Source organism: Arachis stenosperma, chromosome 3, assembly GCF_014773155.1.
Source record: "Arachis stenosperma cultivar V10309 chromosome 3, arast.V10309.gnm1.PFL2, whole genome shotgun sequence".
In the NCBI taxonomy this organism is placed as follows: domain Eukaryota; kingdom Viridiplantae; phylum Streptophyta; class Magnoliopsida; order Fabales; family Fabaceae; genus Arachis; species Arachis stenosperma.
In genome coordinates, this window is record NC_080379.1 from 35,395,760 (window position 1) to 35,467,848 (window position 72,089).

Here is a 72,089-nt window from a genome sequence, read left to right on the forward strand (position 1 = left end):
ATAGTCTTCAAAGCTCATGAATAGCAGAAGGAGGTTTAATGAGATCTCTATGGTCTCTATATGAGCCTCAGATTCCCTTGGGTCTTCAATAGGAAACTCCTTCTTGCTTGAGAGATGTCCCATGAGGTATTCGTCATTGGGATTCACGTCCTCTCCTTCCTCTCTAGGTTCGGCCATATTGATTATATCAATTGCCTTGCACTCTCTTTTTGGATTCTCTTCAGTATTGCTTGGGAGAGTACTAGGAGGAGTTTCAGTGATTTTCTTACTCAGCTGGCCCACTTGTGCCTCCAGATTTCTAATGGAGGACCTTGTTTCACTCATGAAACTTAAAGTGGCCTTAGACAGATCAGAGACTAAGTTTGCTAAGTTAGAGGTGCTCTGTTCAGAATTCTCTGTCTGTTGCTGAGAAGATGATGGATAAGGCTTGATATTGCTGAGCCTATTTCTTCCACCATTATTAAAGCCTTATTGAGGCTTTTGTTGATCATTCCATGAGAAATTTGGATGATTTCTCCATGATGAATTATAGGTGTTTCCATAAGGTTCACCCATATAATTTACCTCTGCTATTGCAGGGTTCTCAGGATCATAAGCTTCTTCTTCAGAAGATGCATCTTTAGTACTGTTGGATGCATTTTGCCATCCATTCAGACTTTGAGAAATTATGTTGACTTGTGAGTCAACATTTTTTTCTGATCCAATATGGCATTCAGAGTATCAATTTCAAGAACTCCCTTCCTTTGAGGCGTCCCATTATTCACTAAATTTCTCTCAGAAGTGTACATGAACTGGTTATTTGCAACCATGTCAATAAGTTCTTGAGCCTCTTTAGGCATTTTCTTTAGGTGAATGGATCCACATGCAGAATGGTCCAGTGACATCTTAGAGAACTCAGATAGACCATAATAGAATATATCTATCATGGTCCATTCTGAAAACATGTCAGAAGGACATCTTTTGGTCATCTGCTTGTATCTTTTCCAAGCTTCATAGAGGGATTCACCATCTTTTTGTTTGAAGGTCTGAACATCCACTTTAAGCTTGCTCAGCTTTTGAGGAGGAAAGAACTTAGCCAAGAAGGCCATGACCAGCTTATCCCAAGAGTCCAGGCTATCTTTAGGTTGAGAGTCCAACCATGCTCTAGCTCTGTCTCTTACAGCAAAAAGGAAAAACATGAGCCTGTAGACTTTAGGATCTACTCCATTAGTCTTAACAGTCTCACAGATCTATAAGAACTCAGTTAAGAACTGGTAGGGATCTTCTGATGGAAGTCCATGAAACTTGCAGTTATGTTGCATTAGAGCAACTAATTGAGGTTTCAGCTCAAAATTGTTTGCTCCAATGGCAGGAATTAAGATGCTTCTTCCATCAAACTTGGATGTAGGTGTAGTATAATCACCAAGCATCCTCCTTGCATTATTATTGTTGGGTTCGGCTGCCATCTCCTTTTCTTGTTCGAAAATTTCAGCAAGGTTGTCTCTGGATTGTTGTAATTTAGCTTCTCTTAGTCTCCTCTTCAGAGTCCTTTCAAGTTCTGGATCAGCTTCAACAAGAATGCCTTTTTCCTTGTTCCTGCTCATATGAAGGAGAAGAGAACAGAAAAAGAAGAGGAATCTTCTATGTCACAGTGAAGAGGTTCCTTATTGTTAGTAGAAGAAGAAAGGGAATAAAGAAAGGAGAATCCAAACACAAGGGTGAGAATAGGGGCAGTGATTTGAGATGAAAAGAAGTGTTAGTAAATGAATGAATAAATAGAGTAAGATGAGAGAGAAGTTTTCGAAAATAATTTTGAAAAGGAGTTAATTATTTTCGAAAATTAAGATAAAAAATTAAAATTAAAATTTAAAATAATTAATTAATTAAAAAGAATTTTTTGAAAAACAAGGAGGTATTTTCAAAGATTAGAGAAAGAAAAGTTGTTAGGTGGTTTTGAAAAAGATAAGAAACAAACAAAAAGTCAAATAGTTAGTTGAAAAAGATTTAAAAATTAATTTTGAAAAGATAAGAAGATAAGAAGTTAGAAAAGATATTTTAAAATCAAATTTTTAAAAAAGATAAAATTTTGAAAAAGATATGATATAAAAGATATGATTAAAATTAAAATTGATTACTTTACTAACAAGAAACTAAAAGATAAGATTCTAGAATTTAAAGATTGAACCTTTCTTAACAAGAAAGTAACAAACTTCAAATTTTTGAATCAATCATATTAATTGTTAGCATAATTTTCGAAAATTTGAAATAAAATTAAGAAAAAGATTTTGAAAAATAGTTTTAAATTTTCAAAATTCATAAAATAGAAGTAAAAGATTTGATTTTTGAAAAAGCTTTGAAAAAAAAGATAAGATTTTTAAAATTTGAAACTTTGACTTAACTTACAAGAAACAACTAATTTTAAAATTTTTTTTGACTAAGTCAACCCAAATTTTCGAAATTTTGAGAGAAAAAAGAAAAATATATTTTTTTATTTTTGAATTTTTAATTATGAGAGAGAAAAACATAAAAAAATGACTCACAACATGAAAATTATGAATCAAAACACATGATGCATGCAAGAACACTATGAATGTCAAGATGAACACCAAGAACACTTTGAAGATCATGATGAACATCAAGAACATATTTTTGAAAATTTTTTATGCAAAGAAAACATGCAGGACACCAAACTTAGAAATCTTTAATGCTTAGACAATATGAATGCAAAGATGCACATGAAAAACAATAAAAGACACAAAGCAAGAAAACATCAAGATCAAACAAGAAGACTTACCAAGAACAACTTGAAGATCATGAAGAACACTATGAATGCATGAATTTTCGAAAATTGCAAGAACAATATGAATATCCAATTGACACCAAACTTAAAACATGACACAAGACTCAAACAAGAAACACAAAAATATTTTTGATTTTTATAATTTTATTATTTTTTTGGATTTTATTTTATATTTTTCGAAAAACATATAGGAAAAAGGAAGTAATGAATTCAAAGTCCTCAATCAAAATCCCAGGAATCATACCAGGTTAGTCTAAAGCTTGATGGCCAGCCAAGCTTCAGCATACCATTTTGAAACTCTAGAATTCATTCTTAAAAACTCTGAAGGATTTTTCGAAAATAGAGGGAGAAAATCTTTGAAAAATATTTTTGAAAAGAAAATAAAAAAAGAAAATTACCTAATCTGAGCAACAAGATGAACCGTCAGTTGTCCATACTCGAACAATCCCCGGCAACGGCGCCAAAAAACTTGGTGGACGAAATTGTGATTCATACTTAAATTGTTGTTCGAAATTGATTGTCCCAGGTAATGGCCCCAAAAACTTTGTGCTCAATACCATGGTCTAAACATAATTTCATAACTTCGCTCAACTAACCAGCAAGTGTACTGGGTCGTCCAAGTAATAAACCTTACGTGAGTAAGGGTCGATCCTACATAGATTGTTGGTATGAAGCAAGCTATGGTTATCTTGTAAATCTCAGTCAAGCGGATAATAAATGGTTATGGAGTTTTCGAATAATAATAATAAATAAACTGAAAATAAAGATAGAAATACTTATGTAAATCATTGGCAGGAATTTCAGATAGGCGTGCGAAGATGCTTTGCTCCTTCTGAATCTCTGCTTTCCTACTGTCTTCATCCAATCCTTCTTACTCCTTTCCATGGCGAGCTGTATGTAGGGCATCACCGTTGTCAATGGCTACATCCCATCCTCTCAGTGAAAAAGGTCCAAATGCTCTGTCACGGCACGGCTAATCATCTGTCGGTTCTCGATCATGTCGGAATAGAATCCCTTGATTCTTTTGCGTTTGTCATCACGCCCAACAATCACGAGTTTGAAGCTCGTCACAGTCATTCAATCTCGGAATCCTACTCGGAATACCACAGACAAGGTTTAGACTTTCCGGATTCTCCTGAATGCTGCCATCAATTCTAGCTTATACCACAAAGACTCTGATCTCACGGAATGGAAGGCTCGGTTGTCAGGCAAGGGTAACCATGCATCGTGCATCAGGAATCCAAGAGATACACACTCTAGCTTTCACTTGTAGAACAGAAGTGGTTGTCAGGCACGCGTTCATAGGGACGGATGATGATGAGTGTCACGGATCATCACATCCATCAGGTTGAAGTACGAATGGTATCTTAGAACAAGAATAAATCGAATTGAATAGAAAATAGTAGTAATTGCATTAAAACTTGAGGTACAGCAGAACTCCACACCCTTAATCTATGGTGTGTAGAGACTCCACCGTGAAAATACATAAATGAAGGTCCAGGCATGGCCGAATGGCCAGCCCCCAAAATATGATATGAATTCAAAAATAGGGAGAAGGACCTATGGTCAAAAGACCGAATGGTCAAAGACACTGAATACAATAGTAAAAAGTCCTATTTATACTAGACTAGCTACTAGGGTTTATAGAAGTAAGTAATTGATGCAGAAATCCACTTCCGGGACCCACTTGGTGTGTGCTTGGGCTGAGCTTGAACTTTACACGAGCTGAGACTTCTTTTCGAGTTGAACGCCAAGTTGTAACGTGTTTTTGGCGTTCAACTCTGGTTCGTGACGTGTTTTTGGCGTTTGACTCCAGAATGCAGCATGGAACTGGTGTTGAGCGCCAGTTTACGTCATCTAATCACGAATAAAGTATAGACTATTATATATTTCTGGAAAGCTCTGGATGTCTACTTTCCAACGCCGTTGAGATCGCACCATTTGGAATTCTGTAGCTCCAGAAAATCCATTTCGAGTACAGGGAGGTCAGAATCCAACAGCATCAGCAGTCCTTTGTCAGTCCTTTATCAGAGTTTTGCTCAGGTCCCTTAATTTCAGCCAGAAATTACCTGAAATCACAGAAAAATACACAAACTCATAGTAAAGTCCAGAAATGTGAATTTAGCATAAAAACTAATGAAAAAATCCCTAAAAATAGCTAGATTATACTAAAAACTATCTAAAAACAATGCCAAAAAGCGTATAAATTATCCGCTCATCAACCACCATGGCCAAACAACTATCTTTGGATGCGACTTGCTTTCAGATGAAAGGGTCGAAACTTTTAAGTGGGCATTGAAGGAATTTTCGGAAATCATGTCAAGCAAACTACCCGGAGGCATTATGATAGACGAGGACCACACCATGAGAGAGGATATCTTAGAAGTATTTCCTGGTATACCACACCGTCTTTGTGCATGGCATCTCCATCTTAATACGGTACAAAATATAAAAAACAAGAATTTTTGGGATGACTTTAATGTATTATTGTATGCACAATTTACTACAGAAGTATTTGAAGAGAGATGGAGTGAAGTCATATTGAAATATGGACTTGCTGACAAAACGAAGTGGGCTACTACATATTTGAGGGAGCACTTCTTTGACGAGAACTACATTACAATATGAAGGAATTCATTTATTATTGAAGAACTATGTTGACAGTGAAACCATCCTCCTTGAATTCATGCATAAATTCAGTGAAGTACTAAGGCATTACCAAAACAACGATCTTAATGCTCACTTTTGTACCTTTTATAAGTTTCATATTTTGACTACGTGTTTGAAAAGTTTTGAGAAACAAGTTGCTGAAATTTATACTAGAAATATTTTTAAATTTGTTAGAAATGAGATAGAAGTAGCAGGTGCCTTAAATGTCACTGAATGCCTAAATAATGGAGATTTTGTTGAGTACAACACGAGTGACTATGTTAATCAATAATGGCTATTTAAAGTATCCTACGATAAAGATAAGGACCTATTTGCGTGAGAGTGTAGACTATTTGAGACTCGTGGATTATCGTGCTCTCACATCTTTAGAGTCTTGAAACATCGCAATGCAAAATGCATCCTTGGATCCTTATCCAAAAAAGGTGGACAAGGGAAGCAAAGAGTGATTTAATATGCTCAATTGGAGAGCAAGAATCCATTGATGATATAGTGTACACACTTAGATGCGGTACAATAGCATCAATTTGTTTAATGCTTTGTGATATTTTTTCAAAAAATTCAGCCAACTATAGAAAAATCTCAAGTGAGTTATTGAAGCTAATTTCAAAGATATAAAAAAGAAAAAAGAAGTGATGCACAAGTGATACTTTCTCCCACGTCAATGCTAATAGGTGATCTTGTTGTTGTGAAGTCAAAATGTGCTTCAAGAAAAGTTTCAAAAAGCCAAAAGAAGCAAAGATGTGCACATTGTAAGTCAAAAAGACATTTCATTAGAAGATGTTCGTTACTTTTCAACGAGGACTTACATGCTGAATACTCAAATATAGAAGAAGATGAATTAACGATATTACTATAATGTTTTTTCTATCGGTTATTTTATGCTTATCATTATTTTAGTGTCTTCTATAGAACTATCAAATAATGCTATATTTTGAGCATTATTTTTCTTTTTTATAGTAAGTTGAAGAATGTAAAACCAGTAAACAGACTCACTCTCAAGACACTAAATCAGTAGAAAATTCACTCATGCATAATAACATCAATTTTAAATAATGTACTTGCCTATCTTATACCATGTATCAAATTTATTATGATTTCAATTCAAATTTGATGTATATTTATCCTCATAATTATAATATTATTCTTTTTCTATAACAAAAAAATTCAAGCGAAGTGAAAACAAGAAATTTGTATCTAAATTAAAAGCTACAGTGAAGATTTGAGGAAATAAAAAAAAAGGTCTAAGACAGAAGGTAACATATCTCCTATCCAATCATTATCATGGAGAGAGTGATCATGAAAAAATAACAATAGTAAATTAAAGTCTTGATCGGTGTATTATATTAGGATGTTCAAGAAAGAAAATTAAAGTCTTATTTTGACTTTAACTTATTTTAATTTAATAGCATAAGTGAAACCGAGGAATTAAAAGAGAGTAAGATCAAGACTTTGAGAAAGTATTTAAGATAAAGACTTGTCTTAATCCGTATCTATGCGTGTACGAATGTATGCATGTATGACCTAGAACTTGCTGAGGTTGTGTTTGCATTGAAGGTATGGAGACACTTATATGAAGAGAAGTTCTGAGTCTTCTCTGATCATAAGAACTTGAAATACTGACAATGCCCAAAAGCATATGTTCGGATTTCCAAACTAAAATTAGAGATTGTTCGTTGCAAGTATAGTCCAAACCCAACAATTGAACATCAATCAAATATTAAATCTAATACAAAATAACCGAGAGTAATTAAACATCGGGTCGTCTTTCCTAGGAGTTGCAATTAAGTGTACACTTATTGGCTATGAGAGAGCATGGGAGATTGGGAATGCAAGATAGGCAAGTAATGTAAATAGCAAGAAAGTAAATGATCATGCAAGAAAGTAAAAAGAATTAAAAGAGAATTTAAATACTAAAAAGAGCCCTTGGTGAGAATTGGGGAATTTGGGATTCCTATCCTAGTTATGGACCACAAACATGACAATTGTATGGGATCAATCCAAATTAGTCAATCCTCCTTGAGAATTAGTCAAAAGGGCATAATTGATCTCAATCCATAAGTCCTAATCAACTCACTAATTACTTAGCGAAAGACTAGCGTCAATGGAAACCAAACCAATTAGCCATTCTCACACAATGCGGAATGGACATCCACAACTCAATTCCATCCAAACACCAAATTTCTCAACCAAGAGTGTGAAAACTAAACATGCAAGGAATTAAAAGTCAAAGCGATAAAAGTCAAAGCAAGGAAAATTAAAGTGCAAGAAACCTCTTGACAAGTAATTGAGAGCTAAGGCTACCTATCCTAGACATTGACCACAAACATATGATGATTATGAAGAGTTAATCCTACTTAGTCAACCCTAACATCGAGGATAAGTCAAATAGGCATAGTTGATTTCAATCCATAAGTCCTCTGTCAACACTAAGGGTCACATAGAGTCAATGAAAACCAAATCAACTAACTACTCTAATGTATCAAACAAGAATGGATATCAATGACTCAAGGATCACCAAAGTCATCAATTTCAAGCCAAGAGTGGAGAAAAACTAAGTAGAAACTAAGCCAAGCATTTTATCAAATACTTGGTGTGCATGAAAATAAAATAATATTAAATTATATTAAAAATAAATTCAAAAATACCAAAAGCAAGAAAATGACAATGACAACTAAAGAAAGCAATAAATGACATGAAAACATAAATTGCAGTAATTAAAATTAAAGTTAACAAGAGTATCCATGAACATAAAAATAGCAAAATAAAGGAAATGACAAGAGGAATGAAGAAGAACAAAGATGTAATAACAATAAATGAGAAGAAAAAGTAAACAAAAACAAGAATTAAAAGTAGAAATTACAAGAAATTAAACTAAAGAACCCTAATTCTACAGGTGTGTGCGTACGCACACATGCTGATTTTCTTCTTGTGCGTACGTGATGACTTACATCATCTACCCTTTTTTTGCATAAAAAGGACCATAAAAGAGGCATAATCTCATTTGATCATTGCAATTCATGCCTTAATTGATGAATATCATAGTACATTGCTTTGAAATGAGTTCGTGCTAGATTTCAGGTGGAGAAGACATCAAAAATGGGAAAGAAAACAACAAACAAGAGGGGCGTGTGAAGCAGGCGTGCCACTTGGAACAAACACCACAAAAATGTATTGGCGTGGCACGCTAGAAGTTGGGCATGGCATGCTAGTACAACTTTCCAGTGAGCAAAATTGAAGACCGTCAAAGGGGCGTGGCACGCCAGGAGCGGGGCGTGGCACGCGAACTCGTTACTAGAAGAGCCATCACTATGGCATGCCACTTTATGTCAAAGGCGTGGCACGCCAGCCCCAGAGTTCACTTGGTCGTGCCACTTGAGGACCAAGGCGTGGCACGCCAAGCTTATAAGACCCACAATTGAATGGGCGTGCAACTTGAACAACAAGGCATGGCACGCCAGTGAACAAGGAGACAATGCAAAAGCTGGGCGTGTCACTTGGTATCGAAGGCATGACATGCCAGCTCAAGAACTCCCACTAAGGCGTGCCACTTGAGTAATGAGGCATGGCACGCCAGCACCTAAGGAGGCCAAATAAAGTTGGGCGTGCCACTTGGAATCGAAGGCGTGGCTCGCTAGCTTAATTATCTCACTTTGGCGTGCCACTTGAACATCTAGGCGTGGCACGCCAACATCTGGGACCATGGCAAATGAAGGGCGTGACACGCCAGTCTCATGGTGTGGCACGCTGGTAGTATTTTCCAGAGAGGAAGAAGAGGAGCCAATGAACTCAGGCGTGCCACTTGGATGACGAGGCGTGGCACACCGGCAAGGGGGTGAAGCTTTAAGAAGGGCGTGGCACGCCAGACCCTGGGCGTGCCACGCTGGTACAAATCTCCAGAAGCATAGAGATAAGGGAAGTGACCTTGGGCGTGCCACTTTGGTTCGAAGGCGTGGCACGCCAGGCTACTTTGCCCTTTTAAATATCCTGGGCGTGCCACTTAGGCTCGAAGGCGTGGCACGCCAGGGGTGAAACAGAGGACGGCGTGCCACTTGAATGAAGAGGCGTGGCACGCCAAATCAAAAACAGAAGGAGCGTGACACGCCAGAGACATGCCAGCTGGAAGATCACGTTTGTTGAGTTTCTTTTCCCTCCAAAATGTAATTTTCTTTTCGCTTTTGTAATTTTCTTTTATTTTCTAGATCTAGGAGTAGTATAAATACCCTTGGAAGTATTGGAAAAAGGGGTTAGCAAGTCATAAAGTTTAGTTTTGGGGGGGATTTCACTTTTAGTTTTCACACTTCATCTATTCCATCTTTTGTAGTTTTCTCTATAAGTTATGAGTAGCTAAATTCACTCTCATTGAGAGAGGGAGCTCTATTGTACTTGAATGCAAAATGGGTTTCATGGGAACATTATAAAAGAAAACATGAAACCATGCTAGAAATCCCTTCTCACACTTGAGTAGAATCTGGGTTTTGGTGTTCGGATACGGTGACATACAATCCTCTCTCTACCCGTACCTATGATGATGTGTGGTATAATCAGGGACCAAGCATATCTCTCTTCATGAGCAATTAGACCAAGGAATTGGCTATTGATCAAGATCTGAGAGATTGAGTCACCAAGGGATTGGGGCCCAATCAATCATGATTGCCAAGAGGTCAATGAGTTGCATGATTGAAGAGGATATGAGCTGGAATTAATCCAAAGAGACAATATCTCCTGATCTCAATGAATTTCCCCATTCTTATCTCTCCCATTCTTTTATAGCTTTACTTATATTCTGCAAAATCCCATTCCCCTTTACATGAGTTAATACTCAAATTGGCCCCTGAAAATTGACCCCTGACTCAATTTAGCCCTCAAGGTTTCAATTGGATTTAATTGTACCCTAAAATTTTGCCAGCCTCAATTTGGCCCTTCCGTCATTTTTCGTCACTGGAAAGTTGACCTGGCAATTTTGGTAGACACCTGCCACCCTAGCAGTTAGATGACGTGGCAAAATATTTGAAGGCATCAATTTAACCCCTAAAAATTTCAAATAAAACCTAGAAGTCCCAATTTTTCCAAATCGAAGAGTGTCTCCAAGAGGTGAGAAGAATGTTGGGAAGCAGCAGTCAAAGCTCAGGTAACTCTATTCAAATTAGAACATTAAAAAGGAAAGTTAAAAATACAGTATAATCCCCATTTACTCAAACTTCTTCAAATATTTTTACTAAAAGAGCACATTCTTCCATTTTACAAATTGATATGCAAATAGTTGAAGTCAACTAATGTTAATGAAGCACATACTAGGATAAACACAAGAAAATTTAAGGGAAAGATTCTTGAGAAATAAAATAGACTCCACTTTAATCATCAAGTCAATCCTTCCCTCGCAGATTCTAACTAGTAATCACACCCTTAAAGTTCATGTATAAAAGTAGGATTCTTTTATCAAAATTATATTCTTCTTATGATCATTACATAATGCAGTACTCCCTTTCTACTATATCAGCACTCTTGTAAACAATATTACAAGAAGGAACAAAGAAACACATGAAAGCAAAATTGTCATGTGTGTTCATTGATGTAGACAATGTTCAGCACATAAAATACTTTATTTTTACAAGAAATTACCCAATCAACAATTAAATTAAAATGGGATATGAAGGAATAAAATTGTTATTTTAAAATAGAATATGAAGAATCAAAGACTGCTCAAACGGACAAAGAATTGAACGATTCAGTTGATCACAACCACACACATGCAAAAAAATTAAACCCTAACATACAAAAACTCTATCATCATCAACAACCATAATCAACCACATTCTCCCAAAGTTTTACTGATGAAGTAGAGTGAAAAAAAAAAAACAACGCACAACCAACATTTTGAGAAAAACAGAGCATGATAGTTGAGAGCATCGATTTTGTTACTAACCTATTTTTTAAAAGATGACTCCCAAGTAATTAATCTTCACAATGGGAGTAGAAACAAGTAAGAAAAGCTTTAAAGCTCCATTACTGCGACATCCATGGTGCTTCTCTGACGGGAAAGAAAACGAGGGAAAGAGGAAGAAGAGAAAGGGTCAACTGGGTTTCATCTTTGAAGTGGTTAATGTTTGGATTTTCATTTAATCCCTTTCTAAGGTGAACGATATCATTTCTAAAGATTTCGATGCCAACAGTAAAACGGCGTCGTTTTGAGACTGCCAGGTGTCATTTAAAATTGTCAGATCAGCTCTCCGGTGACAAAAAATGACGGAAGGGCCAAATCGAGGCACGTGACAAAATTTCAGGGTATAATTAGAGTCAATTGAAACCTTGAGGACTAAATTGAGTCGGGGTCAAATTTCAGGAGCCAATTTGAGTATTAGCTCCCTTTACATTCTTGTTATTTCCATTTCTGCACTTTATTGCTTTCTTTTATTTCTTTTGCCATTTATGTTTCTGCCATTTATAATTCTGCACACACAACTTATTCTGTTGAGCTTGACTAATTCACCAATTGATTAAAATTGTTCAAATCTACCAATCTCTGTGGATACGATCCCACTCCATTGTGGGTTAATACTTGACGATAATTTTGGTGCGCTTGCCAAGAGCATATTCATCAATATTATTGGGGAAGGGTAGTGAATTCAGCCTATCAGTACACACAAGGAGTTGTGCATACGCACACATGGCTTTGCGGTTCTTGTGCGTACGCATAGTAGGTTGTGTGTATGCACACGCCAAAGTGCTCTTCTCCTTTGATTTCTTCATGTTTTCTCCCTTTTCCATGCTTTCCTTCCACTCTTATCAAGCCATTCTAACCTATTACACCTGAAATCACTCATCAAAACTATCAAGACATCGAATGGGATGAAAGAGGGATAAATTAGATTAAATTAAGCACAAAATAGCATATTTTCACAATTAAGCTCAATTTAGGGAGAAAATACAAAAAGTATGCCATTTGAATGAATAAATGTGGATTTATATGATGAAACCCACTCAAATCAAACCAAAATATATCATCAAATATGGATTCATCAAATACCTCTTTGATCAGAAGGAGCTTAATATGCATCAGAGGATATGGATGGAATTGCTAAGGATTATGATTTTGAGCTGAGTCATCATTTGGAAAAAGCTAATATGGTGGCGGATACACTGAGCCAGAAGTCTTTAAACATTGCTTAGATGATGATCAAAGAGGAGAAGTTGTTGAGAGAGTTTGAGAACCTTAACTTGAGCGTTAGAAAGATAGCCGGGAATATGTGCCTGAACCAGTTGCATATCTCCAGTAATTTCAAGCCTGAGATTCAGAAGGCTCAGCAAAATGATCAAAAGCTACAGAAAATGTTGCAAGGAATAGAACAAAGGAAACAAAGAGAGGTTACTCGAGACAGAAAAGGAGTTTGGGGGTACAAAGGAAGAATTTGTGTACCGAATATGGGAGACTTGAGACGATGTGTTAACAGAGGCTCACAAGAGTGGATTCTCAATTCATCTTGGGACTACTAAGATGTATCATGACCTGAAGGCGATATTTTGGTGGCCAGGAATGAAAAAGATATAGCGGTCCATGTATCTAAATGTTTGACTTGTCAGAAGGTGAAGATTGAACATCAGAAGCCGTTCGGAATACTACAACCTTTAGAGATTCTACAGTGGAAATGGAAAGGTATCACCATGGGTTTCGTGCCTGGTTTGCCGAGAACTAGAGAAGGATTTGATGCGATATGGGTAATTGTTGATTGTTTGACTAACTTTGCTCATTTATTGCCTGTTTGTATGAGCTATATCTTGGAAGAGTTGGCGCATTTATACATTAAAAAGATTATAAGACTGCATGGTGTGCCTACAGCTATAGTATCTGATAGAGATCCTCGCTTTACTTCAAGGTTTTGGGAAGCATTCCAGAAAGCGTTCAGGACTTGATTATGCCTAAGTATTGCATTCTATCCTTAAATCAATGGTCAATCAGATACGAACTCTGGAAGATATGCTAAGAGCTTGTGTGTTGGACCAACTGACAAGTTGGGACCGATACATGCCACTAGTAGAGTTTACATACAATAACAGTTACCATGCGAGTATCGGTATGGCTCCATATGAGGATTTGTATGGGAGAAAGTGCCAATCTCTACTATGTTGGTATGAGGCCGAAAAATCGAGTTTGTCGGGGCCTGAGTTGGTGACAGAGACGACGGAACAAATTAAGAAGATTCGATCTAGAATCCTTACCGCTCAGAGTCATAAAAAAGCTATGCTGATCAAAGACGGAAACTCGTGAATGAAATTGCAATCACACTTTTGCAATCCCGCACAACTAACCAGCAAGTGCACTGGGTCATCCAAGTAATACCTTACGTGAGTAAGGGTCGATCCCACGGAGATTGTCAGCTTGAAGCAAGCTATGGTTATCTTGTAACTCTTAGTCAGGATATCAATAATTATCAGGTTTAATTGTGAAAAGTAAAAGAACATGAAATAAGTACTTGTTTTGCAGTAATGGAGAACAGGTTGAGGTTTTGGAGATGCTCTATCTTCTGAATCTCTGCTTTTCTACTGTCTTCTTCTTCATGCACGCAAGGCTCCTTCCATGGCAAGCTGTATGTAGGGTTTCATCGTTGTCAATGGCTACCTCCCATCCTCTCAGTGAAAATGTTCAACGCGCTCTATCACAGCACGGCTATTCATCTGTTGGTTCTCGATCATGTCGGAATAGAATCCAGTGATTCTTTTGCGTCTGTCACTAACGCCCCACAATCGCGAGTTTGAAGCTCGTCACAGTCATTCAATTCCTGAATCCTACTCAGAATACCACAGACAAGGTTTAGACCTTCCGGATTCTCTTGAATGGCCGCCAATATATTCTAGCTTTTTACCACGAAGATTCTGATTAAAGAATCCAAGAGATATCCACTCAATCTAAGGTAAAACGGAGGTGGTTGTCAGGCACACGTTCATAGGTGAGAATGATGATGAGTGTCACGGATCATCACATTCATCAAGTTGAGGAACAAGTGATATCTTAAAATGGAAGCAAGTGTGATTGAATGAAAAACAGTAGTAATTGCATTAATCCATCAAGACACAGCAGAGCTCTTCACCCCCAACCATGGGGTTTAGAGACTCATGCCGTAGAAGGTACAATATGAAACGTGTAAAGTGTCATGAGGTAAAGATACAATGGCAAAAAGGTTCTATTTATAGTGAGCTAGTAACCTAGGATAAACAGAAATGAGTAAATGACATAAAAATCCACTTCCGGGGTTCACTTGGTGTGTTCTTGGGCTGAGCATTGAAGCTTTCATGTGTAGAGACTTTTCTTGGAGTTAAACGCCAGCTTTTGTGCCAGTTTGGGCGTTTAACTCCAACTTTTGTGCCAGTCCCGGCATTAAACGCCGGGAATTCTGAAGCTGATTTGAAACGCCGGTTTGGGCCATCAATTCTTGGACAAAGTATGGACTATTATATATTGCTGGAAAGCCCAGGATGTCTACTTTGCAAAGCAATTAAGAGCGCGCCAATTGGGCTTCTATAGCTCCAGAAAATCCACTTCGAGTTCAGGGAGGTCAGAATCCAACAGCATCTGCAGTCCTTTTTCAGCCTCTGAATCAGATTTTTGCTCAGGTCCCTCAATTTCAGCCAGAAAATACCTGAAATCACAGAAAAACACACAAACTCATAGTAAAGCCCAGAAAAGTAAATTTGAAATAAAAACTACTAAAAACATACTAAAAAATAACTAAAATGTACTAAAAACATACTAAAAACAATGCCAAAAAGCGTATAAATTATCCGCTCATCACAACACCAAACTTAAATTGTTGCTTGTCCCCAAGCAACTGAAAATCAAATAAGATAAAAAGAAGAGAATATGCAATGAATTCCAAAAACATCTATGAAGATCAGTATTAATTAGATGAGCGGGGCTTTTAGCTTTTTGCCTCTGAACAGTTTTGGCATCTCACTCTATCCTTTGAAATTCATAATGATTGGCATCTATAGGAACTCAGAATCCAGATAGTGTTATTGATTCTCCTAGTTAAGTATGATGATTCTTGAACACAGCTACTTTATGAGTCTTGGCCATGGCCCAAAGCACTCTGTCTTCCAGTATTACCACCGGATACATACATGCCACAGACATATAACTGGGTGAACCTTTTCAGATTGTGACTCAGCTTTGCTAGAGTCCCCAATTAGAGGTGTCCAGGGTTCTTAAGCACACTCTTTTTGCCTTGGATCACGACTTTATTATTATTATTATTATTTTCGCACATAATCTCTCTTTTTTTATTGTATTCACTGCTTTTTCTTTTTTCAAGAATCATTTTTATGATTTTTCAGATCCTCAGTAACATGTCTCCTTTTTTCATCATTCTTTCAAGAGCCAATATTCATGAACAACAAATTCAAAAGACATATGCACTGTTCAAGCATACATTCAGAAATCAAAAGTATTGCCACCACATCAAAATAATTAATCTGTTATAAAATTCAAAATTCATGCAATTCTTCTTTTTTTTTCAATTAAGAACATTTTTCATTTAAGAAAGATGATGGATTCATAGGACATTCATAACTTTAAGGCATAGACACTAAGATACTAATGATCATAAGACACAAACTTAGATAAACATAAGCATGAAAATTCGAAAAATAGAAAAATTAAAGAACAAGGAAATTAAAGAACGGGTCCACCTTAGTGATGGCGGCTTGTTCTTCCTCTTGAAGATCTTATGGAGTGCTTGAGCTCCTCAATGTCTCTTCCTTGCCTTTGTTGCTCCTCTCTCATGATTCTTTAATCTTCTCTAATTTCATGGAGGAGGATAGAATGTTCTTGGTGCTCCACCCTTAGTTGTCCCATGTTGGAACTCAATTCTCCTAGGGAGGTGTTGATTTGATCCCAATAGTTTTGTGGAGGAAAGTGCATCCCTTGAGGCATCTCAGGGATTTCATGATGAGTGAGATCTCTTGTTTGCTCCATCCTTTTCTTAGTGATGGGCTTGTCCTCATCAATGAGGATGTCTCCCTTTATGTTAACTCCAACTGAATTACAGAGGTGACAAATGAGATGAGAGAAGGCTAACCTTGCCAAGGTAGAGGACTTGTCTGCCACCTTATAAAGATCTTGGGATATAACCTCATGAACTTCTACTTCCTCTCCAATCATGATGCTATGAATCAAGATAGCCCGGTCTATAGTAACTTCGGACCGGTTGCTAGTGGAAATGATTGAGCGTTGGATAAACTCCAACCATCCCCTAGCCACGGGCTTGAGGTCATGCCTTCTCAGTTGAACCGGCTTCCCTCTTGAATCTCTCTTCCATTGAGCGCCCTCTTCACAAATGTCTATGAGGACTTGGTCCAACCTTTGATCAAAGTTGACCCTTCTAGTGTAAGGGTGTTCATCTCCTTGCATCATGGGCAAGTTGAATGAACCTTACATTTTCCGGACTAAAATCTAAGCATTTCCCCCGAACCATTGTAAGCCAATTCTTTGGGTCCGGGTTCACACTTTGATCATGGTTCTTGGTGATCCATGCATTGGCATAGAACTCTTGAACCATTAAGATTCCGACTTGTTGAATGGGGTTGGTAAGAACTTCCCAACCTCTTCTTCGGATCTCATGTCGGATCTCCGGATATTCACTCTTTTTGAGTTTGAAAGGGACCTCGGGGATCACCTTCTTCATGGCCACAACTTCATCGAAGTGGTCTTGATGCACCCTTGAGATGAATCTCTCCATCTCCCATGACTCGGAGGTGGAAGCTTTTGCCTTCCCTTTCCTCTTTCTAGAGGTTTCTCCAGCCTTAGATGCCATAAATGGTTATGAAAAAACAAAAAGCAATGCTTTTACTACACCAAACTTAGAAGGTTTGCTCGTCCTCGAGCAACAGAAGAAAGAAGAGAGTAGAAGAAGAAGAAATAGAGGAGATTTTTCGGCCAAGAAAAGTAGTGTAGGTTGTGAAAATGAAGAAGTGAATATGGGTTTATATAGGAGTGGAGAGGGGGTAGCGTTCGGCCATTATGGTGGGTTTGGGAGGGAAAGTGGTTTAAATTTGAATGGTAGGTCTGGGGTTTTATGAAGGATGGATGTGAGTGGTGAAGAGAATGGTAGGATTTGATAGGTGAGGGGTTTTTTGGGGAAGAGGTTTGAGGTGATTGGTGAATGGGTGAAGAAGAGAGAGAGTGGTGGGGTAGGTGGGGATCTTGTGGGGTCCACAGATCCTGAGGTGTCAAGGATAAATTATCCCTGCACCAAGTGGCGAGCAAAAATGCTCTTTTTGCCAATCCTGGCGTTAAACGCCGGGCTGGTGCCCATTTCTAGCGTTTAACGCCAGCTTCTTGCCCATTCCTAGCGTTAAACGCCAGTCTGGTGCCCCTTTCTGGCGTTAAACGCCCAGAATGGTGCCGGACTGGGCGTTAAACGCCCATTTGCTGTCTTCACTGGCGTTTAAATGCCAGGAAGTTTTTCTCCAAGGTGTGCTATTTTTCTTTCTGTTTTTCATTCTGTTTTTGCTTTTTCAATTGATTTTTGTGACTTCCCATGATCATCAACCTATAAAAAACACAAAATAACAAAGGAAAATAGATAAATATAACATTGGGTTGCTTCCCAACAAGCACTTCTTTAATGTCAATAGCTTGACAGTGAGCTCTCAATGAGCCTCACAGATAATCAGAGAAGTGTTGGGGCCTCTCAACCCAAACTTAGAGTTTGGTTGTGCCCCCCCAACACCAAACTTAGAGTTTGACTGTGAGGATTTTGTTTGACTCTGTATTGAGAGAAGCTTTTCATGCTTCCTCTCCATGATTACAGAAGGAGAACCTTGAGTCTTATAGTTTGCACTGTCTGCAAGCCACGGAGCTTCCTAAATAACAAACAATTGCTCATCTGAAAAGGTTTCAGAGATCTCAGTAGGGGGAGGGATGCTCCTACTACTGGTTCTATCTGGGACAGGTGATCAGCTACTTGATTCTCTGTCCCTTTTCTGTCTCTTATTTCTATATCAAACTCTTGCAGAAGCAACACCCATCTTATGAGCCTGGGTTTTGAATCCTGCTTTGTGAGTAGATATTTAAGAGCAGCATGGTCAGTGTACACAATCACTTTTGATCCTACTAAATAAGATCTAAACTTGTCAATAGCATAAACCACTGCAAGTAACTCCTTTTCTGTGGTTGTGTAGTTCTTCTGTGCATCATTTAGAATACGGCTGCCATAATAAATAACATGTAGTTGCTTGTTGTGCCTCTGTCCCAATACTGCATCAATGGCATGGTCACTGGCATCACACATTAGTTTGAATGGCAGTGTCCAGTCTGGTGCAGAGATAACTGGTGCTGTGACCAGCTTAGCTTTCAGAAAGTCAAACGCCTGCAGACACTCCTTATCAAAGATAAATGGCGTGTCTGCAACTAGCAGATTGCTCAGAGGTTTTGCAATTTTTGAAAAATCCTTTATAAACCTTCTGTAGAATCCTGCATACCCCAGAAAGCTTTTGATTGCCTTAACATTGGTAGGTGGTGGTAATTTTTCAATTACTTCAACTTTAGCTTGATCCACCTCTATTCCCTTGTTTGAAATTTTATGCCCAAGGACAATCCCTTCAGTCACCATAAAGTGACATTTTTTCCAGTTTAAAACTAGGTTGGTCTCTTGGCATCTTTTCAAAACAATTGCTAGATGGTTAAGGCAGGAGCTGAATGAGTCTCCAAATACTGAAAAGTCATCCATGAAGACTTCCAGAAATTTTTCTACCATATCTTAGAAGATAGAGAGCATGCACCTCTGAAAGGTTACAGGTGCATTACACAGACCAAAAGGCATCCTTCTGTAGGCAAACACTCCAGAAGGACATGTGAATGCTGTTTTCTCTTGGTCCTGAGGATCTACTGCAATTTGGTTGTAACCTGAATAACCATCCAAAAAGCAATAATATTCATGACCTGTTAGTCTCTCTAGCATCTGGTCTATGAATGGTAAAGGAAAATGATCCTTCCTGGTGGCTGTATTGAGCCTTCTGTAGTCAATACAAATACGCCACCCTGTAACTGTTCTTATAGGAACTAGTTCATTCTTTTCATTATGAACCACTGTCATGCCTCCCTTCTTGGGGACAACGTGGACAGGGCTCACCCAGAGGCTATCAGAAATAGGATAAATAATCCCAGCCTCTAGTAACTTAGTGACCTCTTTCTGCACCACCCCCTTCATGGCTGGATTTAGCCGCCTCTGTGGTTGAACCACTGGCTTAGCATCTTCCTCCAATAGGATCTTGTGCATGCATCTTGTTGGGCTAATGCCCTTAAGATCACCTATGGACCACCCAAGAGCTGTCTTGTATGTCCTTAGCACTTCAATTAGTGCTTTCTCTTCCTGTGGATTTAAAGCAGAGCTTATGATCACTGGAAAAGTGTCACCCTCTCCCAGAAATGCATATCTCAGGGATGGTGGTAGTGGTTTGAGCTCGGGTTTAGGAGGTTTCTCCTCTTCCTGAGGAATTTTCAGAGGTTCTTTTATTTCCTTTAGTTCCTCCAGATCAGGCTGAATATCTTTAAAGATGTCCTCTAGCTCTGATTCGAGACTTTCAGTCATATTGACCTCCTCCACTAAAGAGTCAAAAATATCAGCGCTCATGCAGTCATTTGATGTGTCTGGATGCTGCATAGCTTTGACAATATTCAACTTGAACTCATCCTCATTGACTCTCAGGGTTAATTCCCCTTTTTGGATGTCAATGAGGGTTCGTCCAGTTGCTAGGAAAGGTCTTCCTAGAATGAGAGTTGCACTCTTGTGCTCCTCCATTTCGAGCACTACAAAGTCAGTGGGAAAGGCAAATGGCCCAACCTTGACAATCATGTCCTCAATTATGCCTGATGGATATTTAATGGAGCCATCAGCAAGTTGGAGGCATATTCGGGTTGGTTTGACTTCTTCAGTCAAGCCAAGCTTTCTGATAGTGGATGCAGGTATTAGGTTGATACTTACCCCAAGATCACTGGTATGCGAAATTGTGATCACTACTTTTCACAACTCAAATAATCCCTAGTAATGGCCCCAAAGACTTGGTGCTCAATACCATGGCATAAACACAACTTCACACAACTAACCAGCAAGTGCACTGGGTCGTCCAAGTAATAAACCTTACGCGAGTAAGGTTCGATCCCACGGAGATTGTTGGTATGAAGCAAGCTATGGTCATCTTGTAAATCTCAGTCAGGCAGACTCAAATGGTTATGAATGATTTATGAATAAAACACAAAGATAAGGATAGAGATACTTATGCAATTCATTGGTGAGAATTTCAGATAAGCGTATGAAGATGCTTTGTCCCTTCCGTCTCTCTGCTTTCCTACTGTCTTCATCCAATCCTTCTTACTCCTTTCCATGGCAAGCTGTATGCAAGGGTTTCACCGTTGTCAGTGGCTACCTCCCATCCTCTCAGTGGAAATGTTCAACGCACCCTGTCATGGCACGGCTATCCAGCTGTCAGTTCTCGATCATGTCGGAATAGAATCCAGTGATTCTTTTGCGTCTGTCACTAACGCCCCACAATCGCGAGTTTGAAGCTCGTCACAGTCATTCACTCATTGAATCCTACTCAGAATACCACAGACAAGGTTTAGACCTTCCGGATTCTCTTGAATGCCGCCATCAATTCTAGCTTATACCACGAAGATTCCGGTTAAAGAACCCAAGAGATAAACATTAGAGCCTTGTTTGCTTGTAGAACGGAAGTGATTGTTAGTCACGCGTTCATAAGTGAGAATGATGATGAGCGTCACATAATCATCACATTCATCAAGTTCTTGAGTGCGAATGAATATCTTGGAATAAGAACAAGCTGAATTGAATAGAAGAACAATAGTAATTGCATTAATACTCGAGGTACAGCAGAGCTCCACACCTTAATCTATGGTGTGTAAAAACTCCACCATTGAAAATACATAAGAACAAGGTCTAGGCATGGCCGTGAGGCCAGCCCCCAGTGATCAAAAGATTCGAAGATCTCAAGATGAAAAATACAATAGTAAAGGGTCCTATTTATAGGGAACTAGTAGCTTAAGAATTACAAATATGAGTAAAAGACATAAAAATCCACTTCCGGGCCCACTTGGTGTGTGCTTGGGCTGAGCATTGAAGCATTTTCGTGTAGAGACTCTTCTTGGAGTTAAACGCCAGCTTTTGTGTCAGTTTGGGCGTTTAACTCCCACTTTGGTGCCAGTTCCGGCGTTTAACGCTGGGAATTCTGAGGGTGACTTTGAACGCCAGTTTGGGCCATCAAATCTTGGGCAAAGTATGAACTATCATATATTGCTGGAAAGCCCAGGATGTCTACTTTCCAACGCCGTTGAGAGCGCGCCAATTGGGCTTCTGTATCTCCAGAAAATCCACTTCGAGTGCAGGGAGGTCAGAATCCAACAGCATCTGCAGTCCTTTTCAGTCTCTGAATCAGATTTTTGCTCAGGTCCCTCAATTTCAGCCAGAAAATACCTGAAATCACAGAAAAACACACAAACTCATAGTAAAGTCCAGAAAAGTGAATTTTAATTAAAAAATAATAAAAATATACTAAAAACTAACTAAATCCTACTAGAAACATACTAAAAACAATGCCAAAAAGCGTATAAATTATCCGCTCATCAATCACATAGAGCTTTCTTGGTACAAGTACCCTCTAATGTGCATGGTATCATAAAGCTTCCAGGGTCTTTAATCTTCTCTGGTAAGCTTTTCAGAATGACTGCACTGTATTCTTCAGTGAGAAAAACTTTTTCAGTTTCTCTCCAATCCTTCTTATGACTTAAGATCTCTTTCATGAACTTAGCATAAGAGGGTATTTGCTCAAGTGCCTCTGCAAACGGGATTTTTATCTCAAGAGTTCTGAGATAATCTGCAAAGCGGGCAAATTGTTTATCCTGTTCCGCTTGGCGGAGTTTCTGAGGATAAGGCATCTTGGCTTTATACTCTTCAACCTTAGTTGCTGCAGGTTTATTTCCTACAGAAGTGGTTGGAGAAGCCTGCTTAAGGGGGTTGTTATCAGCACTTGCAAGTGTCTGACCCCTTTGTGGCGTTTGAACGCCAAGATTGGGTGCTTTTTGGGCGTTTAACGCCAGATTGCAACCCTTTTCTGGCGTTTGAACGCCAGAATTGGCTACCCATTGGGCGTTTAACGCCACTTTCTTACCCTTTTCTGGCGTTTGAATGCCAGAATCATTCCTCTATGGGCTCTTACTGTCCTCAGAGGGATTCTGGGTAGTTGGTTGGTCATCCTCTGTCAGTTGTTCCTTTCTTAGCTTTCTGCTGCTTTGAGTTGATACATTCAATGTCTTCCCACTCCTTAATTTAACAGCTTGGCATTATTCTGTTATCTGTTTAGATAGTTGCTGTCTTGTCTGATTCAATTGTGCTTCCATATTCTTGATAGCATTTTTAGTGTCTTGGAGCATCTCTTTAAATTCTGCTAATTGTTTTGTCATAAGGAGTAATTGTTGATTAAGCTCAGTAATCTGTTCTTGAGGATTAGGATCAGTAATTACTGCCCTGGCCTCTTCCTTTATGTAGGACTCACTGCTAGAGTACAAATGTTGATTTCTAGCAACAGTATCTATGATTTCTTGAGCCTCTTCAATTGTCTTTCTCATGTGTATAGATCCACTAGCTGAGTGGTCTAAAGACATCTGAGCTTTTTCTGTAAGCCCATAGTAGAAGATGTCTAACTGTACCCACTCTGAAAACATTTTAGAGGGGCATTTCCTTAGCATACCTTTGTACCTCTCCCAGGCATTATAAAGGGATTCATTATCCTCTTGTTTAAAGCCTTTGATGTCCAGCCTCAGCTGTGTCATCCTTTTTGGAGGGTAAAATTGATTCAGGAATTTGTCTGATAACTGTCTCCATGTTTTTATGCTTGCTGTGGGTTGGTTATTTAACTACCTCTTAGCTTGATCTTTTACAGCAAATGGAAAAGTAATAATCTGTAGACATCCTGATCCACTTCTTTATCACGTACTGTGTCAGCAATTTGTAAGAACTGTGCCAGAAACTCAGTAGGTTCTTCCTGTGGAAGACCGAAATACTGGCAATTTTGCTGCACCATGATAATGAGTTGAGGATTTAGCTCAAAGCTGCTTGCTTTAATGGGAGGTATACAGATGCTACTCCCATATGCAGTTGTAATGGGGTTAGCATATGACCCCAGGTCCTTCTGGACTGTTCATTTCCACTTATGTCCATGATGGAGAAAAGGGAATTGATATGAATTGCAATTAAATTATATTTTAATTTTTTTATTTAATTAAAAATAACCAAAAAAATAAAACAAAATAAATTGAAGATAAAATAAAACTTTCAAAAATTAGAAGGAAATGCAATAAAAGCAAATTGAAGACTAAATTAATTAATTAATTAAAAAGATTTTGGAATTAGCAATTAAAAAGATATGATTGAAAATTATTTTGAAAAAAAATGATTGAAAAGATATGATTGAAGAAATTAAAAAGATTTGATTTTTGAAAAAGATTTGAAAAGATCAATTTTTGAAATTAGAATTTTTGACTTGACAAAAAAAAGATATGATTTTGAAAATCTTTGACTAATTTAATGCAAAATTTTGAAAATTATGAGTAAAATAAGGAAAGGATATTTTTTTGATTTTTAAATTTCAATGAGGAAAGAGAAAAACAACAAAAAGACACTAAACTTAGAAATTTTAGATCAAAACAAAGAGAACAAACAAGAAAACTTTGAATGTCAAGATGAACACCAAGAACACTTTGAAAATCAAGACGAACACCAAGAGCAATTTTTTTTTTTAATTTTTAAGTGAATAAAAGCACAAAAGACACCAAACTTAAAATTTTTAGAAAATCAAACACAAATTTTCGAAAATTTAAAGGAAAACACAAAGAAGACACCAAACTTAAAATATGAAACTAAACTCAAATAAAAGACTCTAAACCAACAAAAATAAAATATTCCTAATCTAAGCAACAAGATAAACCGTCAGTTGTCCAAACTCGAACAATCCCCGGCAACGGCGCCAAAAACATGGTGCACGAAATTGCAATCACACTTTTGTAATCCCGTACAACTAACCAGCAAGTGCACTGGGTCGTCCAAGTAATACCTTACGTGAGTAAGGGTCGATCCCACAGAGATTGTCGGCTTGAAGCAAGCTATGGTTATCTTGTAACTCTTAGTCAGGATATCAATAATTATCAAGTTTAATTGTGAAAAGTAAAAGAACATGAAATAAGTACTTGTTTTGCAGTAATGGAGAACAGGTTGAGGTTTTGGAGATGCTCTATCTTCTGAATCTCTGCTTTCCTACTGTCTTCTTCTTCATGCATGCAAGGCTCCTTCCATGGCAAGCTGTATGTAGGGTTTCACCATTGTCAATGGCTACCTCCCATCCTCTCAGTGAAAATGTTCAACGCGCTCTATCACAGCACGGCTATTCATCTGTTGGTTCTCGATCATGTCGGAATAGAATCCAGTGATTCTTTTGCGTCTGTCACTAACGCCCCACAATCGCGAGTTTTGAAACTTGTCACAGTCATTCAATCCCTGAATCCTACTCAGAATACCACAGACAAGGTTTAGACCTTCCGGATTCTCTTGAATGGCCGCCAATATATTCTAGCTTTTACCACGAAGATTCTGATTAAAGAATCCAAGAGATATCCACTCAATCTAAGGTAGAACGGAAATGGTTGTCAGGCACACGTTCATAGGTGAGAATGATGATGAGTGTCACGGATCATCACATTCATCAAGTTGAGGAACAAGTGATATCTTAGAATGGAAGCAAGCGTGATTGAATGAAAAACAGTAGTAATTGCATTAATCCATCAAGACACAGCAGAGCTCCTCACCCCCAATCATGGGGTTTAGAGACTCATGCCGTAGAAGGTACAATATGAAACGTGTAAAGTGTCATGAGGTAAAGATACAATGGCAAAAAGGTTCTATTTATAGTGAGCTAGTAACCTAGGATAAACAGAAATGAGTAAATGACGTAAAAATCCACTTTCGGGGTCCACTTGGTGTGTGCTTGGGCTGAGCATTGAAGCTTTCATGTGTAGAGACTTTTCCTGGAGTTAAACGCCAGCTTTTGTGCCAGTTTGGGCATTTAACTCCAACTTTTGTGCTAGTCCTGGCGTTAAACGCCGAGAATTCTGAAGCTGATTTGAAAAGCCGGTTTGGGCCATCAATTCTTGGGCAAAGTATGAACTATTATATATTTCTGGAAAGCCCAGGATGTCTACTTTCCAATGCAATTGAGAGCGCGCCAATTGGGCTTTTGTAGCTCCAGAAAATCTACTTCGAGTGCAGGGAGGTCAGAATCCAACAACATCTGCAGTCCTTTTTCAGCCTCTGAATCAGATTTTTGCTCAGGTCCCTCAATTTCAGCCAGAAAATACCTGAAATCACATAACAACACACAAACTCATAGTAAAGCCCAGAAAAGTGAATTTTAAATAAAAACTAATAAAAACATACTAAAAACTAACTAAAATGTACTAAAAACATACTAAAAACAATGCCAAAAAGCGTATAAATTATCCGCTCATCAGAAACCTTTAGAGTTTGAAGAGGGTGACCATGTGTTTCTGAGGGTTACTCCAACTACAGGTATCGGAAGAGCGATAAAGACAAAGAAACTAAATCCCCGTTATATCGGTCCTTTTCAAGTACTGAAGAGAATTGGGCCGATGGCGTATTGAATAGCTCTACCACCGCATCTTTCGAACCTGCACAACGTATTTCACGTTTCGCAACTTTGGAAGTACACTTCTGATGCAACTCATGTTTTAGAACCTGAATCGGTTTAGTTGAGGGAGAATTTGATGTTTCAAGTGGTTCCGGTCAGGATTGATGATGTCAGCTTTAAGAAACTCCTAGGAAAGGAAGTCTCGTTAGTAAAGGTTGCTTAGAGCCGATCCGGAGTAAAGGAACATACGTGGGAGCTCGAATAAGAGATGAGGAAGAACTATCCATATTTATTCTCATGTAATTGAATTTTGGGGGCAAAATTCCTAATTAGGTTGGTAGGATGTAAAACTCTGTAAATTAATAAATTATTAACTAATAAATTAATTATGTGCCAAAAAATTAAGAAATTAGATTTTATAATTTGAAAAAGTTAAAATATTTAAAATATAAATTAAAACACTAATTTAAAAGATTTTGGCCCATAATCAGACCAACAAGTCAAACCAGTTAAACCAGACCCATATTGGGCCCAAGTTAAGGCCCAACCCATATATGCCTTCATTCATAGTGAAACACGCTGAGGAGAGGAAGAGAAGAAGCAAACCTAACCCCAAATCACTTCAAATTTCATTTGCCTATATCTTTCGATCTGTACCTTCGATCGCCGCATCATTTACAACCACGCGTTCACCTCATCGAGTTCTTCAAATCCATCCGAACAAAGTGGTAAGAAATTTGAATTTCTCACCCATTTCTCTACTCCTTTCATTTTCATGAATTTGTAACAACCCAATTTTCAATTTTTCTAGATCATACCGGAAACTGAGCGTCACCAACTTGTCTTCCTAATTATTATCTATTATTTAATTATATGAGTCTGATTCGTTGTTAAAAGCGTGGTTATTTTGTGAGGTACTTTTGTTTTGAAAACATTTGTATTAATAAATAGAGTCATTCATAATCAATTCACAAATGATAACAGATACAACAGTTATAAACAACCACACTTACATACATCTTAAGTAGTTAACAACATTCAGTTATCTAACCTTTATTAGAGTAAAGATCTTAGTTAGAACACCTAGAAATAACTAGATAATAACCATATACATACATATATATATATATATACACATATGACATCCCAGGCCCTAACTTATTCAAGAAGTCCCTAAGCTGGCGCCTAGACTAGCCTAGACTCTATACTCACCTAGTCCCTCTAAACTACTAAAAAGAGGGAAGGTACGTTCTAGGTCTTCAAAACTCAAGTCAGGTGGAAAGTCGTCAAAAGGTGGAAGATCGTCTACTACTCCTTTGCACAACCATGCGTCGTCAAAGAGCATCTCTCTAGTACTTCATTGAGTGGCCACAAAATAGTAACATCGTACGAAGGACTTACGCTAAAGTTCATAGATAAACGGGGTGTAGATGTCGGTTGGTCTCATAGTATATACGTATAAATAGAAAACGAATCTCACTCTAGACTCAGTAGACCACCCAGAACAGAACCCTTTTGCAGGACGATCATAAATGGACTACAGAAGGATACTCTTGCTTCCATCTAGAGGGGGAAGGGAGAAAGAAAGGGTAAGAACTGGGGAGTTCTTAGTAGGGTCGGGGTTATTAGTTAATTTCATTAATTCTATGTTGTTAGGCAGACGAATAACAGAATATAGAGAAGCAGTAAATAGAAGACAGATAAATAGAGAAAATAGAAAACAGATCACAAATAGAAGAATACAAGAAAGTAAAACACAGACACAGAGAATAAAATACAAACAAGGAAAACATACATTCATACAGTAATCATAACAGAGGAAATGCACAAACAAGTATGATGCATGTCTGTCCTATGCAGGCCATGAGCTCACGTGTCAGTTTATACCCTGCAGCCCGACATTACCTAGGAACTAGTCCTAGATATGGCTTATTCTCTGTAGGTGAACTTCGGCCTACATAAATAGCACTCCCGTAAGTGAACTTTGGCTTACAAGAATAGTCTAAACACAACACAAAAATTTTCTGTAGATGAACTTCGGCCTATAGAAATGGCACCCCTGTAAGTGAACTTTGGCTTACAGAAATGGTGCCCCTGTAAGTGAACTTTGGCTTACAGGAATAGAAACTCTCTGTAGGTGAACTTCGGCCTACAGAAGTAATACCCTGAGCTACACATACAATTGATATTCACTGTAGGTGAACTTTGGCCTATAGGAATAATAACTTACTGTAGGTGAACTTGGGCCTACAGGACCTCTAGGCCAACGGAAAAGCAGCAGATGAATATACAATAGAATATCATGCCACAAGGCTCAACTTTTTATTTTTATGCTCTTTTCCTCTATTCTCTTTGTTATATTACTCTTTTCTCTTTTTCTCTTTATTCTGCTCTTATTACTCTTTTCTCTTTGTCTCTTTACTTTGCTCTGGTTTCTCTGTTTAACGTATGGTATTTATAACTTATATAAATTTTGGTATGAATAGTTATCCTGTCCCAAGTATAGGTTCATTAAGTCTATACTGAAATAGTTTAACTTTTCATATTATACCTAACCCTAGGCGCAACTTGAGAACTAACTATGTTGCTCCTAGTTCGTTTACTAATCTCTATTAGTTTCTGCCATTAAAACTTTACAGACTTTTTCTTCGATTTTCATATCTTCTTTAACTTTTTATCTTTCCTTTATCTTTGCCTCACTAATATGTTATTACCACTCCCTAAGTGTCTTATGAAGGTAACTACGAGATTTTGAGTTTAAAGTTGTCTTTCTAAAACTTTTACGAAAAACTGTCTTTTTTGTATTATTTTATTATTTTTTTAAAATATTATTTTTAGTTAAATATTATTATTTAATATTTTATTATTATTTATTATTTTATTATTAAATTTTTGAAAATGACCCCTTTTTAACTTTTAACCTTTAAAATTTATTTTTTACCACCCGTAACTTTTAATATTTCTACTTTAACCACCCTAACTTTTGGAAATCATAAAATAACCCCTCAAACACCAAAATAATTACAACCATGCCCTTTTTAAGATCTAAAAGTTGTTCTTCAATGTTATTCATCACACTCAAAGTGTTCTCCGTGTTCTTCGTAAATTTTTAGATTCTTTCTTTATTTTCACCCGTTTTTCAATCTTTTCAGTAATCAATTTTTACCATAATTCAAAATAAAATTGCAGCCACTAAAGCCCCATATTTGTCCCTTGATTACAACACAAATTCAACCCGAATTTAAAGTTTAGGTTTCGAAATTCCAGTAGCCACAAGAACAGGCATTCAAAGGTTGAATATCATCAAATTTCATCAAATTTTTACCAAAATTTCAACAAGAATCACTCATATAAACAATCAATTTCAAGCATAACCAAATCATATCATAATTACATAACTCAAACACAATTAATCAAGATTAATTTTATCAATCCCTACTTTGTTTCGCTGCTCCAAATTCGGTTATGCTCTTAGGTGGTCCTTAAGCACTTTTTCCTCCTAAATCACATCAAGAACAACTTAAAATCCGAAAACTCTCAACTGACTGAATCTTATTCAGCATGTTGGGAAGATATTTCTCACCTTAAACTTGCTGGAAATTAACGTTTCTTGGCCCTAAGTCAAGTTAAGCATGATTCCTAAGGAAGAACATCAAGAAAACACATGTTTAAGCATGTTTCATTGAAAACCGACTTCAAAAGGGAAAGGCAGATCCATCTCACATTATTTCCAGCCTTGATAAGTTACATTGTTATGTAGAGGAAGAAGAGAGGATCATTTTGGTGAAATCAGAGTTTTGATTTGAGTTTTAGTTCAGAAGAAATCAAGCCTTGAAGATTTAAGTGTCATGAAAGTTTCTCTCTTTTCTCTCTTATAATTTCGGCCAAAATGAAGAAATGAGACAGCCTTGGAGGTCTTGGGGTGTAAGGTGAGTTGTGATTGGTTGGCTTGGAGGTGGATTAAAATAATATTAAAATATCTCAGGTGTATAACTACTAAAACTAGATGTATCGGAACACTCGTAAAAACTTCTCTAAAAATACTTTTCTGAGCTACTAGAATAAATGATACTAGTAACATGTTTAATATGAGAATAGAATATGTATGATGAGAAATTAGCATTGCTAAAGTCATCAGAGAGTGCTGGTGCTAAGCTGCACCAGTAAACTGTGAACCCAATTAAACCAATTTTTTGTTTTTAACTAAAACAGACCAGGTAACCTTATAATATCATTCAAGTTGCTTATAATACTAATATAATGATAATATTATACTATTATCTCTCTTCTCTCATGAATCGAGTCCGGTTCGTCAAACAGAGACTATTTATGGAAACTAGAATCAAAACTCCTAACCGATATGGTTCAAAAACTAGGTTCTAGCTTAAAGATGAAATAATTATATTGAGGATTGAGATTATTGATGATACAGCAGAGGTGTTCCCTTTACTGATCTTCCGGAGAAATTCATGCCTTCAGAAAAGACCTTGCGTACTCAAAAAACGGAGTTGTTACAAATTTGGTTCATGGGTATTGAAGAATTTTGTGTTTTTTTTTTATGGTATGAGGGTACTCTAGTGCGAGATATAGTTGGATTTTATCCAAGTATTCAGTGGGTAAAGGTGAGGACTCTTATCCCCTTTGAATTCTTATATTTTATGAAGCTTAGGTATTGAAATTGGTATTTGTGTATGAAATTGTATGAAATTATATTAAATCCATGTAAATTAAAGTCAAATTGGTGAAGTGGAGTGCTTGAATTGGAACTCTGGTGGCTGAAAACTTGTTGAGTTGGATTGAAAACTTGTGAAGAGGGGGATTTTGAGCTTGGAAAAAAATTGGCCAAGGTATGGTTTCAACTTCTTGTAGTGAATATATAATTTTGCGTGAAAACTTAGGCTAGTTGCCATAAGATATGTTTGAATTGTTGGAATTGTGGGATTTGGTGGATTAAATGTGTATATACGTGACGTATGATAAGTATGATGATGAGTTGATATAATGAAAATTTGATAACTTAGGTGTTTGGGTGATTGATAAGTAGGGGACTAATATTTGATGATGTGTGTGAATGCTTGGGATTGATTTTGGTTGTGAGTGTTTTGGTGTATATTGAGAATTTTGGAAAACTAGAGGATTTATAACTTGGTAAAAACCTATTTTTGACCAACTTCGGCAAGCCATAACTTGGCTTTCGGACCACCAAATCTTGTGAAACTTGAATAAAAATTGGGTCCGTCAAGTTTATTAATGTTCAAAGAACGGATTGAAAATAATTTTCAACAAAAAATTATGCGCATTTAAAGTTTGGTGTGAAAAACTGATTTTCTGAACTTAACAGCATTTTGGCAAAACTGACATGCTAACATACACGACAGTGTCACGCGACGTGAGTATTGGGATCTACCCAGATATCTCGCGTATACGGCACTGTAAAATCCACAATCTCACGTACGCGGTAGTGTCACGCGATGGGGGATCGCTCCCTACCTCATAAGATCGTGTACACGGACATGGTCTCGCGTACGCTGGCGGCATGCCTACGCATGAGCATCCTATTTTGCCAAAGTAATATTTTTGTGTTTTCAACCATTCTTCTAGCTTTCCAAACCTTTGTAACCCCTTTTTAAGGTCCGATAGCTAGTGTTAAGCTTCAGAAGAAGAGCAAATCTATTGAGGGAGTTAGTTTGATATTGAGGAAGAATTGTGAAGAGAATAATTGAACTAATAATGCATGGATAATGTTGGATGAGATATGAATAAGGGTAATGATGATATTGATGAAATGTGACTAAAAGATCCACCCAGCATATGCATTATATTATTTGAGACACGAGTTTTCCTGGGTAAATGCATTAGGTTGCAACCATTTGCTTCAAGTTGAGACTCGATACTCTGTTGACCCTTCTTACAAGATGTGACTGGACACTTTAACTCTCCAGATTCTTCCAATGAGATGATAAATAAATCATTACATATATATGCATAGACTCTTGGGGATTTGCGCATGCAGAGACTGTCCGAGATTCGCTACCGAACATGTCGGGCTTGGCTGTATAACCGATAGATAATATGATCGGCTATAGAACAGACATGCATCATATGCACTTATATATTTTGTTTGAGTATGCATTTGTTTTTGCTTTCCTATTTGCTTAACTATAATTAACTGTTACCTTATCTATTTGTTCTATCTGCTTCCTATATTTGAGTTTTTTCTATTTGTCTTGCTTGTGTTGTTTTTGAGAGATCCCTCATGCAGGTAGATGAGATACTAAGAGTTATTTCACTTGGTGATTTGGAGGTTTGTAAAGAACAAAAAATGAGGAGTAAATTAGAATTCTTAGATATAGTCACCATATTTTTAGTTTAGTGGGAACTCTAGGATTTGATATAGGTTGTTGGAGTTTTGGAATGTCTCTAGCTTTTCGAGACCTTATGTATTATCTATATGAGTACCTTTACCATACTGAGAACCTCTGGTTTTCATTCCATACATGTTCTATTATTTTTTTTCAAATACAGGATGTGAGGCACCTCGCTGAGTGTGCTCTAGACTCTTTGGCAAGCAAATATCTAGTTTTGGGAAATGTTATTTTGTGTTCTTAGTTTACATATATTTTCCACTTTGTATAAACTTCTATTCTCCTCCTAGAGGTTGACTCAGAAAATCAGGATTTATATTTTTTCTTTTGGTATAGTTTTGGTTGTATATATATTTTTTGGCCGATATTTGCTTCGCAGGTCGAGTTTGTAACTTGCTATATGTATCTTTTTGGAACTCTATATTTGTTGTATATTATCCTTTCTGTGTGTTGTTATCTATCTCTTCTACGTTTAAACGTTTCAAGTGTGATGCGACTTTCGAGTTCTGTTTTACTCAACTTTTGTCCAAGGCTCCTAGTTAAACTATTCTTCATATATACATATATGTGTACTATTTTACTTTTAGAGGTCGTAATACCTCACCATTCTGATTTACGAACTTAAGGGTAAAGCTCTGTATGGTAAGGTGTTACACTAGGACTGCTCTCATTTCACTACTACACATCCAAACCAAGGGAAAAGATTTGGTGAGACTGGGTATGACTTGTTTTGCAACTTCTTACCTTACTTTGAGATGCCTCAACAACAACAAAGATTCTTTAATAAGAATGCTTCTTTCTGATCAATAAAATTCTAGTAAGTTTGCAAAGATTAAAAAAATAAAGAGATAATTACAAGTGTGGTGTTGGATAAGATATTTTAGAAAGAGGTGGTGATTTTTTTGAGAGCTACCTACCCTCTTCTTTATGTGCTTCGTCTGGTGGATTCAAAAGAAAAGCCAGCTATAGGGTTTGTTTATGAAAAAAAATAAAGGGTGCAAAGAAGAAATATGAGATGCATTTCAAAGAGTTGGGACAAGGTAAATTGTCTAATTATTTTTTTAATTTTATTAATACATGAATAATTAATACTCTTTATATTTTAACTAATTTATTATTTTTTTAATGTTTTAGTTACATACTTTTATGGAATATTATTGATGTAAGATGGAACAAGCAACTTTATAGGTTATTGCGCATGCTGCAGACTATTATTTAAATTCACAAATTTATTATAGCTCTGATTTTAAAGTTGCTTATGAGCTTAAGTAGTTTTATACTTGCATGGAAAGGATGACAGAAAATTCAAATCTAATCACTAAGATGGATGTTCAACTTGAAATTTTTAAAACTCAAAAAGAGTTTTTTGGTAGTAAAGTAGCTTAGAATGTAATTTCTGCTAAAACTCCGGCTCAATGGTGGAATTCTTATGGAAATCAACATCAAAAGCTCTAACAATTTACAATTCATTTCTTGAATTTGACATGTATAGCTCATCCGAATGTTAACACAATTGGAGTGCTTTTGAGATATTTAGTAATTAAATATAATTTATATTTTATTTCTATACATTTGGTTGTTAGTTCTTCTGTTTCTACCGTTTGAATGCTAAAACCATGAATGATGTTGTGTTTGTGATGACGAACTCAAGATTGGCAAAAAAAAAAAAAAAGAAGTCTTGATTATGACTATTGATGAGTTGGACTCTAATAAAGAGTGGATTGTTGCTGATAAGGATGGAGAAGAAGAAGATGTAAATGCTCTAATTCTATATCCTAATTTGAATGATGGAGCAAGTGGTAATAGAGTTATTGGTGCCTTTAAGGATTCTTTGACAATTTCTTATCTTGATGATAATGAGTTTGAAGAACTTTTTCAAGGACCTGCTCCTCTTGCTCTTAACAATGAAGATGGTAATGCGGAAATCTTGAAACTCGTGAAGATTTTATGACTGATAAGGAATAGAATGACTATTAAATGAATTGTTTAGACTTTAGTTAATTAGTTGTTTATTCTAGTAGTTTGGTTAGTTTATTTGCTACTTGAATTTATTTTAGTGTCGTATAAATTTGTGAGTTGTGAATTTGTGTTTTGATTTGTAAGTTGAGTTCTGAATTTGTGTTATGAATTGTGACTTTTGACTTGTTATGCCATATATTAGCTATAGTCCTATATGGATAATTTGATTATTTGAAATTTATTTCATTAATTGTGAAATTGATTTTTGCTATCAAATTATTCATAACTTTTATATTTTAGGGGAATGCTAGGTAGATAATGACTTTGTTGAACAATATGAACAACGGGCCCTAAAAATTAGCTCAGTTAGATTAGTAACACAGTATACCCGTATACACCACCTCTCCCAAATTCTAATTTTAATCATCTTAATCACTAACATCATAATCATCCCACCCACTCTCCCTTTATTTGACCTAGCAATAAAAAATTTTCCCCTTCTCCATTATTCAAACGGCATTCAGGAAGTAGTAGCCTTTCCCTACCCCCAATTGAAACGGCATTGACAAAGGAAGACCTTCCCACATCCAGCGCTTCTTCTCTGCTGCATCCCGTCATCCATCCTGCCCCTCACCGAACCGACCATCTCTCGGCATGCCTCTATTGTGAAGACGAGCAGCAGTAGGCGAAACCCCATGTCGCCGTCGTGTGGAATTCACCCAGCCGCCACCCGCGTTGTCTTTTAATGGCCATCTCCAGAGGTTGAAGTCTCTGCATGTCCGCACCGCTTGGAGTCTTCCTCGGACAAAACCAGAGCAACCATGGTGTGTGTTTGCTTTCCCCTATTAAAGGCCAGTCCCCCGATAGCCGTTTTTTCAAGGTTTAGATGTTCATAGTAATTTTTATGTTATGGTTGCATAGAAGGGTTTTGCTGCTTGTGGGAATTACTGGGCCTGTTTGACTTCTTCAAGTGTTTGTTAACATAAGGAAACTGAAAAGAATAATGACCCGTACATGTTGTTGAGGATCCGGTTTTTCGCGTCTTGTTTTTTAATGGTTGACTGTATTTGGGTTTGTTTTGTCTCTGGGTATTAGTGAGTCAGCAATTGGTGTAAAACACGTGCTTAAAATTTGTTGCTTTATGAGTTATTTAATCACTCTAAGTCGAATGGTCATTTCTATACATGAATGGATGGTTGAATTTTTTGCACAGTTGTTTGAAATTTGGTTGAGGATGGTAACTTTTTTTCCTTCCAATACCTAGCCTAAAAGGTTGTCACATTTGAATAACTGTTTGATTCTCTGATTATGCATATTTGATTTTGAAGAGATAGGTTTGAATTGGTATCTTGTTTGTTTATTTAAGGAAAAAAATTGTAAGTATAATTTGGAATCAATTTACATTTTTCTAGTCTTAGTTGAAAGTGTATTTTAATTTTTTTTCTCATATGTCTACTTGCATTTGATGCATTTGATTGGATAAGATCTAAATGAAAGTAGTTTTGGCATTGAGTTTGACCATGTAAAGACTCTATTCACATGTTGATCAGCATATTTGACTAACATCGCAATCAATATTTGGGAACATTGTAAATAAACCCGCTTTAGACTTTAAAAACAGTGAGTAAGTTAGTATGAATAGTCCTTTTGACACACCAGATCGAAATAAATAGTGCGTTGCCTTGAATTTGCAAGTTAATTGGTCCGTTTGATTTTTTAATACTTGCAGCGGGAAAATTATACTAGAAAAATGTTTAAAGTTGAGCATTGTGACATGATCTACCGCATTTAGGAAGCAATTTCTATTATTACTAATCTCTAGAGCCTATCAAGCTGATTATATTATGACTTGTTTTGCTGATTTTCGTAATCAGAAATTCAATTTTGACTGCTACGCTTTCAAGGACCTTGTTTTACTTTATTTTTTTTGTTATCTGCCTGTGTACTCATACTGCGCACAACTGTGGGTGCTCTGCTATTGATTTTCATATTTTTTTTTGAAATTACAGCAAAGATAGTAATATCACATGTTTCATGGATGCTTGGATTAAAGCGAACTGTATGAAATTTGATGGAGTTTTGGCTTGATATTTTAGAATTCTTTTCTTTATCTGTTTCTGGTTCACGTGATTGACTTTTAATTTCTATGAATTACATATATTCAATTTTGTAAGAAACGATGGATGCAAAAAAAGAGATGACTTTTAGTGGTGGCTTAACTAGATATGAGTTAAATTGGTTGTAAATACTATAGTTGCATAATGTTTGATGTCTACATATTTATGACTTTATTATTTTCGATCATGGATGTTGTAAAGACTCATGTTAAAATTTTAAGAATAATACATAGTTATATAGAAATAATATTTTTTATGCGTGTGAAATTTTCTAAATAATGCGAGCGGACTATTGATGAACCTGTGAGGAAGAACCAGAATCAAAGAAAGCAATAGATGTACCAAGAACCCGTTTGGAAAGTAGCAGATGCTACTTTTTTTTTACTTTTAAATTATGAAAAATCACAATAAAAAAACTAAAAAACAGCAATAAAATATACATTAACACACATTTCATATTTATTTTTTATTTTCACCTACCATATCATGCATAATAAAACAATAAATACTAACTATACAATAATTTCTTTTGCATTGTGATGAGCGGATAATTCATACGCTTTTTGGCATTGTTTTTAGGTAGTTTTTAGTAGGATCTAGCTACTTTTAGGGATGTTTTCATTAGTTTTTATGATAAATTCACATTTATGAACTTTACTATGAGTTTGTGTATTTTTCTGTGATTTCAGGTAGTTTCTGGATGAAATTGAGGGACCTGAGCAAAACTCTGATAAAAGGCTGACAAAGGACTGCTGATGCTGTTGGATTTTGACCTTTTTGCACTCAAAATAGATTTTCTGGAGCTACAGAATTCCAAATGACGTGCTCTCAACCGCGTTGGAAAGTAGACATCCAGCGCTTTCCAGCAATATATAATAGTTTATACTTTATTCGTGATTAGACGATGTAAACTGGCGCTTAACGCCAGTTCTATGCTGCATTCTAGAGTCAAACACCAGAAACACGTCACGAACCAGAGTTGAATGCCAAAAACACGTTACAACTTGGCATTCAACTCCAAAAGAAGCCTCTGCACGTGTAAAGTTCAAGCTCAGCCCAAGCACACACCAAGTGGACCCTGGAAGTGGATTTCTACATCAATTACTTACTTCTGTAAACCCTAGTAGCTAGTTTAGTATAAATAGAACATTTTACTATTGTATTCAGTGTCTTTTGACCGATCCTGGATCCTGGATTGTATTTTTGATCCTGTAATCACATTTTGGGGGCTTGCCATTCGGCCATGCCTGAACCTTCATCACTTATGTATTTTCAACGGTGGAGTTTCTACACACCATATATTAAGGGTGTGGAGCTCTGCTGTACCTCAAGTTTTAATGCAATTACTACTATTTTCTATTCAATTCAGCTTATTCCTGTTCTAAGATATTCGTTGCACTTCAACATGATGAATGTGATGATCCGTGACACTCATCATCATTCTCACCTATGAACGCGTGACTAACAACCACTTCCGTTCTACTTTAGACCGGGCACATATCTCTTGGATTCCTTAATCAGAATCTTCATGGTATAAGCTAGATTGATGGCGGCATTCATGAGAATCCGGAAAGTCTAAACCTTGTCTGTGGTATTCCGAGTAAGATTCCGGGATTGAATGACTGTGACGAGCTTCAAACTCGCGATTGTTGGGCGTGATGACAAACGCAAAAGAATCAAGGGATTCTATTCTGACATGATCGAGAACCGACAGATGATTAGCCGTGCCGTGACAGAGCATTTGGACCTTTTTCACTGAGAGGATGGGATGTAGCCATTGGCAACAGTGATGCCCTACATACAGCTTGCCATGGAAAGGAGTAAGAAGGATTGGATGAAGGCAGTAGGAAAGCAGAGATTCAGAAGGAGCACAGCATTTTCATACGCCTATCTGAAATTTCCATCGATGATCTACATAAGTATTTTTATCTTTATTTTCTGTTTATTTATTATTATTATTCGAAAACTCCATAACCATTTATTATCCGTATGACTGAGATTTACAAGATGACCATAGCTTGCTTCATACCAACAATCTCCGTGGGATCGACTCTTACTCACGTAAGGTATTACTTGGACGACCCAGTGCACTTGCTAGTTAGTTGTGCGGAGTTGTGACTAAGTGTGATTCACGTTTGAGAGCGCTACCAAGTTTTTGGCGCCATTGTTGATGATCACAATTTCGTGCACCACATTGCCATCAAGATTATTGTGAATTAGAATTTTAATATCCATTCTCTTGTGTAAAAAAAATGTATTTTTTCAGTTATTTATCCGAACACTACAACTTTAAGATAACTACTTTTATAACTAAAAATCAACACAAAATAACTTATTTATAAGTTGCTATTAATTAAAGTCCTTCTACTTTAAGCTCTTTTTCCAAAAGAGCTTATTTAAGTTGTTAACCCAAATTGGACCTTAGTCTTAAGACCACAAATACTTTTTTCACATTGTTTACGTGTTTTCATGGTGGAATTGTTACAACAGAAATGATAAATTTCCATGGTGAATAACATTTTTAGTTCTCTAACTACTTTGATTCTGTTTCAAGATATTAGCGAAGCGTAAAAGTTATTAGTTAAAAATAACTATTTGGATACCAATAAAAAACCCATCCACTATCATATGGAATAGAACATCCAGCCTCTACTATTTGTTATTATTTACACATTACACCAAGACTCTTCTAAATAACCATTTGGGTGACAATAGAGATAACCATCTGTTAGCCTATAGAATCTAACATCCAGCCTTTATTACTTGTAACTGACCACATACTCTACACCAAGACTATTACGAATAACCTTCTAGGTACCAGTAAAAATAACCATCCGCTATCCTATTGAATCGAACATCCATATTAAAATACTTGCAACTGATCACACATACTACACCCAGATTATTCGAAATAACTATCTGGGTAACAAAAGAAATAACCATTCGCTTTCCTATTAAATCAAACATCCAGTTTATAATACTTTTAACGAATCATATACACTACACCCAAACTATTCAAAATAACCATTTGGATAACAATAGAAATAAACATCCGCTATCCTATTAAATCGAATATCCAGTATAACATAATTGTAACTAATTATACACACCAAACGAAGGCTATTACAAAATAACCATTTGGGTACCAATAGAAATAACCATCCACTATGCTATTGAATCGAAATCGACTTTCTTTGCATATGTTGCATAAAAATCCTAAGCCAGCTTCAAATGCTCAAACCGCATTCCAACTCTTGGTATTTCGTCTTCGGCAAGGCAACTATGATCTGGTAACTGCGAATCGGTTCAAAATAGACATCATTCGATGAACATGAGAATTATTGGTCGATTCAAATATGCGGTTCACAAAAAAACAGTAATATACTAGAGACCAAACCTCATCAACAAGATCCGTGTCATCACTCCCAGTAATGTCTGTACATTCTATGACCTACAATCAAACATACACAAACTAATTAGATTCCGTACTATTAAACAAGTTTCAACTAAAAGAATTTTATTAATATTTTTTCCAAAAATATCATTAAAAATTTATTACTATACATAACTTACAAGAAATAATAACAATGAAAAGTGTACTCATAAAAAATCTCACCTAATTAGTTATGCTTATATTAAGTATTTATATAGAGCATGCATGGATCTGCCACAACTGAATCGCACCTACACAACTTAAAATCAAGTCCATTTCTATGCTTTGAATAGTCAAAAAGCTCATTATTTCTTCTTGGGTGTGAATGATACACTCCCATTCTCCATTTTTGTTTCTTCAATTCCTTCCTTGCTAATCCTCTCTTATTTCTTCTTCTTCTTATTTGTTTATTAATTAATTTATTTTTCTTATATAGTAGTAATCAGTGTTGTATATATTGTGGACTTGCTAATTAAAATTTTGGAACCTTTGAGTACTATATTATATGTTATGCACAACTGTACATATATTTTTTGACAATATTATATAGCATGAAAAAATAAAAAAGAATGCAAAAATAAAAAACACATTTAGTGATCATCCAAAATGAACAGCATCTCCACTTAGAGCATATATTTTCATATGTAAAGTGAGTTGTGACTAAATTTGTTTGTGCATGCATGGCATGGAAGCATAAGGATGGGAATTTAAAATAATATAATGGCAACCATGTGGAATGTTTAAAACATACATGAATAGGTAGTTTCATTCAATTCACTTAACTAAACATGATATGCACTTCTTAAATTACACTAATCAAATGACCAAATTTAAAATTTTAAACCAATTTGATGTTTAAACAATACCAATAATCAAGTGTCATGTTAAAACTCAATCTAAACATCATTAAAAATAGCATAATATTACACAGTTCTGAATTATAATGCCTAAAGATAACAAAATTTAAGACAAATGCTAGCCAAACATAAGAATTAAACAAAAAATTTCACTCAGGCATTTCATCGAGCATATGGTATACACAATATGTAAACAGGAATTTTAAACTCAATTTAAGCAGCAATCAATCTAGAAAAATCAGCAATCAAACATTTTGGAATCCAAAAAGTATCAATCAATTAATCTAAGTCTAATCTAAACACTAAAAGCATAATTAAAAATTAGTTAAAATAAGTAAACGAAAGAATACGGGCAGGAGGAAGCATGGAACCTACGTTGGTGAAAGGGGAAGAATGGAAAGAGAATGGTAGCAGAGGCGGTGTTGCAGCGGCACAGAGCTCAGTCGTTGCTGGGTTGCACTGGGGTTTCTCGCCGGGGTTGGACTTTGCACAGAGACCGGGAGTAGCGTATAGGAGATTTAGGAGAAATGGAGAAAGAGGAAAGAAAAAGAGAAGAGAGAAAAGAGAGAGGCGGTAGAAGACGGTAGTCGCCGGTGGTGATGGCGGTGGTGTCGGACGGAGGGTTGGGGCTGGGTTGAGAGTGCAAAAAAGAAAAGGATCAAGGGAGATGAAGATAAGATGAGAGGATAGTTGCAGAGCATTAATTCACCAATGTAAAAATTCTGATTTTTTTAATTTAAAAAAATAATTATTATTAGAATTTAATTAATCAAACCATTAATTACATTTAGGATTAATTTACTTTTTTAACATCATTGTTTACATTGTTTACTAATGTTATTGTTCACCTATACTTTTTCTATATTTTATTATGAGTTACGCTTATGTTCTGTTTTACGATACAACGAATTATGATTCTGAACTAATTTAGTGAGTCCAGGTAAAAACTACGAGTCTATTATCTTAGTGGGAGCTAAGTTATCTTTCTTAGAATTATATAATACTCACCATTGGATATACTATTTTTGAAAGTATAAAAAGTTTAATTGTCAAAATAAATTATTTTCTTTGAAAAAGTAGCTTTTGTATATAAAGATATAATTTGATAGAGATAGATTTAATAGTTAGTTAGATTTTCTATATCCATGTATGTTAATACCAAGTAAAAGATATATATCATAAAAAATAATAGGATTATCCTTAGAATTATCAACTGATAGACATTAGAATTATCTTCGGTAAGAATTTTCTTTAGAAAAAAAAATGCATAATAAAAATTATGCACCGTTGTAGTGTGAGATTTTATTATAATAATGATAACAAGTTAAAGTTTGATAATTAGATCATACTCTAAGGGTTGACCAACAATTGAAAAGATAGAATGAATTATACTTTATTCTTCTCGAATTCTTAGTAAAAAATATTATTTTACACTATTGGATCATTGAAGAGTATTGTTAGATTAGCAAATTTAGCAAATTTTACTATCCGCTTAGTACTGAACTGATCATAAAATCGTCACATACTAACAAATGTTCTAATATAGTAATTTTTACTAAAGAATTATTTAATTTTTATTTTGAATTAATCAAATAAAGAATTATGTTAATTCATAAAATATTATATATCTTTTTGCTAATACCAATAATATGATAATTGGGAATATTAAATGAGAATTAAGAATAATTAGTTATTCTATTTTTAAATTTGATTTGTAAATTTAGGATAAGATTCTAACTTATTCTATTTTAAATTGAGTTATAATTTGATTCATAAAATTTTAATTAAAAATAAAATAAGATTCAAATTTAAAATAAAATCTTATTTAAAATAAAATATAAAGTCAGTAACAACTCATACGATATATATGTATAACAAAAATAAAGAAAATATAAAAATTTTATTTTTTATCTCTATATATAAATATATGTGAGTCTAATTCTTTAAAAAAATTGTATGGTAGGTGTTCAAAAAATTACAAAAAAATTTTCAATTTAAAATAGATGTTTATTAGTCAAGAAATTAACAACAATAATTAATCTTGTAGATATACATAACCTTTTTATACCATCAAAAATAAAAAAAATTATTTTTATTAGCATACTCAAATATTTGTCTCTAATTTATATTATTTGGATAAAATTTTTAAAACAAAGTAGATCAGTAAAATTATTTTATTCTTACTGCTTGAACACATGGTAATCTTTTATAGTTTATAATAAAAATGAGAAAATAAAATGTAGAATTAATCCTCCTATGAATAGCCAAAATTATTATTACCTAAAGCGAGATGATTGTTTCAATCTTTTATCATGTGACTTTTTAATAATTTTTAATCCATACAAGTCTCAAATTTATGTATAATTACATTTATTATACTTAAGATGACTTTGGTAAAACGTGTGCTGCTATTCTAAAGGTTGTTTATTTATTTATTTTTGTCATTTTACAAATATTTTCCAAAAATTAAACTCGCTCTATTCGGTTAAATCAAATAAAATAAATTCAATATGAACAAATTACAAACAAAGAGTGTTAGAGAATTAATAGATTTTGTGATTTGTAGTTATTAATTAGTCATTATTAATATTTTTAATGATATAAGATTATATTTAATAATGTGAAATTATTCATTTTTTTTGTTGATTAAGTATTAACCAAATTTTAATAAAAGTGTTGACTTCTAGACTTTCTCATTACAAAAACATTTGATAAAACTTGCCTTTCAAATTTATATGACTACAAAATACATAAATATTACACAAAATAAATTCAAATATGTATTAATATATAAAATTATATTAAATTTTTTAATTTTAAAAAGTATAAATTAGCTTTGAAATTTATATATTTACTTTAAAAAATCACCCTAAAATTTTGAAATTCAAAAGTATAACATGAACAATTTGTTTTACCAAATAAAATGTAGGAAAGTTTTTTGGTGCTGATCATGAAAGTAAATATGTGATGCTTATACTATGTGTTCACATATACGGTTGGCTCATAAGACACTGTTTTTGGATTGACTGTGTGTGTAGACTGGTAAGGGAGACTAGATGGTGGGATTTAGGGCTTGAACCCAATACATTAGTTTTTATTGTTGGTATGGCATGAATTTTCAAATTAAAAAAATAACGAAAAGAAGGACTTTGGAAAGAAAAAAAAAACGAAATAATAGTATTGTACTAATGGTAGTAAACTAATAATAATACAGTTAAGAAAAATTTCCAAAACAAAGATGTACAGTTAGAAAAAAATTAATTATTTTAATATAATTAGGCTCAAAATATTCATTAATCAAGAAGCTATATTTTTAAATTTTTAAATTTTAATTTATTTATTCGATATAAATATAGAATCGAATTATATCACTATAAAAATTATTTATGTCATAAATCTATGTACAAATTACATGAATATTAATATTAACATTTTTTTTATTTGACAATCATATTGAATATTGTTTATTGACTGTAAAGTGTGAACAATTCTCACCTCAACAATTCTATATAATAGACAATATAAATATTATAATATGTTTATAATATGATAAATTAAATATAAGCTTCGCACATTTTCTTAAATACATTTATAGTAAGTAATAAAAGTAAAATATTTTCATTTTACTTAATATAAACTATATCAACTTGTATGTGTGTGATATTAAAAAAAAAATAAGCATTAGCATCAAATAGAATGTGAGTAAAATAAGGATAAAGAAGTGATGATAAAAATAAATAAATATATATTAATGACATAAAAAAGTGAAAACTATCCATTTTATAGGGTTAAAAAGATAATTAAGTTTATTATTTATTTTTTTTATTATTTTTCAAACTTAAAATTCTAATGTTCATTTTTTTTTTCATTCTCTATATTTTTTTTCCTATCATATGTTCTATATATACAGTGATTTATAAAATATTTAAAATCAAACTATTAAACAATTTTTAGTTGAAAAATAGTAACTATAAAATAGATCATTAATAAATTTTACTGTAATGATTCACTTGCAAACTCTTAATTTGTAATAACTTAACCACAAAAGTGATATAATTATAAGAAGTATTACAATTACTTTGGACTATTATAATTTCAACAATGTCGTAAACTCATATAATAAATCCATACATAACTTTTCTTTCCCCTTTTTCGGATAGAATATTTTTGTCTATGGATAGCATTATCCATTCCTTTTAGGCCTCCTAGTAAATTATACAACTCATCCTCAAACAAGAGAAGTCTGTGTAACAGCAACCCACTAAACCCACTTCCTATGACTTGTTTATTTAACCAAACTATCAAACCATTCTCCCTAATGAAATTCTTAAGCAAAACGGGTTCGTTGGAAATGGATCCTCTCCATTTTTTCTAATACTTGAGAGAATAAAGTGTGATCTCTCACCTTTAATTTTATAAGTGGGATCAAAATTAAATAAGAAAGAGAACAATAAAAGGTGAGATCTTCCACTGGACACCATCTAATTTTTTTTTCTATCGGAGAAGATCTACTCCCGATTCCGTTGTGTTTTTCGCTATTGTTGATATGTAATAACAACATACTATGCTTATATTTGATGTAAGCACCACATAATTTTCCTAAATTGTATTAACTTATTTTTTTAAAAACTCAAGCATGCCAAATCGAACCTTAGGTTTCTGGCCTTTCATTATGGGTATTGTCCTCACTGTGATACATTTTTTATGTATTTACTTGAAAAGGGAATGGAACAATTCAACCGCAAAGAAGTCGTGGAATATCATAACATAATAAGCACGCAAGTCTCCCAAGAATCGAATCAAAATTGACACGAGAGGAGGAAAGAAAGCCAAACCTCCATGATTTAGATTCCTTCAGATAACAATTTGCCCGGGAAACGTATTCCCCCCACATGCCTTGTGAGGTCCATAACAAAAGAGGACCTCCAATCATTCAAACAATGCACACTTCCTCTCTATAATTTTCCTCTTTTTCCAACTATAAATATTGCCTCCTGCTTCAACTCTTGGAGCCACAACACCATTCATACAAAGCTTTGCAATCTACAGCTTACTTCATACCTTTGTGATTTCTCTTTCCTTCCATAAAACCAAACATGTCTAGCACCTGCGGCAACTGCGACTGCGCTGACAAGACCCAGTGTGTGTAAGTGCTTAATGCCCTCTCTTTGCTTGCGTGTATTCCACAAAAGTCAGCCAACTTTTATAGAATTTTGTTTATTTTAAATTCTAAATCCTAAGTTATAAATTCTTAATTCTAAATCCTAAAGAAGAGTTGACTAATGTTAGCAAACTAAAAATTAGTTGCCTATGTTTTCTCTTCTGAAAGTTTTGATACAATTTTAATAGAAATTCTTCTATGCTATGAGAGCAAGTTCACTAAGGCTGCCATTGTTTCTGAGATTAAGATAAGACAAGACTGAGAATAAAGAACAAAATATAAAAAATATTCAGTGTCTCTAAACATAATATCTCTATTAATGTTTCCTCTATCAAATACGATTCTGTGTTTCTAAATTCCTGTCTTAGTATCCCGTCTCTATAAACAACCGCAGCCTAACAAACTTGCTCTGTACCATTCAATTGTACTTCATTTTCAATCATTATAAATAGTTCGCTCGATACCATTTGTGCATGTTCAGTACTTTGCTTTTACTAATTCACTCGTACAAATTTTTCAGGAAGGGAAACAACGTCGTTCAAATCGTGGAGACTGAAAAGAGGTAAAATTGACGAGAAATTCTTATATCCTTCATAGTTTAACTGCTTTTTTAGCTCTACCCATTACAGAGAAAAGAACCCCTACTCAAGCTGCTTTTTTTTTTGGTGCATTTGCAGCTTCACGGAGACCGTTGTCGCTTCAGCTGCTGAGAACGACGGATGCAAGTGCGGCGCTAGCTGCAGTTGCACCAACTGCACCTGCAACAACTGCAGCTGCTGCCATTAAATACAATTTCCAAATGTGTTTGGGAATGATTTCCTAATAAGTAATCTTTTACTAAATAAATTTGTGTGCTTGTTGCACTTCATATCTGTATAAGTAATGCACTGTGAATCGAGCTTGGTTCCAGTGATAGTTATATAAAAGCTATGGCTTTGGCACTTTATTGTTACATGGACTAAAAATATGCATATCTCTGTCTATGTTGTCAGCATCAAATTCTATATCAAACACAGAGCAATCATAGTATCATACATAACTGTATGCAAAAATCAGCTCCCTTAAATTTGAAAATAAAATAGTGATATCAATTATTTGAATGCATTTGAAATCAATGTAAAATGGGAAACGGCACACAGGATGCATAGGCACATAACTTTGAAGAAAACTGGACAACAACAACAACAACAAAACATTATTAATGTTTTAGGATATATGTTCATCTCGTGCATAACTATGCTTATTGATATCATATGTAAATGATACACACTGCAATAAATTGGACCAACTACCTCGTTCCAAATTATTTTTCACTTTAAAAAGTATGGTACATTTAAGGCTTAATACATCTAAATACAAATTGCATCGGAAGTTTTGAATGTACCAAATTTTCCAATGTGACAGATAATTTGGCAAAAAGGGAGTATATTGCTAAGTTCTAATCCAACAAACTCCTATGTTGTATGTTTACTATCTAAAGTTAAAGTCTAAACCCACACAGGACCATAGTTTTCCAGAATATATTTTAGTCCAGTCAATTAGGGATTCCACATTCCACTCTATTATTATTCACACGACAAGAAGAATTCAGGTTAAGCTGAATTAGTACAAATACCGATTTGAGATTTTGCAAAGTATATGAGATTTCAATTACATCCATCAAGCAAAGGTAGAATGGAGTCTCATTATAGTCACAAATAACAAAAAGCATGTTCTATTCTTCATCAAGTAAATTGGTTTAATGTAATGCTACATAAAAATAATATCATCACAAAGATATCAAGTGAAGATCAAGATAACAATGAGAAGAACTGTTGACGATTCCTGTATATTTAAATTTTATAAATAACTGCTTGCTCCTAGTCAAGAAGGATCAACAGGGACAGAGGGAAGCAAAAATGGGAAGGAAGATTTGTTGATTAATCACATTTATTAGACAACAAATGGATTTGTGTACAAATTACAAAATCACTAACTACTCATTATATAATCTCAGCAAGTGATATAGGAGTAATAATACCAGATATAATGAAAACGAGGATCTCCATAGAAAGGTTTAAGTTTAGTTGATCAATTATGAAGTGCATGTAGCAATCAATTTCCCTAAGTCCTTTTTTTTTTTTTGAAGTTACAACTATCATCCTGATGTAGTTTGCTTAAAAAATAAACTGATCCAAAATCTTGATTGACCACAGACAATCAACTCAGTTATTATAGTAGAGTGACCTCTTTTCTTTTTCACCAGTCTCAGACATTGAATCCCTCAGAACGAAGGCACTGTTTATGAGCCTCGATCCATTTCGCACAAGAAGCTTCACCATGCTCAACTATGCATTCATCTCGCAGCTTTTTAGTGTCTGGGCATGCACAGCAGATTTTCTTCTTTGGCTTTGACTCTGTAACAGTTGCCACAGCAACTACACCTTCATTCTGCTTAGACCCTTGAGCGCTCAAGGTAGACGAAGCACTTTGCAATTGCATACCACTCATTATCTTAAATTGGCCTACAGAAGGGGAAACAAAAAAAAACAAACGAAAAAGTATTATATTCTAGTTTATCACCAAATAGAATACAAGAACATAAATTTTGTGTCTCTATCATTTATATCTTATTTTCAGTGTCCTGTCTTGTTGTTCTAAAAAGCAAATGCAACCTTAATGTTTAGACAAAATTTGTCACTTGCTCACAAATAAGCATAACAAGCTAAACTCAAATGAGAATCTTAGAATCATATGGGGTTAGAAACCTATTCATCTAAGTTCTAAACTGCATTGCAGTTCCAAAAATTTTCCAAATCTCAAAGATAAACCAATATGCTGAGACAATATACATGAGAATGAGATGACAAATAAAATTAATGGTAAAAAGAAAACATATGAATAATTTCATATACATGACAAACAAGATGAAAAGTGAAAAGTTTTATCTAATAGTACATACTCCCATGAAAATTTGCTCTCTAAAAATTTCTTCCGGGACATTTTACGGCTAACCAAACATGCCCAAGAACCCCAATATAAATTTCATTAAAGAAGAAAAAATTGGCCGTTCACATCGTGAACCTCTCTTTGTAAGAAGAAGCCCTAGAACCCCAAAATCCTAACCTTTGTCCAACTTGAGGTTTAGGAGTCTAAGATGTTGAAAATCCAGCAGAAACAGAAATTTGAACAGGTTTAGATTTGAGTTTGTGACAGTCCGAAAGAGAGGAGAGTCAGAGAAAGAACGAGGGAGAAGAGAACTTACGCTACTGCCAACTTCAAAGACAAGCCAATCCGAAAGAAAATAAAAAAGAAATTGGAGAAGAATGAAGATTCTACTTGATAATAATTAAAAAAAGTGATGATAGCTACAGGATCAATTTTTTTTAATTAATTTTAATTAAGTTAGCCTAATCATTTATTGACATAACAAAAATTGCTTAGATAAAATATATGTGTGAATTAACATTCTAAATAAGATGAGAATTGAGTTATATAGAAATATTTATTAAAATATAATAATATTTAGTTGTGAATTTGGTTACAAAATACTTGTTTATCTAGTATTTTTATTAAAAAAAATATTTTAATCTTTAATATTTACATCAAGATATTAAAAATCAAATTTGTCATAGAACCTCTCTGCTCTAATTAATTTAGGAGTAAATAGTTATTTCTTCCATTTGCAAAAAAAAAGTTAATTAAATAACTTAACTAGTCACCGCTTGCTTAGTGTTTCGTAAGGAAAAAATATCAAATGCACAGATAAAATTATACCTCGTGAAATCACGAATTATATTTTTATTTTACTTAAATTTTTGTTTCATTGTTAACAACAAATAAATCAACAATTTTCGAGTTTTGTTTCACAATTTTAATTTAAGGAGCGAAAATTACTTTTTTTGTGGGTATCTCAAAGTCTCAATTATAGTTTCGAAAGTAAAATTAAAGATAAAAAAAATATACAAAGTGCCGGAGACAAAGTAAAATGCAGAAATTAAAAGAGAAAGAAAGAAGAAGATGAAGAAGAACAAATAAAAAGTAAAGAACTTTGATTAAAAATAGAAAATAAAGTACAAGTTTGAGTTCAGACTTTAGAGGAATTACTCAAGATTTCCAGTTTTACTCTGTGATGCTAGAGAGGTTGAGTGCGTTTTTGAGTCTCCAAGTGTTTTTCAAGAAGAACTGAACTGATTACAACATATTCCTAAAGCTCTATTTATAGACCAGCCTAATCTCAATGGGCAGTTACTCTTTGTACACCACTTGCAAGAAATTTGAATTTCTTGTAGCTGTTTCCCGCACTTCTTGCTTGATGTTAATTTCAAAATTTAAATAAATAACTAACTATCAAATTATCTAACTTAATTTAAAATAGATATAAATATTATATATAAGAATATTACCAAACAACTAATTATTTATTTTTATAATTTTTTTATGAAAATAATATTTTGTCTAACACTAAGTGATAATAATTTTTTGCCTAACAAGATACTCCCAAGATTTCTCACTTGAAGATATGCAATGATTGAAAGTGAGAAAACTTAGTTGTTTATTGATATTTTTCTTATTTTTTGATATTGAAAGTCCATTGACATTTTAGACACATTCGCTTATCAGATTAAATGCCTACTAGTAATAGACTTAACAGAATTTCTAAGTCTATAAGATTTTTACATTAATAATTGAACTGTCAACAGAGTCTATTCTTTTACATGAATTTTTTAAGTGTGTCAAATGATATCTGTTCTAATTTCGGCACATTAAATGTGTATCAATTGACCTTTGCTTTGACCTTTAATATTTTAATTAAGAGTTTTTTGACACACACTTTCATCGTTTTAATTGACACAATTTTCCTAACTTCAGAAGTAACAGAATCTTAACTTCGTGAAGTCGTTTCTTTCATATGTTAAACTCTAGGTGTCAATTAAATTTGATAAAATTTCTAATCCTATAAAATCTCCACACTAACATTCTAATAATTTTGACTCCAAGCGCTAATAGACTCAACAGAATTTCTAAGTCAATTAGGCTTTTGTATTTATGAAGTACATACCCAAATGTCAATGAGAGATTATTTTTTTCCATTTCAATCTCTTTTTTCTGCACCAAAAAACCAAAAAAATTTCCTGCATTCACACCAAAAGCACATTTTAAGGGATTCATTTTCAATTCATGCTTTCTCATTCTTTCAAATGCTTTTTTTTTAATTTTCTAGATGCTCTTTTTAGCATTTGATTTGACAACCACATCGTCAACATAAATTTCCATAAAAATTTCCAATAAAGTCATGAAAAATTTTATTCATAGCTCTTTGATAAGTTGCACCAGCATTTTTGAGCCCAAATGGCATCACAACCCATTCAAAAATTCCTAAAGCACCTGAACACTTAAATGCAGTTTTTGACACATCTTCCTCAGCTATGTATATTTGATTATAACCTGAATATCCATCCATAAAACTTAACATTTCATGACCAGCAATAGAATCTATCAACGTATCAGCTATAGGCATTGGATATTCATCTTTTGGTGTTGCAGAATTTAAATATCTAAAATCAATGCAAACCCTTAATTTTCATTCTTTTTCATGACAGGAACAATATTAGAAATCCAGTTGACATACCTTGCTGTTCTTATAAACTTAGCCTTAAGAAGTCTTTCAATTTCTTATTTAATCTTCTGCACGACTTCAGGAGCAAATCTCCTTGGTGGCTGCTTGACAGGTTTAACATTGGCTTTCAATGGCAATTGATGTTCTACTAATTCACAACTCAAGTCTGGCATCTCTGCATAATTCTATGCAAAACAGTCGCAATATTCCTTCAAAATCTCCACCATTTCTTTTTTTTTGAAATCATCAGGCAACATCTTGCTCACATATGTTGGTCTAGGATAATCACCGTTACCAATATCTACTTCCTCCAAAGGATCCTGCACTTCAACCTTTTTTACAGTGTCAGTATTATTTTTTTTCAAAACCTAAAGGACCATAATCATATATACAATCATAAGGTACACTATCAATGCACCCTTCTCTGTCTGCCATATAGGCTGACAGCCGAGCCAGTTGGCTCGTCAAGCTCATCTAAGTTTCTTCTGAGGCCGTATCTGCCCCGGCCTTAGGGACCAAAATAAAACCATTCATATCTATTTTGCACATCTCAATATTTCCAGGATTAAATGCATTGGTGTCAACTGTCAGCGGCTTGACTCCAGAATTATACATCCTGAACTCCACATGCATCTCATCGTAGTAACAGGTACTATTGTCAGCAAGAACTTCTTCCACTCCTCCATCTTCATTCTAGAAAATTAATTTTTGATGTAAAGTAGATGGAATAGCACCCATTCCATGAATCCAATCACGTCCCAAAAGCAAGTTAAAACCAGCCTTTGAAGGAACCACAACAAATAGAGTTGGCCTATTGACAGAACCAACCTCAATTGACAGCAGAACCATACCTCTAACAGAAGAAGTCTTTCCGTTAAAATCTGTCACCCCAATGCTACTTTTAATCAGATCTTTTTCAGTCCAACCAAAATCTTATTGACTATCCTTCCGTCAACACGAGCCTTGATATGCAATGGACGCAAGTGTTCCTTATCATTTTTAGTAGGCTTCTCAAATAATCCTTCACCACACATATTGTCGTCTAGCAATAAGCATTCGCTTCCAGGAAAGACATCATAATAATCATCTTCTAATGACTCCACTTTCTGGACTTGACTATACTCCTCAGGCAGTATTGACACCACAGCTATAGGTTGCTTAACACCAAATATTACTTCTAAGCTGTCATCAAAACCACTGTCAAAATTATCAGTAATTAAATCTTCATCCTTTTCTCCCTTGTTTTCAACCATCACCTTCTTCCCAGCAAGATTCTTCTTGACATTTTTATTGCACTTAGGGTGATTAGAAGAATTGCCTATTTCTACAGACTTGGCCATGGTTGGCAAAGGAGGAAAATCTACTCCGTGTCCCTTGTATGGATCCAAAGGAACATACTCAGGCATATTCTTTTTCTGCTCAAAAGTTGTAAAAGGAGAATATTTTAGAATATTTTGACAATTTGACCAAGGAGAATAATTAGGAACCTACTGCATGTTAGGATTATAACAAGAATAAATTGGCTTTGAGGGAACAGGCACATTTTTTGGAATATATATACTACCTCCGTCTTGTGCATGATTCATGTTCCATAACTGAGACTCAAAGTACCTAGGCTTAAAAGGTTTAGGCTTCACCCATTTGTTTTTTCCTCTTGCAAAAGTAGTAGGCTGATTCTGCACATTTCTCACATTCTGGACCCATTTATTGTTTGAGATTTTGGTGGGAGAAACTCTTGTCTTTTGAGAAAATCCATCAGGTCTTCCATCAATCATGACCACAGTCTTCATCTTCTGGTTGACGGGTTGTACTCCAGTGTTGTTGACGCACTTGTTCAAAGGAGTTTGACCGCCCAACTTTTGTTTTCCCTCGGCTATCTTTCGCTGTAGCTCGTTAGTTTCATTTTCTTTTTCAGCAATCTTCTTTCTCAACTCAGCCTTTTCTTTCTCTTCAACTTTGTACTTTTCAAACTCTTTTGCAGCTTCCTTGTCAAAAATAGCATTGCACTTTGGGCACATGGCGATGGTGCTGTCAGATTCTTTAATTCTCGACAAAAAATCTAACAGATCATCACCAGGACGAGGATAAACTAACTTCTTATCTTGCTCAAAGACTCTCAGGTCTTTATTTTCATCTTTAGCACTAACCATTGTGGCATCAACTTCTACCATGTTGACTGACAAATTGAATAGCTCGACATAATTTGAGTCAGCAGCAAATGGTTCAGTGTCCACCTTCATAGTAATTTTATCCTTAAACTTCAATCTTCCCTCCTCAATTGCCTTTTGCATCAAGTCCCTGAAACGGACGCAATTGTTAGTGGTATGCGAAAATACCTGATGAAACTTACAAAATTTCTTATTCTTTATTTCATCAGTTGTAGGCATCTTTTTTCTTTCAGGTAAAATAAGCTGCTTATCTTTTAATAAAACCTCAAATATTTGATCTGCCTTAGAAATATCAAAAGAATAAGTCTTATTTTCAACTTTAGAATAAGAAGAAACTTTTTTTTTTCCTTTAACAGGCTTCAAAGATTTGCATACATACGGAGGACCTCCACGTAATTCGGCAATATAAATCTCTTTCTAATCTGAATCACTACTATCGGAAAAACAATCAACATATGCAACCTTTTTTGAACCCTTTTTAAAATTTTCTTTTTTTTCTTAATTTGTTCTATCTGTCTTACTCTCTCAGCTAATTGGGAAAGATCTAAAGTATGTTGATTAACAAGTTTTTTCCTAACTTCAAATTCTAGCCCATTAGTAGCCATTTTGACAACTTCAGATTCTGGAATTGGAGTAAAACATTTATTCCTCATGTTTCTAAACCGTGCCAAATAAGTGTCAATGGATTCTCCTTCTGCACGCTTGACAGAGAATAAATCTGTAAGACTAACTTTCAATTCATCTTGGAAAAATTGATCATGAAAATTTCTTTCTAACTGCGCCCAAGAATGAATAGAATTTGGTCTCAAATTGGAGAACCATGTAAATGCATTTTTTGTTAAAGAAGAAGGAAAGTATCTCATCTTGAGATATTCATTAGAAGTTGCTTCCCCAATTTCAACAGTATATCGAGCAATATGCTCTACTGTATACTCATTTTCTTCTCCAGAAAATTTTGTAAGAGATTTTGGAATTTTCCAACCCCTTGGGAGCTCTGCTTGTTGGACACATTCAGGAAAAGCAGACACAAAATATGGCTTATTTAAGCAACCAACATTAAATCCCAAACGATTTAAAACTTGTTCAACATTTCTTGCTAGATTATAATGCCCCCTAAGGTGTTTTGCCTAAGTCTTTCTAACATATCATCAGCATTTTGACCATGTCTAGGCATATGGACATCATAATTAGGAATTGCTCCACCATTTTGATTGACATTATCAAATCTTAAACCCTGATTATCATTTTCTTCTAAATTTAGCACAGTAGCAATCCTATTGACTTGCCTATTTAATTGTTCAATTCTAGTGTTTGTATTTTCTAAAAGAGGATTTAAAACTGTCACCATTTGATGAGTTAACATGTTTACTAGATCATGGTGGCTTTCATCCATCTGTTGCCTAATATTTACTAAAGATCCCACAGTTTGACTAGGTTGATTAACAGGCATTGCTCTTGACATGTCAGAAAATACAGGTCTGGAATTTTCTACCCTAGTGACCGTGGATGTAGTAGAATTAGATGCACTGTTATTTTCTGTATTAATAGAATGTGAAAAATTTTGTTGTGATACATGTGAACCTGATGCCCCAAAAACAGGTACATTTGACATGCCATAAGAATTTTGGTAAATAGGATTTTGAAAAGTTGAGTAGAGAGGCACAGGTAATCCCTGTGTCACCATGGAGGAGACATACCCCGGTGGCAAGCCATATGGCGGCCACCCCACGGTATTTATGTGAGTTGCATTTAACCTTGTATGGGAATGGCCAACGCCATCATGCCTCACTGACATCAAGGTAGGCTCTGTGTTTGAAATCACATGAGAATTTTCGGATTCATTTCCTCTAATCTCATCACTAGAAGTAGAAGAAGATGCTGCAGAAGTATTTGACATGTCAACTGACGCTGATTTCCTTGGCTCTGGATGCACGAACTTACCACTGCGCAACCACATGCAAATTTAAAACTCTTGATTTTTCTTTTGACAAACTACAATCTATTGATAAGGTCCTACCGGGCGTGCCAATTTGTTTTACTCAAATTTTTGTTCCATTGTTAACAACAAATAAATCAACAATTTTCGAGTTTTGTTTCACAATCTTAATTCAAGGAGCAGAAACTACTGAACTGATTACAACGTATTCCTAAAGCTCTATTTATAGACCAGCCTAATCTCAATGGACAGTTACTCTTTGTATACCACTTACAGTAAATTTGAATTTCTTGTAGCTGTTTTCCGCACTTCTTGCTTGATGTTAATTTCAAATTTTAAATAAATAACTAACTATCAAATGATCTAACTTAATTTAAAATAGATATAAATATTATATATAAGAATATTACCAAACAACTAATTATTTATTTTTATAATTTTCCTATGAAAATAATATTTTGTCTAACACTAAGTGATAATAATTTTTTGCCTAACAACTTCAATGGCTTCCATTTCCGGCATTTGTTCATCTTCCTATGCACTCAAGCTCTGAAATTGGAACCATTCTCCGGCGTTGACCAACCCATTCTGGAACGGACAAGAGCTGGCCGCGTTCTTGAGCCGACCAAAACTCAGTTCGAATTGGGCCCTAAGCATCATGTCAATGGCTCGGGAGGTATCTCTGGTCACCAACGACAGCGCGGCTGCCGCGATACCGACGGCGAAGGGGTTCAAGAAGAAGACAGCGTTGGAGAAAGATCCGAGGGAGCTATGGAAGAGGTAAGCGGAGTGACTTTACCAACACAAGGAGGTTGGAATGTACTTTGATGTGAGTCGGGTCGGGTTTACCGACGAGTTCGTAGCGGAGATGGAGTCGCGGTTCCAGGCTGCGTTCAAGGCCATGGAGGAGCTCGAGAAAGGTGCGATTGCGAACTCCGATGAGGGATGCATGGTGGTGGAAATTTTTTTAATGACTCTTAACGAACTAGTGATTTTTTGTAATTCAAATTCAAAGGTTGGTGATTCAATTTTTCAGAATTATGAATTGGAGTGGTAATTGGACTTGAGAACTTGGACGTGTGGTACGCCCATCTTATCAGAAATTTTATAACAGCCAGTCAAATTAAATACAAAATAAATTAAAATATAATATAATAAAAATTGTTCATTCTTAATCGCTCTTTATTAAGTATGAAGTATTATATTTTTTATTAATTCGTTAAATTTAAATTCTTTATTTATTACTTTTATTTGAATAGTCTGAATTTTAAAAAGTAACCTGTTAATTAGGTTAATTATTTTTTTATAAATTTTAGATTTTTTTATAAGTTTTAGATATTAGGTTGAAATTCAAAACAAAAAAAAATAATAATAAATATTAAAAACAAGAATTATTAGACTTTTGAATTAAAATAAATAATATATAAAAAATAAGTTAAAAATTCATGTACTTTATTCAGAAAAAAGATATATTAGAATCTTAAAAAAATAATATTAAATATATATTATGTATATAATATTAAAATTTAAATAAATTTTGTTTTTTATAAAACAAAATTATAATATTAAATATAAACAAAATAATAAAAAAAATTGTGTTATATAAATTTAATTAATACATATATATAATTTTATTTTGTGTGAAACAAAATTATAACATTAAATATGAAGTAAATGATAAAAATTTCTGTATTATATAAATTTAATTTAAAATATATATATACAACGTAAGAAGCAAACAAACATAATAATTTTATTTTGTGCGAAACAAAAATTCATATAAAAAAATATTTATATAATTTTTTATTAACAATTTTTTTTATTGAACTATGTTACTTTACCATATTTAAAATATATTATTTGAAATAATTATATTATTTTAGTTAATATATATTATTTAAAAGAATATTTAAAATTTATTATTTTGTATTAAAAATATTATTAAAAATATATTATTAGTTTTTCTTAAAATAACATTTTCTTTTTTCTGGTTCAAATACTATGACAAAAAAGTTTTAGGTGAGTATGAAAAGACTATGTCATTTGAATTATAGGTCGTTGGCAAAAAAAACTCTTTGTTATATATTAAATAGAATAATTATTTATTAGGCTCATTCTTATACAAATAAAAATTTTTCTTAGTTTTATATCTGTAATATTTTATACCAATTAGCTTTAAAGTTTAATTATTTTTTGAATAAATTAATAAAAAATAATACCAATAATTGTTTAAATATAATTGTATTTTAATTTTTCATTCTATTACGTACACATTGAGGATAATTTGAAATAAAAGATAACGGACTTGTTGTAACTGCCATGTATTTTGTGCTTTGACTGCGTCGTAATCTGTATGGAGACCGAGTTCTTTTACATAATCGATTTTGTGTTTGGAGTTTGCCAACCAGCAGCGGCGACAGACAGGCTTCTTCTTCTATGACAGCGATTTTTTGGACTTTGAAGGTCATTCATGACAGAGGCGGAAGAGAGTGGGTTCAAAAGCGTCAAAATCTGTGGCTAGCCCAGAACAATAGTGGAAGCACCACCAGTAAATAAAACAGTGAGATGCTTGAAGACATCGCATTGACAATAACAGAGTAATGGAAGAGTTCGATCAAGTTTTTTTGAGTATTTTTGTGGTGTAAAGGCCGTCCTGTGTTAATCGAGGGGATTAGTTTTTTTTGTCAGTGTCAATTTGTTTATTCCGCCCATGACAAAAAAATAAATAATAACAATAATAAATAAATTTAATTTATCTCATAACTTTTGATAATAGGTTAACTTTTAAAAAGTGCTGCACTCTCTATTTTATTTGGAGTGCACTAGCTTTCGCCTAATAAAAAGTCAATAAAATATAATTTATAGTATATAAGTCAAAATTAATAATTATATTATATAAAAATTAACATTCAACTACATACTTTAAGATTTTTATATTTTTGAATTTTGTCTGCAATATTTCATATAACTAAAATTATCAATTTATCATCTGAAATAAATTTTAAAATATTTTCTTTTTCAACATATATAATCATATAATCTGCTAAAAGTTCATCTTTTATCATATTTTAAAGTATTCTTTTAATAATTTTTATTATTTAAAAAATATATTCAGTTGTTACTGCTGTCATAGAAAGAATCAAACATTTTTTTTATAATTATTACTTTTACATTAATTCAAACTTATATTTTCAATAATTTTTTAATTATTTATATATTTATACACTTTTATCATTTTTTAAACTTATTTGTTAATTACTACTAATATATTATAATACACATTATAATTTATACATATTAAGTTACTAACATGTAAATTTTTTATGTGTAATATACAAAAATATATTTAATTTATAATAATATATATTAATTATATAATAATAATAAACTAATAGTGCTATTTTTTTTTAAAAAAATTAGGGGACCATGACCACTTTAGCCCCTTAAATCCGCCACTGCTGCGAGTGTCCATCTTAGCGTGTTGCACGCCCTTCAATTTTGACCCCTAGGAGGTTGCTTCTTGAGCGTGTGGCACGCCCTTTACTGGCGTGTTGCACGCCATATTCTTGGTTTGGACCTGGAGTACTTATCGAAGGCCTATGGCAAGCATTGTTCTTGTGATTTTTGGGGTCTCTAGAAAGTTGGCCCAGCATGCCACGCTCTTGTGTTAGCGTGTGGCATGCCATGCATTATTCGACTTCCCTGAGCGTGCTAAAAGGTGGCAAGGAGAGTGTTGGCATGTGGCACACCATGCTAGGCATGTGGCACGCCAATGGTGCTTAAGGGGTGCAATTTGACTAAAAAGAAGAGTCAAATGTGTGTTGCATGCCAGTTTTGGGCGTGTGACACATCGGTTCTGCGCTCAGCTTTTGTTCTGCAGCAAAGAATGGTGATTTGTACCCCTCAGACTCAACGTCTACTATAGACTATTATATATCGTTGGAAAGCTCTAGATGTTAACTTTCTAATGCTACTAGAACTGCTTCATTTGGACCGCTATAGCTCGGTTATGTTCGTTGGAGTATGAAGAGGTCAGGGCGACAACTTTCACCTATTCTCTTTGCACTTGTCTTCAATTTTTGGTTCCCTCGGAGGTTGCTTCTTTTTGCATGCCACCTTTCTTAGTTCTCCTAGGACTTTTTTGGTTGTCTTTTTTCTTCTTTGTTCTTACCTAAAATCTTTCAATAATTTTCTATACATACCAAAGTTCAAAGCAACTCCAAAAAATATTGAATAAAGCATAAGAATTTTAATTAAAACAAGGAATTCACTAACTTTATTTAAAGAAACAAATTAGAAAAATAACTAAAGATACTCATGTATCACAACACCAAATGTAAGATCTTACTTGTCCCCAAACAAGAAAAGAATTATGCACAAAGGAATTTCTTATTGAAGTGGGTTGAAGAATTGCTTGTGATATCTCAGTGAGTGAAGTGATCAAGTAATAGTGGGTGAACTCCGAATTGTATGATCTTGTATAGATTTCAGTGCTTACTAGTCCTTACAATTGAAAGTCTTACAACTTAGGAATTTCATTCGAATGATATTATCGAGGTCTCTTTATATATTTTTACCTTGAAGACAACATTCTCCTTTCTTTCTCTTCTTGTTATTATTTTCTCTTCTCGGGTATACTTATTTTCTTTTCTCAGCTCTTTTTCTGGGGAGGGGGCAGGGGGTTTATTTTCACGTGGCTTTGACTCTAAATATTCTATCTTAAGGCGGCTTTTTAAGATGAGTTTCAATCGACACTCCTGAACCAGTTGGTTCAAGGTATCGGGTGTTAAAACACCACTCGAACTTACTTGCTTAAGCCTCTCTCCTTGACATAGCAACACCACAAGTACTTAATTCTCCTTGGGCCTTGTTTTTTGTTTTTGTTTTTCTTTTCTTACTACTTCTTGATTGTATAGATTTTTTAGAACATTTATAATACTTCTCTAAACTTCATTCCATGTCTTAGAGCTCCCCATGCAAGTTTTCACAAATATGAAACCTCATTACAAAATCGCACTATCAGACCTCCACTTTTCTTAATCTTATTTGCCCCAAATTTAAAAAAAATTCTTCAATTTTTTTTATTCAAAAGCTCTTTGTTTCATGCTTAAAGATATTGGGTACAAGCAATTTCAAAGATAAGGTAAAATAAAGAATAATGAATAATGAATTATGATTATCAAAACAGATGCAAGATCTAAGAAATAAAAGTTTAAAAATAGAGTTATCTCCCTTTTTATCATTTTCTAGACTATGTAGAGCATAGCTTCTAACACCAAACTTAGAGTAGTTGCTCATCCTCAAGCAACAAAGAAAAAAAACAGTGGTGATAGAAATATGAATAATCATGATTATCTAGTGAAAGCAAATAAGTGATGCAAAAGCTTATTCACATATAACAAACGATAACAAACGAAAATTAAAGAAAAAATAAAAGGTCACCGACGATTGGGTTGCCTCCCAACAAGTGTTCTTTTAACGTCACTAGTTTGACAGTTTGTTCTTGCTAAGGTGGAGAATGATCATGGTGCTTCAACTCCTCCCTTCTCACTGTGAACTTCCATCCCGTATCTTCATCTATGAGCTAAATGTATTCAAGAGAAAGAATTTTGTTCAATGTATATGGCTTTAAGGGATGGTGAACTAACATCACTTTCTCCCCTGGTAAAAAGTCTTCTATAGAGATCTTCTTATTTTTTCATCCTCTGGGCACCTTCTTAAGAACTTCCTTCTTATTTGATGATGCACACCCTACACCAAACTTAAGCTTGGTGTCAGGGAGAGTTTTGTTGATTTCAAAGGGAGGCTTGAGTTACAAAATCTTGTTAGCCTCTTTTGTGTCTTCAATTTGTTGCACATTCTTTCTTTTTTTTTTTTTCCCTTTCAAGCATGGAAGTGGAGCCTTCAAAGTTACTTCATCAGGAAATTTTTGAAGGCTTGAATCAATTGATTCAACTTTCATATAATTTTCTTTCTCACTTGAATGATGCATGATTTTAAAAACATGAAAAACTAAGTGCTTATTATGCACCCTCAATATTAACTCACCTATTTTCACATCAATGAGAGCTTTTTTAGTGGCTATGAATGGTGTCTCTAGAATAATAGAGACATTCTCATCTTCTTTTGTGTCAAGAATCACAAAATCTACTGAAAAATTTTTTTTTTCCACTTTAATCATGACAATTTCAACTATTCCATGTGCATATTTTATTGATTTGTCTGTCATTTGTAGAGCTATCCTTGTTGGTTTCATCTCTTGAATTTATAGCTTTTTCATCACAAATAAGGACATTAGATTGATGCTTGCGCTTAAATAACATAAGAATTTTTCAAAAGTTGTACTTCCAATGGTGCATGGAATTCAGAAGCTCCCTAGATCTTGTATTTTTCTTGACAAATTTTTTTGAATTATGACACTACACTCCTTGGTCATTAGTACGGTTTTAACTCCTTTCAAAGTTTTCTTCCTAGATAGCAACTCCTTCATGAATTTGGCATAAAGAGAAATTTTTTCTAAAGTTTCTATAAATAAAATGTTGATACGAAGCTTCTTGAACACCTTTAAAAATTTGGAGAATATCTTGTCCTTGATTTTCGTCTGAAACATTTGAGAAAATAGAAGTCTAGGTTTGTACTCTTCAACTTTGCCTTCTCTGGTGCTTTCTTTTTTGGAGCTTGAATTGAAGGGTTAGTGACTTGTTCCTCTTGTTGAATGGTATCTTCTATTGCTTTCTCAGGTTGCTTGTGGCTTCTTTTCCCACCACTTTTTCACTTCTTAAAATAATAGTCTTACATTTTTCTTTTGGATTGGGAATTGTATCACTTGAAAAAATGTTGTGTGGCCTCTTTGTGAATTGTTTGGTAATTTGTTCCATTTATACTTCTAAGTTTCTAAAGGATGCACCTTGATTTTGGAAGTTAGATCTTTCTAATCCATGAATGTTTGAGTTTGTTGCAAAAATGTGGAGGTAGATTGGGCTACTGTGGTGATGGCTTGGGATAGTTTTTCAATGGTGGTTTTATAGGAGAAAAATTTGGTTTCCAGAAAAAAAAGTTGGCCTCTAGAAAAGAAAGTCTTTGGTAAATTTGTGGTTGTATGAGTTGGAATTGTTGTTGGTGAGGTGTAGTGAAGTTTTTTTTGTTCTTGATTGCCCTAACTAAAATTTGGATGGTTCTTCCATCTGGGATTATAAGTTTTTGAGAAGGGATCATTGGGTGGTGATTTTTGAAAAATTTTCATATAATTTACTTACTCAATGGTAGCTTGTTCTCCTTGAAACAATACACATTCTTTATCCTTGTGAGCTCCTCCACACAAATTACAGATAACAACTTGTTTCCACTATAGATACTTGTATGTGTCCTATTGGTTTTGTGAGTGAAGCAATTTGTTAATACATCACCTTATTCTGTGCCAAAATATTGTCTAAAGTGTCTAGTTCCATCACACCTCTCTTTATTGCTCTTTCAGAGGAGTACAAATACTGGTTGTAGGCCACTATCTCAATTAATTCTAAGGCTTCTTTAGTAGTCTTCGTGTGCATAATACCTCCAGTTGAGAAGTCCAATAAGTTTCTTGAAGTGGGAGTAATTCCATCATAAAATATTTGGAGTTGTACCCAGTCACCAAATATATCCGAAGGAAACTTTCTCAATATTTCTTTATACCTTTGACATGCTTCATAAAGGGATTCTCCATCTTTTTGTATAAAATATTTGGAGTTGTACCCAGTCACCAAATATATCCAAAGGGCACTTTCTTAATATTTCTTTATACCTCTTGCAGGCTTCATAAATGGATTCTCCATCTTTTTGTATAAAGGTTTGAATATCATATCTCAGCTTTGCCAACCTTTGTAGTAGAAAGAATTTGGTTAAGAACATATTGATCAAATCATGCTATGTTGATATGCTTTCCTTTGCTTGAATTTTGAGCCACTGCTTGGATTGGTCCTTTGCAAAGAATGAGAACAACATCAAGCGATAATTTTCAACAGAGACGTTATTGGATTTGACTGTGTCACATATTTGTAGGAAGCTAGATATGTGTAGATTAGGATCTTCTTAAAGACTTTCACAAAATTGATAATTTTGTTGCACTAAGGTGATGAGTTAAGGCTTCAAGTCAAAGTTGTTTACCTCACAGCAGGTGCTACAATGCTGCTTCCATAATTTTCAGAAGTGGCTTTGGTGAAAGACCTAAGAGTCCTCCTAACATTGACATTATTGTATGTTTGTCATACTTTCTGGCTCAAGCTTGAAGCTCCTCAATTTCTTCTAGTTTCCTCTGATTTATTGATTTCTTTCTCAGTTGCTTGAGGGTTCTCTCTATTTTGGATCAAATTGAAGAGACTTTTTTGTCTTTATTTCTCTGCATGCAAAAAAACACAAGAAAAACAACAAAGAGAAAAGATGGAATTTTCAACATCACAATGGAGGGAGTTCCGGTGAGTAGCAAAAGAAAATAAAAAGGTCTAATTTAGAGAGTCAATGAATGGTAGTTGTTAATCTCAATTAATCCTTGATAACGGCGTCAAAAATTTGATGCGGAATTTTTTTAAAATCACAACCCAACAAATACGTGCACTGAATCATATCAAGTAATACCACGGTGAGTGGGTTATGGTTTCCACGAGGATTAAAAGACTAAGCAACAATAATTACTTGATTATTCTAATTAGACAAATCAAAATTAGAGGAATGAAGGAATTAAATGTGAACAAAGACAAATAAAATAGCCAACTGTGAGTGAATACAATAATTGAGAGAATGTTAAGGTTTCAGAGATGTTCAAATTAGAGCAATTGAAAATCATAAAGCATCGCACACTATTTGAAATACTATTCCTAGTTAAATCAAAATGTCGTGAGAAAGAGTTTTCAGGCTAATTCTAATATTACTTTTTCCAAAATAATATTTAGAATTCAAAACGAAGTTAGAATATTTTTCAACAATTCTAAATCTTTAGAGATGAAGAACGAAAACGCAATCATGGAATAGATCAAAGCATAAATCTCAAATAAAGTAAAATACTTAGATTAATAATTCATAAAAAGATTAACAGAGCTCATAACCTTAAAAAGGATATTAGTTGCTCATAGTGGAATCAAAATAGAATTCTAAAGTGTGGTGTCAAAATGGGTGGTCCCCTGTTCATGGACAGAGTCCTCTTTAAAAAACTAAAACTAAAACCTAAAATTCAAATGCAAATTAAATAAAAATAGAATCAAATCTAATCAAAGCAAATCCAATCTTTTTTTAATGACTCTTAACTAACTAGTGATCTTCCTTGTAATTCAGTTTCAAAGCTTGGTGATTCAACTCTTCAGCATCATGGGATTGGAGTGGTAATTGATCTTGTCAACTTAGGTGTGTGGCACGCCCATCTTTGGCGTATTGCACGCCAAGACTTCTAGCTCATTATTGGGTTGGCTCAACTTATGGCACGCCTTTGTTCGCGGGGGGGGGGGGGGGGACGTGTGACACGCTCCAAAATTTTGCCCCCTGAGAGTGTCCATCTCGACGTGTGGCACTTGGTTCATTGGCGTGTTGCACACCCTTCAATTTTGGCCTCTGGGAGGTTGCTTCTTGGGCGTGTGGCACGCCCTTCACTGTCGTGTTGCACGCCATGCTCTTGGCTTGGACCTGGAGTGCTTGTCGAAAGTGTGTGGCATACCCCCTTGCTGGCGTACGGCACGCCTTGTTCTTGCAATTTTTGGGGCCTCTGGGAGTTGGCCCAACACACTCTTGTGTTCTTGAGTTATTTATAGTTTGTTAATAGTTAATTCTATTTTAACCTTATTTTTGGTTATTCCTAGTCAGTCCATTCTTCTTTTCTTAATTGCTTGACCGAAGAATTGGCAATTAGTTAATTAGAAAGAAATTGAATTGTCAAGGAATTGGAATTCAATTATATATGATTTTTCGTAAAAAGATATTTGCATGCATTAAAATAGATAATCACCCGGATTAATTTTTCTAGAAAATAAACATATCTGAAATCTTTAACATTTTCAATCACTGCTCTCTCACAATCAAATACACGTTCATACTACTTCCACAATCATTCAAGCATTCAAGATTCATTCAAAGCCCAGAACCATTCAAAGTTCCACAAAAGACACAATTCCAACCCTCAATAATCCAGGTTTAATAGATTTAATTAGCGATTCAATACGATTTTTGCTTGCTCAATCCCTTGATCCTTGTGGGAACCATATCCACTCACTGTGGTATTACTTAATACGATCTGGTGTACTTGCCAGTATCGAGAGCATTCAATTTCTGCTCATCAATAGGATTATCTAAATTGTTGTTCATGTCTGATCATTCTCATATATTGATAACTTTCATTTATCCACTCAAACTTTTGATGATGATAATATTTGGAAATGTCTTGCAAAGACTTTAAGATTGACTCATCCTGTATAAAAGATTTGAAATATATGGGAATTTGTATTTATATATGAAGGAAACATGAACTAAAGAAACAGAAAATCATAATCTATTTTATTTGAAGTCCAGATGCTACAAAATTGAAAGATAATCCCCCATGCCATCTTTGATTCTAATATGGTGTCAAATGGCAACTATGGCTAAGATCATATCCGGCATTGATATCCCGTCGAGTGAGGTTCTGAATATCTTAGATTGTGTTGGGAAGTTAAGACAGGACCAAATATAGAGACAAAGATGTACAAGAATATGTTCGAAACTGAAGACAGATATAAAGGATAGTCTGTCCCAAGAAGAAAATTTTCTATATTTTGCCATTCCGAAGAATAAAAGACTGAGACACTCCAGTATCCTAACTACCAAATGCTGCCTCAATCACATACCTGTCATAAAAAGAACTACGTATCTGACTCATCTCTCGTCCCCAATCCATCCATGAATATTACCAACAGAATTTTTATGTACACTGATTCTGACCAAATCTAGCCACCAAAGTTTCCCTATTTATAAGGCGGCGCAGCCTATGAGATCCCTTACCAGGTAGGATCCTGTACTTGTTCCCAACCTTGGTGCATTTGGGCTTGCCAGAACACCAACCACCAAGTGTGAATAGTCCCTTTCTCCTGTGCAGTAGCTTCTTATCAATCACATCCAAGACTGGATCATCTTGCCTAAATTTCCTGGCAAATGCAGCATTGCTTGCTATCATTTTCTCCGTGTCGTTGATGGAAAGAACATGAGGGTGCTGTTTGGGAGGGATGTCCCAGGAAATATAATGCAAGTCGCTGTTAACGATCGTTTTTGCTAGTTCTGGATTATTGCATATAACAGTTTGAAAGTAGCCTTCAGGAGAGGAGACAAAATTGGCATAGTACATGAGAAGGGTCCTTGGAAGATTGTCCCAACCCCAGACAACATATTCTACGAATGCACGTGATAAAACCATCCATGCCGAACCTGCAATGCTGCCACCATGTTTAGTTGAAAAACCTTTGGGGAAAAAATAGAAAAAGAAAAGAGATAACCATACTAATAGAAACTAGAAATTCTTGCATCCAACCTCTTCCAACTATCAAAATTAGAAATTAGAGAAACCGAAGATCACATTATGCGGCCAATGTGAAGTTACAAACTTTCAAATCCAACCTATTCCAACTATCAAAATAGTACTATTGTAGAATGGATTCAATCTCACTGAAAAGTAACTAGGTATGCAACACTTATAAATGACTCAGTACTGGCATACAATATGTTTGGGTATGTAATTTGCGACCTTCTGTCATAAAATTACAAGTCTTTTTTCTTTAGATATAATTCAGTATGCAATACATGATATGCGAATTTACCATAACACAAGTAAATGAGAGAAATTCTCAAATCCAACCTATTGCCAATTAGTAAAACCAGTGTTTTTCTAGTTAATTTCAGTGAATCCTTAAACTAGGTTTTGTGGTACTCTTGATATGTCTTACACTAATAGGTTCTTTTGTGTAGGGATAAATTAAGCAAGTGCTAGTTGAAGGTAGTTAGTGATGGTTAGTAGCTGTTAGATAATAGATAGCCTTTGATTCTGTTATGCTGACACGGAACTAGGTTATACAGCTTGTGTGCATATACAAACTCTTTAACAGTGTCAGTTCATCAATGTGGATCATTTTTCTCTCATCTTGCCTAGTTTAAAAACAAGACTTAAACCACAGAATTGCATAAGCTCCTTCAAAAAATTAATTCTTTTTTAAAAAAACAGGGGCTTAAGATTGCTTAAGCTCTGATATTTCATAAAAAAGAATCTTTCCTTAAACAGGCACATTTCTCTTGATTCGTAAAACCAAACAGTTGAGAGTACACATAAACATGTAATAACTCATAATTGTTCTTAAATAAGTTGTGTTCTTGGAGCTTGTTTATGTAACAAGTGTAGGAACAAACTAACCAGTAAAAAGTTTAAATGCTGTTGGCAAAGTCCTCTTAGGACCGGCCCAAAATAAATCTTTCTTGGTAGACATGTAAAGCCCTGGATCAACTATTAAAGGCATCGCTCTTTTGTCCCTGCAAAATATGGTTCAATTCAGTTCATCACTACACCTAAATCAAATGTTGCATCCATAAAAAAAGAGAAGAACATACTCCAAGGTTGATTATGACAGGGTGAGAGGCAAACAGAGAGACTTACGCCTTCCATCCTAAATGGCTTGTGTGCTCAATGAAGTTAACCTTTCTATCCAAATCTCGAAAAATATATAAAAGGTCTGCACAACCATATTAATGAAAACAATCATTGGTGAAAAACACTTAAAACTCCAAGGAATTTGGAAAAAAAATTTACACCAATATCAGCCACCAAAATTAACTACTAGTATAAAATACATGTTAGAATACAAAATACACATTTAAAATAAATTAAATAACACATGTATTTATATAAACATACATGGTGACTTATTTTAGTGGCTGATTTTGGTGTACACTTAGAGTTTTTGTTAAACGAAGTAAGAAGACTAACCATCCTGTGTCACAAGAGGATAGTCCGAAGCACTGAGGTTTATGAACCAATCCCAATCTTTACTTCTCTTGAGTAGAATAGCACAAGCATGAAGTGTATTAGCAACCATAGTTGGTCCTCTATATGTGACCATGTTAGCTTTCGGAATCACAAAAACGTTTTCAACCTCTTTGAATATAGGTTGATTCTCAACCCTCCAAGAAAGCTCCAGCCTCTCCTCAAGGGGCGACTCGAGGTCCAAGTGAAGAACATATTGGTTCAATGGATGATAAAGAGCAAAGAGGGTTCTCCATAGCTTATCCAAATCACCCTTTGATCCAGAAATCAAATAAGCCATCCTGGGAATCGTTGTCGCCGACGCAGAAGGAGCTGGAGCCGGGGAAATCTTTTTCTCCACAAAAGTTGGAGTTGTTCTGTTTACAGCTCCATGAGAAGGAAGAAAGAAGAATATTGAATTGAGGTTATTATGAATAGAAGAAACTAGCCCCATATTGAAGGAAGTGCCTGCAAAGAATATGCACATAGCAAAGCCCATAATCAAAGGGTATAGCCATTTCTTCTCCATTTCTATGGACCCTTTCTTCAGCTTATTCATTCTAGATTCCATGAATCACTGAAAAAGAAAGAAAGAAAAAAAAATAAGGTTTCATTGAGTACCAATAGTGGAAGATATATATATGTTTTTTTTTGGTTTGTCACCGTATTCCCAGTTCGACTGAGCTCCATTTAGAGGTTTGCCGCTCACCAATGGCTTGCTGCATGCACAAGGTGGGATTCGAATCCCTGACACTTACTTAAGTGGACCAGTGAGCTACCCACGAGACCAACCCAACTTGGTTAATAGTGGAAGATATTTATTACATCATCTTTGTGTTATACTTTTGTTGCCATAAAGAGACAAATATGTAGCATAAAAAAATTCGCCGAAATGCTAAAATAATAAAATTATGAAAAACTAAACAATTACTGTATTTGTTGTTGTCAATGAGCTATTACAAGAAGAAAAGGCAAAATAAACAAATAATTTTTATTTAAACTAAAGGGCCAAAAAAGTTCCAACTGGATTTGGGGAATGTAACGAACCACGTTAGACATAGAAACAGCGATATACAACTAATCGTTGGATCTGATGGGATAAAAAAATGGAGGCTATTTCTTCAGCTCAAGTAATGATCTTCACAATTGAATTCAAAATTGTATTTTCAAAAGCAGATTATTTTAAAAGTTTTTCTTTTCTTTTTATTTTTTAGTTTTGTGTCAAACATGCAAATAGAAGCAATAATCAAGACATGACAAAAGAAACTGCATGGTGAAGAACACAAGGTTCAATCTCAAGCTATGAAACAATAATTAATATATGTCACTGAGCAATGGACTGAACGAAACATAAAAGTGTAAAACACAAACCTGTTTGTGGTGTTGGAAAATCGGACAGCGAATCATAGGAGAGGGACAGAGACAGAGACTTAAGATAAAGTAAGGTTTCAGAGAGATTTATTGAAAAGAGAAAGGGGTTTCGTTTGTTCCAAAGAGGACGTTTGTTTGTTGAATAATAATAATAATAATAATAATAATAATTATTATTATTATTATATGTGTAAGAAATTGTCAAATTGATCAGAAACACTCTCCCTCTCTATATACTTTAACAGAATAGTCGAGAAGAAATTGAGCATCATAGGCATTTTCTGTTACTTACAGAAGATGGCATGCTAAGTTGCTAACTGGTAATTATAATCTCCTTTGAGCTTTCCCCCATATTAACGAGGGTGAGATATTAGAATAGACATCTTTAAATTTTTGGATAAAGTGTGATTTCTTATTTTTTATAATTTTTTTTATTTATTTTTTTATATATAAAATAAACGGTGAAAGATTACATTTTATTCTTTAAAATGAAATTTAAAATTTAGAGGATCCAAATTCAAAGTATTATGTTCTCATAGCTTTTTTATCTCTCTAAAATAAATAAATTTTTATTCGCTATTAATCAAGATTCTGAAAATCGAATTACTTATCGAACTGTTTTAGTTATGATTTATTAATTTACTAGTGTTGATCGAAAATATTTGATTTCAAAAACACCATAGTCGAAGTACAATGAATTTTTATTTCGAGAAATAGAGTTTGGATCGAAAAGGATTTGTCGAAGAATAAGGGATAGAAGCCAGCCGATATACTTAGTCGAGGAATAAGATCATTTAAAGTTGATTGTTGGGAGTTACCCAAGTTGTACAAAAAGAACGCGAACAGTTACTCAAAAGTTAGCGCACGCGGAAGTTACTTTTGAATTTGATTGGTGAAGGACTTCAATAAATAGATGAAAGATGGATGGAGAAAGAGTTGGAACTTTGCTTCAGAAAAACACTCAAGCACACTCATATCTCCTGCGACTTACTGAGTTTACAACTTACTGAGTTTGCGTTCGAGTCATTTTTCTGTAGAGTTCCTTCCATATTTTTACTTTTCATTTATATTTTCTGTAATTTTTATTTTCTTTGCAAATTTATCTTTCAGACACATTTACCTTGTTTTCCTTTAAAAGTTCAGCACTTTATTTTTCAATTTCAAAGTCCTTCGATCCTATTGAAAGTAATTTCCAGCTTTTGTTTAAATTTAATGCAATTCATTTTAAATTTAGTTAATTTATTTTCAAAGTTTGCTTTGTTTATCTTTTAGATTTTCTTTTATTTTGCTCGATAGGAAGATCCTTTGATGCACTTTGATAAAACTGGTACTCATAAAGAAGAGTAGATTTCGCTCCCAGACCACTAAATATCGAACCACTTTTGATTTGCAAAAAATTGATAAAACAACTAGTTCAATTAGTTTGACTGTAGTTTAATAAAAAAAATCGTTTTATAATAAAATAATAAATAAATTAAAAAAATTTAGAAACTAAAAAATATGATTAAGTTAGATTTTCTGTTCATAAATACTTCAAAATTCATAGATATTCTCACTATAGTCTTGACAAACAAATCAAAATCTTCAATCTAGACATTCACATTTTTATGTCCAGGCCCAAAATACCATTTAGTTTCAGGTAATATCTTAAAATGGTAACTAAGCTCAACTAAATTGGTATAATCTAACGAAAATTTCTCACAAACTGCACGTGAATCCCGTCTTTTTTTTTCTTTTAAAAATTAAGCTTTAATACCTATATTAATATATATTATTAAAGTGTATTTTGGTCAAATAGACTAAAATATACGTTATTCTAATCTTACAAGACAAAAGAATTTATATTTGACAAATAAAGAAAAAAGATATCATTTGATCATCTTAAAAAAAGAAAGCATTATTTTCTCTAAGAGTAAAAGTAAAAAATAAAAATTTAAACATATTAATGTCACCAAGTATGCTTGTGATCTTGAG

The 72,089-nt window shown here is 34.5% G+C and overlaps 2 protein-coding genes and 1 non-coding gene across 6 annotated transcripts; 1 reads left to right on the forward strand and 2 right to left on the reverse strand.

Moving 5' to 3' along the window:
* Positions 1–48,070: 48,070 nt before the first annotated feature.
* Positions 48,071–49,365, reverse strand: LOC130969631 (cytochrome c oxidase copper chaperone 2-like). Of its 3 annotated transcripts, none has more exons than XM_057895453.1 (2): positions 49,289–49,365; positions 48,071–48,548 (listed from the first exon to the last, which is right to left on the reverse strand). In XM_057895453.1, the coding sequence occupies exon 2, from the start codon at positions 48,532–48,534 to the stop codon at positions 48,292–48,294; it is 243 nt and encodes an 80-aa protein (XP_057751436.1). In that variant the 5' UTR covers positions 48,535–48,548; positions 49,289–49,365; the 3' UTR covers positions 48,071–48,291. The 3 variants fall into 3 exon arrangements, with proteins under 3 accessions (XP_057751436.1, XP_057751435.1, XP_057751437.1); XM_057895452.1 differs by having other exon boundaries at positions 49,150–49,318; XM_057895454.1 differs by lacking the exon at positions 49,289–49,365 and adding an exon at positions 48,986–49,282.
* A 14,128-nt stretch (positions 49,366–63,493) lies between these two features.
* On the forward strand, positions 63,494–63,595 carry LOC130971275 (small nucleolar RNA R71). The gene has a single exon (XR_009082502.1). It is a non-coding gene; the product is annotated as a small nucleolar RNA R71 (small nucleolar RNA).
* Positions 63,596–66,203: 2,608 nt separating this feature from the next.
* Positions 66,204–70,322, reverse strand: LOC130967879 (beta-glucuronosyltransferase GlcAT14B-like). Of its 2 annotated transcripts, none has more exons than XM_057892917.1 (5): positions 70,116–70,322; positions 68,709–69,321; positions 68,379–68,454; positions 68,139–68,254; positions 66,204–67,162 (listed from the first exon to the last, which is right to left on the reverse strand). In XM_057892917.1, the coding sequence occupies exons 2-5, from the start codon at positions 69,313–69,315 to the stop codon at positions 66,663–66,665; spliced, it is 1,299 nt and encodes a 432-aa protein (XP_057748900.1). In that variant the 5' UTR covers positions 69,316–69,321; positions 70,116–70,322; the 3' UTR covers positions 66,204–66,662. The 2 variants fall into 2 exon arrangements, with proteins under 2 accessions (XP_057748900.1, XP_057748901.1); XM_057892918.1 differs by lacking the exon at positions 70,116–70,322 and adding an exon at positions 69,408–69,638.
* Between the last annotated feature and the right edge of the window lie 1,767 nt (positions 70,323–72,089).

Bases quoted from the DNA above. Each gene is read 5' to 3' on its own strand.
- LOC130969631 (XM_057895453.1), bottom strand. From the start codon at position 48,534: ATGAGTGGTATGCAATTGCAAAGTGCTTCGTCTACCTTGAGCGCTCAA.
- LOC130967879 (XM_057892917.1), bottom strand. From the start codon at position 69,315: ATGGAATCTAGAATGAATAAGCTGAAGAAAGGGTCCATAGAAATGGAG. The intron at 68,455-68,708 runs GTTAGTCTTCTT...ATGGTTGTGCAG, and splicing joins TCCTCTTGTGACACAGGATG to ACCTTTTATATATTTTTCGA. The intron at 68,255-68,378 runs GTAAGTCTCTCT...CATATTTTGCAG, and splicing joins AGCCATTTAGGATGGAAGGC to GGACAAAAGAGCGATGCCTT.